This window comes from Xiphias gladius, chromosome 6, assembly GCF_016859285.1.
Source record: "Xiphias gladius isolate SHS-SW01 ecotype Sanya breed wild chromosome 6, ASM1685928v1, whole genome shotgun sequence".
In the NCBI taxonomy this organism is placed as follows: Eukaryota; Metazoa; Chordata; class Actinopteri; order Istiophoriformes; family Xiphiidae; genus Xiphias; species Xiphias gladius.
In genome coordinates, this window is record NC_053405.1 from 3,372,880 (window position 1) to 3,433,827 (window position 60,948).

The 60,948-nt window shown below is 44.8% G+C and overlaps 3 protein-coding genes across 8 annotated transcripts in view; 1 reads left to right on the forward strand and 2 right to left on the reverse strand.

Moving 5' to 3' along the window:
• phactr1 (phosphatase and actin regulator 1) overlaps positions 1–21,603 on the forward strand; it is a 40,528-nt gene extending 18,925 nt beyond the window's left edge. For 2 of the 4 annotated variants that reach the window (XM_040129082.1, XM_040129080.1), the window contains exons 2-13: positions 6,326–6,490; positions 9,638–9,718; positions 10,996–11,112; positions 11,217–11,420; positions 11,515–11,776; positions 12,255–12,454; positions 14,077–14,233; positions 15,694–15,749; positions 15,851–15,912; positions 17,153–17,293; positions 17,398–17,474; positions 18,372–19,650. In XM_040129082.1, coding sequence (XP_039985016.1) covers positions 6,352–6,490; positions 9,638–9,718; positions 10,996–11,112; positions 11,217–11,420; positions 11,515–11,776; positions 12,255–12,454; positions 14,077–14,233; positions 15,694–15,749; positions 15,851–15,912; positions 17,153–17,293; positions 17,398–17,474; positions 18,372–18,387 — 1,512 coding nt within the window. In that variant the 5' untranslated portion in view covers positions 6,326–6,351 and the 3' untranslated portion in view covers positions 18,388–19,650. Of the gene's footprint in view, positions 1–706; positions 1,094–6,325; positions 6,491–9,637; positions 9,719–10,995; positions 11,113–11,216; positions 11,421–11,514; positions 11,777–12,254; positions 12,455–14,076; positions 14,234–15,693; positions 15,750–15,850; positions 15,913–17,152; positions 17,294–17,397; positions 17,475–18,371; positions 19,651–21,463 lie in introns of those variants that run through there. The other 2 variants (XR_005707593.1, XM_040129083.1) reach the window with 2 other exon arrangements.
• tbc1d7 (TBC1 domain family, member 7) lies at positions 19,753–26,342 on the reverse strand. Of its 3 annotated transcripts, none has more exons than XM_040129084.1 (8): positions 26,063–26,341; positions 25,644–25,763; positions 24,469–24,549; positions 23,826–24,016; positions 22,336–22,473; positions 21,628–21,773; positions 20,392–20,521; positions 19,753–20,299 (listed from the first exon to the last, which is right to left on the reverse strand). In XM_040129084.1, exons 1-8 carry the CDS (start codon positions 26,082–26,084, stop codon positions 20,213–20,215), a joined length of 915 nt encoding a protein of 304 aa, XP_039985018.1. In that variant the 5' UTR covers positions 26,085–26,341; the 3' UTR covers positions 19,753–20,212. The 3 variants fall into 3 exon arrangements, with proteins under 3 accessions (XP_039985018.1, XP_039985019.1, XP_039985020.1); XM_040129085.1 differs by having other exon boundaries at positions 26,013–26,340; XM_040129086.1 differs by lacking the exon at positions 25,644–25,763 and having other exon boundaries at positions 26,063–26,342.
• A 1,306-nt stretch (positions 26,343–27,648) lies between these two features.
• On the reverse strand, positions 27,649–55,642 carry wu:fi04e12 (desmoplakin). The gene is made up of 25 exons (XM_040129087.1): positions 55,440–55,642; positions 54,249–54,342; positions 52,689–52,810; positions 52,397–52,547; positions 50,174–50,299; positions 49,008–49,067; positions 48,753–48,920; positions 48,323–48,427; positions 48,089–48,184; positions 47,186–47,311; positions 46,203–46,355; positions 45,854–46,008; positions 45,607–45,733; positions 44,846–45,032; positions 43,995–44,347; positions 43,728–43,906; positions 42,097–42,235; positions 41,497–41,690; positions 40,509–40,671; positions 40,310–40,393; positions 40,127–40,234; positions 39,817–39,915; positions 37,294–39,120; positions 34,640–35,946; positions 27,649–32,452 (listed from the first exon to the last, which is right to left on the reverse strand). The coding sequence occupies exons 1-25, from the start codon at positions 55,640–55,642 to the stop codon at positions 28,255–28,257; spliced, it is 10,524 nt and encodes a 3,507-aa protein (XP_039985021.1). The 3' UTR covers positions 27,649–28,254.
• Positions 55,643–60,948: the final 5,306 nt, after the last annotated feature.

A 60,948-nucleotide genomic window follows, 5' to 3' on the forward strand; every position in this document is an offset into this window, starting at 1 on the left:
TTGTTGAATACTTTCCCGTTGTAGGATTCTTACAGATCATTAAATTTAACACGGCAATCATTTTTCTTTGTGTGTGTGTGTGCGTTTTGTATAATTTACCAATGAAGATCTACTGGAGAAGGTGTATGTTTGATACTTGCGTTACTTTTTATACCCTCTAGAGTTGGTAATTGGACTTTTCAACTTAATTTTAATTGAATGTACTTTGCAGATGTCGGGAGTCCACTGGCCTGCTGAGCCAGTGCTCATTTCGTTGTCTATGCAGCAGTCAGATGTTTTCCCCTGGTGACACATTTCCGCGGTTTTCTAATTTAACACTTCACGTGTCCATGCATTTTAAGTGAGCTTGTGCGGACAAGGTGCCAGTGAGGACATTAAAGTTAAAGTGGAGGAAAAAGTAAAGCTCTGTTCTTTTCTATTCTATTCACCTATGACTTCTTCAGAAAGACTTTGTGTGAATAAATGAATGGGTTTATGTTGTGAAAAGGACATTATGGTAAACAAAACTAAACAAAACAAAAACCATTCCGCTCAAGTATATCTTACGTCCTGTTTTCTCTGCTGGCCACAGTTCGTCTAAATATAGCTTCTTCTTTTATTTTGTAAGTTGTGGCCGGAAGTTAGCGGTTATATTGCGGCTGCTTTGTCGGCAGTGGACCAAACCGTTTGAACCCCCCCTCCCCACCGGTTGCAGAGGGCGAGAGGGTCCAGCCCCTGCAGACCAGCTCAAACATGGCGGGCCGTGGAGGCGACGTGATGTGTTCGTGGTCCGGGTCCGGGTCCGGGTCCGGGCGTGACACCGACTCCCTGTCGTTGGCGGTGGCCGCGTCCGAGGAGCGGAAACCGAGGAAGAGGAGGAGAGCGTTCTGCCTGGCCAGGATGAAGTCCGGCAGCAGCTCCGGCGAGCGGCAGCAGCAGCAGGAGCCGCAGCCGGAGCCGCAGGAGCCGCAGCAGCAGCAGCGGCGGCGGCGGCAGCAGCAGCGTCAGCCCGCCGCGAACAACAACAACAACACGCCGTTCATCATCCACTGCCACATCGGCAAGGAGATCAAACACATCTGCAGCAACTGCCGGGGGGCCGAGCCGCCGGACGGTGAGAGGAACGCGGTTCACTGTACCACAGGAGCAGGGCGAGCGGGGGGAGGAGGAGGAGGAGGAGGAGGTTTCACTCCTGTGTTTAAATGAGTCCTGTCGTCCGTCGGTGACCGCTCCCCCCTCGCTACCGGGGGGGAGTCCGCGCTCCGGCGCGCGGATCAGCCCCGAACGGTCCCTCACATTAACCAGATCGTCCTAAAGTGGAGCTGCCGTGTGAGCGGGATTTCACAGTCAGGTTTTGCTCCCCCGTTCGCGTTCCGGTTCCTGGATCCGCTTCTGGAGAGCACCGAATCAGTATCCTCAGCCAGTCTCGGGCCGCTCTCTTGACTCCAAAAACCCGGGACATCTTATTAGGCTGAAACACTGGGCACGTTGTTATTATCATTATTATTATTATGTAATGGAGCAGCTGATTTAATTGAAAAACCTGTTCCCAGATGGCTTCGGTCGTGCGGATCGTTTACGCTGCGCTGCTTAGCAAAGACCAGTTACAGCCAGTGGTGGAGGGTAACGAAGTACATTTACTCGAGTACTGAGGTACTTTTACTCGAGCATTTCCACTGCATGCCGCTTTATCTGACAGCTTCAGTGACTGGTTTACTTTACCGATTGAAATTATCGATAGAAAATAAAATCGATTTATAGGTTACGACGCATTATTATTGTTTAGCACCACGTTGACCGGCTGCACCACTGAAGTGATGCTCGCATATGTGTGTGTTCACACTTACAGACCAATGATACCATATAAATGATGCTGAAATGGGCCATTCAGCAAAATGAGTACTTGTACTTTTGGTACTTTTGAGTAGAGTTTGGTGCCAACACTGATGCACTTCAGTAAATGTTTTGAAAGCAGGACTTTTACTGGTACCGGAGTATTTCTACACTGGTATGTAAAGAGCTCAGTGTCTCACTGCCCCCCCCCCTCCAGTGTCCGTGTCCGTCCGCGGATCGAGGAGCGCGAGACCGGTTGGATTAACGTGTCCTTCCCAGGAGACCCAGGTGTATTTCCGAGCGTGACGTACGACCGTTGTTCTGCTGAAGATGCAGCAGAACAACCGATGCAACCGGCGGAGCTTAACTTGGGCTGCAACTGATGCTTATCTCTACGCCTGCAGTGATTAGTCAATCAATCGATTAGTCGATCGGCAGAAAATTAAACTGCCGCCATATTTTTTTTTTTTTGTCTCGATACATGATTTTTTTTTTTTTTTCTTTGGGCTTTGGACCGTTGGTTGGACAAAACAAGACGTTCGGAGACGTCGCCTTTGGACTCCAGGAAGTTACGATGGGTGTTTTCCACCATTTTCTGACCTCATCGACTCCTCGAGAAAAACAATTGGCATATAAATCGATAATAAAAATAACGTTTAGTTGCAGCTCTAGTTATTTTTATTAACGATTTGTTTTTTTCCCAGGAATTATTCAGTCCGTGAAACGGCAGAAAAAGGTGAAAAACGCCGTCTTCAGGTGGCTTGTTTTGTCCGAGCGGTACCAAAACACATTGGGTTTTCCAGTGCTCACGAAACAAAGCAAAGGAGTAACTCTTTACTTTTGAGAAGCAAGAACCAGAGGACGTTGGGAGTTTTTAGCTTGATGAACAACGTGAAGAAAAATCGATCACGTCCAGTCGTTTTCAGTCAGTCGGCTGACAAAGAAACGGGACTGGTCGCCTCAGCGCTCCTCCAGCAGCAGACAGATGCTTGAAATCTGTTGCCCAGTTAACCAAAAACACATTTCTGAGCCAGGTACCATCTCCAGTCTTGATCTAGCTAAAGCTCATCCCCAACAATAATAAGACCGTGAAGAACAAGTCCGCCAAGACCCCGTCTAAGGCAGCGGGCAGGCCTTCGGACCTGGAAGCATAGTCTCTTTATTGTCGTGCGGCTGCTGCGAGTTGTTGTTGAGCTTGTTGTTGAATGAGTCAGTGTTTGGAGGCAGCCGTCAGACAACAGACCCGGGGTCATACTAAAAGAATGTCTCCCTGCAGTGCGAGCCTGAGCCCTCTGACTCACACTGCACTGCTGGGGGGGGGGGTCACTTGGCACCGTCCCTAGATTATTACTCATGCATCGATATGTCAGCTGCATTTTACTGTTGTTGTTGGTTGAGTTGGAGATCATCTTTAAACGGGACCTCGACTAACGATTATTTCTTTAGGGATTTACCTGCTGATTATTTTCCCAATTAATGGACCGATTGTTTGGTGGGAAAAGATTCTTTAAAAAGAAAAAAAAAAGTGAGAAATGCCGTCACCGTTATCCAGAAACCTCGAAAATGATTAGAAATAAGGCAAAACGATTTCAAGGATCGGAAGGAAAAGCGGCCGGGGAGTGTGAAGTGAAGTGTTTGGCACTTTCCCGTGAAAAATGATTCAGAAACATGATCAAAATAGTTGCCAATTAATTGCCTGTCAGATGATTGATCAAATAATGGACTAACCGTTTCACCTGTACTTGTATGTACTGTTGGGTGCTTCACTTTATGGCAAAGCTTCAGTATTTTACGAATTCATTTGTTTTTGTACGTAAAAAACAATGAACCTGTAAAGTAACCGGTAGCTCAGCCTGTCAAAGAATCGTGGTGGAGTAAAAAAAGAAGGACATAGTTTCCTTCTGAATGGTGGTGGAGTAGAAACATAAAGTGGCATAGAAAAGAAAACTAGTCAAGTAAAGCACAAGTACTTCAGACTTGTACGGTACTTGTGTACCGTACAAGTCTATGTTCCACTGCTGCTGAAGGGACTAGTATCCCTGTTGCTGGTGTTGTAGATTTTTTTTTGGGGGGGGGACCTTTCCATTATTTGTGCAGGGAACGTTTCCGTGAGCTCTCTTGACTTTCACACTCGGGTGCCAGGCAGAGCAACCACAGACCCCGTCGTCCACTGCCACCAGGGCAGCTGGGGAGGGTGGGGTCTTTAGATGTTGTTGTCGTTGTTGAAAGGCTTCTCAATGGTCACCTCAAGGCGGACATCTCCTCCCGCCTGCAGCTGCCTCGGTCTCTCGGTCTGTTTTTCCATCCCACCGCCGACATCCTTTCCACGGCTTTATTTTTAGCCCAGATTCAGTACGCAGCCGCGTTCGTGGCCCATTTGTCTGTTTGTTGTCTGTTTATTGCTCCGCTGGTCATCGGCGTGTCTTAAAAAAACGACTTTACAGATTTGACTGAAACTTGGTGGAGGGTTATGCCCTCGGTGGAGGAATGAGTGATTAGTTTTTGGCGCGGCTCTGGAGCCAGTAGTGCAGCCATGTGACCGTTTTATGAGGCTTTTTTTCTTCTTGGCTCTTTTCTTACAGAACCATGAAAGAAAATATTTGTTTGCGGATTCCTTGGCTTAACAAAAAAATGTATTTTTACACGCCACAGACAGCTGCTTAAACAGATGTGTGTTGTTTTTGTTTTTTTCCAAAACTGTTTCTCTTCCTAAAAATTTCATTAAACGTTAATTGAATTTTGACTTGACATATTTGGATGAGACCTAAAACAGTTTATTTTTTTTAAATGTTCCATACAATCGTCCCGTGTGTGTTTTGCTAAAGTTCAGCCCTCAGCCCTCCTGGTACGTTCGATGGTATGTTTGCCACGGGTGCAACAGCAAAACGACCGACCGGCTCGCTTGACGTTTTGCTCAGTTCAACCTTCCACAACTCCTTCATTTCTCCTGATGGGATCGAGGTATTTTCCGAAAATCCAAAATGTGTTGTTCCGGTGCGGTTCAGGACCCTGGCGATATGTGTGCACCTGTGAGCGTTTCCTAGTTGTAAGTTGGTTCAGTCATCTGAACACCTGTCACTGTATTTTGTCTTTAAATATGCTCCCGGGCCTTGTCTGCCGTGTCTGTCTTTTATGGACATTTTTGGTAGAAAGACGCTGCTCGCTGAGGTTCACGCTGTGATCTGTCTGCTCGTACGGTTTTTCACACGCACGTTTTTTTTCCATTCCTCCGCGGTATATCGGTTTTGTAAATGCGTGTATCCGTGTCCGCTGGCAGCTCGTGTCTGTTAACATCCGCTGCTGCCTGCCGGAAACGTTTTTTTTCCCGCTGGCCCGTGCTTCGTGCCCTCGCTGTGCAGAGGCTGCCTCATACAGCGTGATGGGAAACGGGTCATTTCCAACGCACGCTGCATGGAGCGGCCTCCGGCGTGATAACCTTCAGACGACTCCCTGCAGTGCCGAGGGAATGGAAAAAGTGGAAGAGGGACGTATGTTCAGTTGCTCTCTGTCGGGCCCATCCTGAGGCTTTTCTTCATTTTTTTCCCCCCTCATTTCTTTCGTCAGCGAGGCTTCTCTCTGGGACTTTTGTTTTCCCCCCTCGGTTGCTGGTGGAGCCACATGACACTAACTGTGATTAAGAGCGATCCAGATGAGTTGTACCTGACTAAATTTTTGCACAGCTCCCTGGGAGATCTTGTCCCTTGACATCTGGACTCGGAGACAAGTGATCATCCTTAACTGTGGATTTAAGAAACCTGTTATTGCAAGAAACACGCAGTGTGATAATGGAACATTTACATTCTACCTGGCGTAGAAACTACCATACAATCAAAAATAACAAATTATCAAATGCAGTAAACCTTCAGCTTTCAACGTTGGTATTATCTTACCTATTGCTGACCTCCAAATTTAGAAAAACTTTACACGTGACTGTGAAAAAAAAGAAATTATACGGAAAAATTAAATCAGTTTATGTCGGAACGGACGTTTCTGACCAGTTCCCTCAAGTGGAATTTATAAGTGAGCTAGATTGATTTCATGTGAGGAGTCATTGGGGCAGTGGGATGTCTTTATAGCAGGAGGGCATCTTGGGCTTCTACTCTACAAGAGCCTCAACTGCTGGTTATTTTCATCATTTTTAAATCTGCGGAAAATTTTTGGTCCATAAATTGTTTCCCAGAGTCCAAGGGGGATGTCAAGCATCAAACATCAGACCGAGTCTGAGAAGCTGCAACCGGACACTGTTTAAAAATGACTAAAATGGTTAATTGATTATCAAATTAGTTGCTGCTGTTGATTGGGTTTGTTTTAACTTTTTTATTTTTACGTACATTATTTGGGGAAAAAAGCTGCAGATAAATATCGAAAATATCTAGTAATCAGATCTTTGATTGCGATATAATTGCGCTTGGGGTAAAAGAAAAAAGCTCCTTCTGCCAGGTCAAAAACACGTTTGTGAAAGTGTTGTTTACCTGCTTGCTGAGGACCTTGTCGTTCTCATTCTGTCCTCCAGCTGAGGAAGTGGAGAGGCTGGCGGCCATGCGCTCGGATTCGCTGGTACCCGGCACACACACGCCTCCCATCCGCCGTCGGAGCAAATTCGCCACCCTGGGACGTCTGTTTAAACCCTGGAAGTGGAGGAAGAAGAAGAGTGAGAAGTTCAAGCAGACCTCTGCAGGTGAGAACCACTGAGAAACCACTGTAAAGACTTTCGTTAGCCACCAGTGCCCCCCCACCCCCCCACAAACGGCTTCACTCACGTCTCTGACAGCAGATAAATGTCTCCCTGTTGCACCTAGCAACAGTGGCCTTGATGAATGGGAGCAGAGAGGGGCAGGCGGTGATAGAGGGGCTGCAGCGAGGATCTTCTATGTATGATTATGGTTATGTAAGGCTGGTAAAGCAGCGACAGGCTTCAGATCAGCTGCTGCCGCCGCTGCTGCTGCTCTGTCAACCAGAACAAGAGGCACTACTGTCCCTGGTTCTTAGTGAACGGTTCGGTTTTAACGTAAAGATTAGTTTTAAGTCAGTCAGATTAAAAAAAATATATATATCTACATGTCACACACACATAATGCACACCACACACTGTTAAAGATACAGGTAATAAAAAGTCACCCTATTTCCATTCAGGGCCTTTAGTCCTCTCTATGGCTGCAGGCAGAAACAGAAAACAAATTAGTAGACGATACGAACAAGCATTGTTTAGTAATATTCCAACCCTAAGCATTAGAGCTAAATTATGAGCCATTTCATTTTGGCCCTTTTTTCTTAAACTGAAGCTACCAGTTAGCTTTATCGTAAGTGCTTTTTGGATGGTCGAGAAACTTCAGAAGCCCGCTCCTCCGCCACCTCTCTGACACCAGAACTGGGAGGTTTGCCTCGGTTCAGAGGACCGACAATCCGACATTCACACCCACCTCCGCGGAGATGGGAAAAGAGCCCGGGTTCGAACTTCTCTGTCCAGCTCTCTCTGGAGATTCTTTACCCCACTGCTTCTTTTTTACACCGCCATTTTCCCCTCTCAAGTGAACACGTGAATTTCAGTGTCAGAACTTCTCTAAGTTGGTGAGTAAATCTCGTCTTCGGCTTGCAAAGCCTCTTTTATGGCTCGGTTGTCATTTGCCTTCAGAGTCTGATTTTTGAAAATGGTGTGTGAATACAAAGCTTTTCAGTTGGATGGAAATCCGAGATGTTGGACATTCACAGTAGCACATGAATGCAGCGTGTGCAGCGTTTCATGAAATCTCATACCCTGCTTTGTAAGTGATGTAAAATAATTGAGAGTTTGACAGTGAAAATCCCAGGTGCCGATCAACGACATGTAGCCAAATGATCCTTGATCCAACAGTCGCTTGTCCCATAAATGTCACGCAAATCCATCTCTCACTATTTTTGAGATGTCATGGTAACAAGGACAGAAATGGCCTCTTTTGTAGACATACAGCGGAAAAAGGTCTCAGTCAAATTGAAATTCCAAAAAGTAAAGAAGAAGAAGAATCAAGTTGCTGTTTAAAAGTAAAGAAGAAGAAGAATCAAGTTATTTACTTTATTTATATTTATTTGACTCGGTTCAGACGTTGTGGCTAAAGGCTGTGAATCACAGCGTTCACCAGAGATGCAAACGCTGCAGCTGTTGTCTCACTCAGCAGGCGACGGTCCTGAGGCGATGGGGGGGCCGGTCTCTCCGGGAGGCGTATGTTCGCTTCCAGGAGCGAATATGCGGCCGGGCAGTAAGCTGTGAAACAGAGGAAAGCGTGTTGTTGGGCGTTGAGAGGGAAAAGCTTTTGTGCCCTGTTGTCAGCTGCCGAAAGGTCGTCATCTGTCGAGCCTCACAGAGGGGAACAGGAAGGAGGAGAGGGTGAAGAAGAGTCTTCCCTTGGCCACCACTCTTACAGCTCCCAGCAGCACTCTGACTTTCTTTTTCTCTTTTTCTCTCTCTCCTCTGCTCTCTCTCAACTCGAACACTTTCATCACATACCACGGCACAACCAACGCAACGTTGTGCCTGTGTTGTGTGGTGCTGGACTCTTGCCATGGTTCAAGTTGTTCGAAAAAGTATGAAATTATGGGGGATGTGGGGTGGTTTATGGGGGAGAGAGAAGAGAGAGAATTTTTTTTTTTTTTTTAATGGGTTTTTTTTTAGGGCAACAGCAATAAAAAAAATAAAATATAGAGAGAGAAGAGATGAAAAAAGAACAAACTGAGTAAAAAGTAAAAAACTTCTTTATTTCTTTTTGTTTTTTCTTGTAAAAAAAAAAAAAACAGATTTTTTTTGGATTTTTTTTTTTTTGGTTGATTAAGATACAGGAAAAAAAAAAAAAACAGAAGAAAAGAAACACCAGCTTCTAACATTTCTCGACTGCCCAGAGAAAGTGTCGGAAGGTCTCGTTGGGCCATAAAACCTGAGAAACTGTCTGGAGGGTAGTTGGGTTTCAGTAGGACCGAGTTACGGTTGTATGCACGCTGACCTGCCTTTCCCACAGTGCTTCATATCGTTTCCCCGTATCGCTCCTTCGGTATCGTCCGGCGGAGTGAATGTCTGTCTCAAGAGGAGAGATCGGCTGAAACCCGATGATCCTCAGCGGCAACACCGTGTCAGGAGCATGGAGCGGTTTGCAGAGCGGCAGAATAAAATCTGAGGAGCGGCGCGTTTAAGGGCCGAACGAAGAGATCCGGGGGGGGGACACGGCATGGCAGGACTGAGAAATACAAGAAAAGCACCAACACTGCAGGGCTGGGGAACATGTTCTGATATCAGTTTATAAAATTCCGTTCTTTAAATGACGGATTCAAAAAAAAAAAAAAATTGGGATATTTAAGTTTTGCTTTTAAGGGTTAAACACAATTCATTGCATTAGGCCAAAAAAAAAAAAAAATACTATTTAAAATAAAAATTGAGAAATAAATTAAAATATGAAAGTTTGAAAAGTGTCAAGACGGCAGGGTCAGCATGGATCATTAGGGCATCAGTGTTCAGTCCACACCTGGATGATCCGGAATCTGCGTGTCAAAAATGCAACAGTCATATTTACAGGGATTATAAAATACCGCGACTCTTCCCCCCCCAGAGAAGCGGCCAGCTGGTAGTGAAGTCTGTGCATGGCTCAAAGGTTCGGTCACAAGGTTGTTACTGGGTAGCAGCAACGATGGAGGCAGCGAGTCCGAGCACACGTCTGCCGCAGCTGGACGCATTCCGCAACGCTAACAACGTTCCCGGCGTCCAGCACACAAGCGGCCCGGCAGCCCCTCTCTTTTTCTTTTTGTTGTTGCTGTTGATGTTGTTGCCGGTTGTTTGACATCATGCCCTTCTCCGCTCCCTCAGTGCTGGAGAGGAAAATGTCCACTCGCCAGAGCAGAGAGGAGCTCATCAAGAAAGGAGTGCTGAAGGAGGTTTACGAGAAAGGTGAGGGTCCAGGAAACGGGGGAGGAATAAAATCGAAACGACTAGTTGGTCGATCAGTTCACTGATTACACAGAAGTTCAATTAAATAATCCATCTTTGGGTAATTTTGTAAAATGTACCGTATAAATTGTGAGGTTCTTTTTTTTCTTTTAACTGCGACAATGAGTTAATTAATCAGTCAATTAGCGAATCGACTAAGTTTGATAATCGATTAATCACTTAAGGCTTTTTTAAAAATTGTTATTTAAGAAACAAACACCATTTGCTGGTTCCATCTTCTCAAATGTGAATGTTAGATCTTTTTCTAAATTGAATATCTTTAGGTTTTGGGCAGAAGAAATCTGAAGACGTCCCTTCGGACTGTGGGAAATTATAACGTTTAGCATTTTCTGGTTCAATCTCGATTAATCAAGAAAATAGTTCGCAGATTGATGGATGATTAAAAGAAATAATCAGTAGTTGCAGCTGTAGTTTTCTTGCGTTTCTCTGTCTGAGGTCACCGTCGGAATATCTTGTGGTCATCAGACTCGGGCAATAATCCAATGTGGCCATTTCACTTAGTCCTCGGTGGAATCAACACGATGTTATCATCCTGGGTCATTGCCTGACAAAATTGTGTTGTTGGAAATTAATTATTCCGAGGCAACTGTAATTTCACGGTGAGAAAAATACGCCACCAAAGCTATGGCTTTTCCCATGTGCGGCTTGTGAGAGATTTTATGAACAAAGCCAGTCATCCATTAGTTAAGAAGCCTGATGTCTTAATTAGTTGTTTTTAAATAAATTATCGTTTCCTATAACTAGGGCTGCAACTGCTGATTATTTCTGTTATCAAATAATCTTTCAATTATTGTTTTGATGAATCGTTTGGTGTAAAATCACAAGTTGTCAGAGCGTCTTCAGATTCCTCGTTGGTCCAACTAACAGTCCAGAAGCCAAAGATATTCAATTTACAGGGACACAAAATGGAGAAGAACGACAGAAAGTCACCTGTGAGAAGCTGGAGTCGGTGAATGTTTGGCTTTTTTTTTCCTTGATAATTTACCTGAGTGATGAATTGATTATCAAAGTTGTTAATGATTCATTTTGTGTCGATCGGCTCACTGGTTGATTGAGTGGTTGGTGTAACGCTACCGGCTCCAAATTGTTAGTAATCTGTTGCCTGATCCACAGTTTCATATTACAAGAAATCGCAAAGCAGAACTCCTCCGTCTTGTCATTTCCGCCCGCCCGTTATTTCCCCTCTTCATCTCTGCCCGCTCCGTCTCCCTCGGCAGACGGCGCGTCCCCGGCCATACAGGAGGAGGTGAAGATGGAGAGCGTCCGTTCTCCGGCGCTCGGCTCTGGCCTGTCGGAGCCTGAAGGCGGTGAGCTGATGGAAGGAGCAGCCGTCGGTAGGCAGCAGAGCCTCGGCACCACTGCCGTCTCATCTCTCGTCTCCCATTGTAGCATAGGACGCCTTTATTTATTTATTCATTCATTCCGGTTCTCTCTTCAGGTCCACTGGAGTTTCAGATGCCGAGCGACGGTGCGTGTCAACAGGACCACGCCCAGAAGTCCAGCCAGGCTCCGCCCACCAAGAAGTCCACTGTGTATCTGGCTGACGGCGCTGAGTCGACAGTCTCCAGGCTCCCGACGCTACACAAACAACCTCCTGCGCTACCACCCAAACCCTTCACCAGGCTACCGAACCACATCACAGGTGCGTTCGCCCTCGTGCACGTTCACGGTTGCACTTCTGACTCTCTGCATGCGCGTCTAAATCTTTCGCACCCCCCCCCCCCCTCTCGGCGCAGACGGTGCCCCGGTGAAGCTGCCATGTATGTCGGTGAAGCTGTCTCCTCCTCTACCTCCAAAGAAGCTCCTGATCTCCGTGCCGGCGGGGAGCACGGAGCCCTCTTCGCTCGCCTTCCAGAAGTGCCCCGCCCCTCCCAGCCACGCTGCGATGGGCGCGCACTCGCTGCAGTACGGGACGCTCCCCGTTCCTCTCCACCCGCCCAGCCGGATCATCGAGGAGCTCAACAAGACCCTGGCCCTCACCATGCAGAGGTTTGAGAGGTGAGGATCGCCCCGGGCCCACGCCGCTCAGCTCGGCTCATCGTCATACTGAACGTTAACCTCGCTGCCGCCCTGTGTGAACCTTGTATCTCCAAAATGTCAGCTTTTTCACAAGCTAAGTAAAAAGCCCTGTGATCAGTCTTGTCACAGTGCATTTCTTAGCTAGCGTTTTAAATGCTTCATTCAGCTAGAGGCTTAGTTTTCTCAACATGTAAAGGAAAATTTAATCCTTCAGTTCAACTGAAAAATTCCAAATCTTTGAAAAAATCTTTTTTCTTGACGTGGGTCTTATTTTCATAGTTGTAGCCAGATTACTATAATGGCAGGATAAGACTACGCAATCTTAGCTCAGTCATCTGTAATACTCAGTGGCGCTTCTCAGTGCTCTCCTGTTATTTCACAACTTCAGCCCGGTTCACGCGACGGCGAGCGCACACCTCTGACCTCTGACCTTTGCCCTTTCCTGCCAAACCCGCAGCTCCATGATGCACGCGGTTCCCACGGTGATGATCGAGTGCGACGACGACAAAGAGAACCTCCCCAACGAGGCGGACTACGAGGACATGCCGGGGATGTACAAGGACGAGGAACAGGAGGACGACGAGGGGGAGGAAGAGGACGACGAGGAGGAGGAAGAGGACGACGAGGAGGAAGATGAGGATGACACCTTGTTTACAAGTATGTGTCTTACTTTCCCCCTGTGGTGTTTGTGGAAGCATCTCCACTGAGCTTTGACCAGTTAATGCTGTAACCAGAAATGGTTTTCCAGCGTCGATTTGTGTCGTCGAACAGTCGCCTGTTGCTATTACTCATCATTTTTAGTTATTCGATGAGCAGACAGTACGTGACTCCGAATGGTTGCACAAGCAGAGACATCACACGTGGTTTGTAGCACTCAGAGCTGCAGTTTGTAATCGGAGACGTGAATTATTTATCTCAGAAGCATTATGTATAAGGTGTATTTAGTTTGTTTATTTTGCACAAGCAGTACACACGTAAGGGGGAAGAGGGATTGTACCGTTGAGAGTTAAAAACTCAGATGGGGCTACGTTGACGTCTTAACAGGAAAAAACAGAACAAGAAAAAAGAAGGTCAAACAATAAGCGAAAGAAAACTTAAAGCTGCAGTAATTCATTTTTTTTGGGGGGGGGCATTAGGGGGCAGAATAACTCCCAGAAGCACACAGCCCTGACGTACCTGATAAACCTGTCATGGTCGACGTGTTAGCAAACAGGTATTTACACATCCAGCTGACACAGTGAGGCATTGGCATCCCAGTGGAGTCTTGTTTGTGTCCGTTTAATGAATCTGAGTTCCATATCCACTCTCCTTTTTTGGCTCTGTTTTGGTCTCCACCAGCTCCTGAGGGGAAATATCAGAGCTCGCTGGCTGAAAACAGCTGCCTGCTGCAGCCGGACACACCGAGGCTGAACCAGACAGGAAATCGTGCCGTAAAACCAAAATAATGAGCTTAAAGAGGCTAAAAGAGCTCCACAGAGCTGCAGAGTTGGCGAAAACTCTCCGTGGGCTTGTTACTGCCAGTGGCTCCTTTCACATTCCAGTCACTTCATTAATTGTTCTTAAAAAACAATTAATGTGTGGTTTTATATATATATATATATATATATATATATTATATTATATTATATTATAAAAAGCACTCCCAAGAGTGAGCCGCCAGTTTAGACCAGAACCGTGAGGGAAAGCGGAGGGTGTGGAGGCAGATTCATGAGCACGTTCTGAAAACAACGGGAAGTTAGTTATTTCAGTTTGGCCCGTCTACCAACACGCTCAGCTGTTGGAGCAGCAGAAGCTTTGACACGGCTCATGGAGGCAATTAACGTACTTAAGATCATTCTTCTTGGAGTCCTAACTCAGTCAAATCTAAACACACAGACATGATGCACGTGTTTTTAGATTCTGTGTGACTTACACATCTCTCTCCATGAGTCCACTCAGAAATCAAAGAAAAAAAAAAGACACTGCTCATAAAGGTTTTCAAAGTCCGACAGTTTAGCTATTAGCAGCTCCCGTTAGAGCATTAGTTAAATTGATCACAAGACGGAGACCAGATGGATCTGGATCCGACTGATTAGCCTTGGAAACCCTCAAGTTAAACCAATAAAATGGAAAAGCAGAAATAAAAAACTGATGCTTTGTGCCAAAAAAAAAAAATTATACAGGCTTCTTAGAGTCATCCTATAAAATGAAAGTTCAGTCCAACCCAGATCTGCGCAAACTAAAATGACAGCGAATGTTAACCGGACACATCCGCTTCCCTTTTTGTATGATCACTGTAGGCACACTGGCCATGAAGGTCTTACGAAAGGACTCTCTGGCCATCAAGCTGAGTAACCGTCCATCGAAGAGGGAGCTGGAGGAGAAGAACATCCTGCCTCTGCAGTCGGACCAGGAGAGACTCGAGTCCCGGCAACAAACGGCCACCAAGCTGACCAGGTGAGCTGCCGGATCGACAACGCGCGCGCTGAGATTTTTACCGGCACCGGATCACCGTCCTGCGAGAAGGCGAGATGACCGCTCGCGCACACGTTGCCACACGTGCAGGCCCAGTCGCCCGCAAAGTGCTTAAAGCCACGTGAGCTGTGATAGATTTGACCTGGCTCCTGTAGGGAGCAGAGGATGGATGATGAGTGTTAATGGAGGGAGGAAGGAGAGCGATTAAAGCCGAAGAAGCAGCACAAGTAGAAGCGAGGAAAACAGAAACGGGAGTGGAGGTGCAGAAAGCATGCGCTGACGCAAGCACGTTTTCTAAAATAATCATATGACATTAACTCCAATCATTCCTAGTGTAGAATTATTCAAACAAACTACTAAAAGAATTAATTTATGTAACAAAATATCTTGTTTTTTGGCTCCACAATGTCTCTTACATCTTATTTGAGAGTACAGGATCAGGCAAATGTTTACAGACACTGAAAACAGAGGTGCGACCAATGATTTTCAGCAAATTTTCTCTACCAATTAATTATTATTTTCAAATAATAATAATTTTTAAAACCGCAACCAGAGCTTTTGACTTGATCTTCAGTTATATGACATAACTCAAATAATGATGGTAAATATTTGCTTCCTTACCAGAGGCCAGGTGGACGTCCTTAGAATTCCTCAACAAAGGGCAAAAACCCAAATCTATTCAACATTCAGTGACATGAAACAAAGAGGAAAGAATAAAATCCTCACATTTAAGAAGGCGGAACCGGAGGAGGTTTGACCGTCAACTAAACTGTCTCAGCACCAACTGAATATTACCTTTATGACGCCTGGAGTGAATCTAGTCAAGTCAAGTCACTCATCAGGTCAGCCGATGAGGTGTGTGACATAATGTTTGGGCACTGGCCGAAGCAGGAAGCGCCTCGATGAAAGTTCCTCTTTGACCTTATGTCGCCGCCCGATGTCACATACTGTGTGTATCATACATTAAATGGAAGCGAAAAAGTGAAAAGTGAGGTTGGAAAAAGTGGCGGCTTAAGGGCAATAATATACTCCCATTATGTTACATTAGGAACATATTAGGAAAATAGCGGTCACACTGGTGCCATTTACCCTGAGACACATGCACTGTGAACGCGTGTTCGCCGCCTCTGAGGAACTCGCTCCTGTTCTCGCTCGCTGTCGGTCTTCCTACTCAGCGGTGTGAATCACTTTGTCCCCTCTGCAGACGCCGTAAATTCACAAAATACAACCTCATAAAAGGTGACGCTGCATGCACAGTCAGCGTGTCCGCTCAGTCTGTCCACAGGAGCAAAATCACTGCCGTGCCCAGGATGTCGTACGAGTCGAGCGCAGTGAAGATGATCTGAAAGCACAGACACACACACACACACACATGGACAAAAACATTACAAGCATATAGAAATAGGTTTCCTGGAATAGACGTGTTTTCCTATTTTTCCCAGGCGGTTGAGTCAGAGGCCGACAGCAGAGGAGCTGGAGCAGAGGAACATACTCAAACGTAAGTCACTTTACAGACTCTAAGACAAACACTGATCATCCCTGTGCGTGTTCATGGTTCTTTTTCTTCTCTTTTTTTTTTTCCTCTGTCGTTCCCTCCAGCTCGAAACGATCTGGAGGAGCAGGAGGAGAAGAGGGAGATCAAGAGACATTTGTCCAAGAAGGTAAGACAGAGAAGGGAAGGACACACAGTCTCCGATTAGAGGACACATCAGTGCAGTGGTTTTACACGTTCGTGAACCCAGCTGGAAATGTGAACATGGTTGCCACGGTGACCGAACTGCCACCCTTCACATTGCAGCCCTTTTGAAAGGATGATAGTATCAGTTACATCATCCTCTTATTCTGTGTGTGTGTGTGTGTGTTTTATCGTCTCCATCTCAGGGACGAATAGCAGCTGCCACAGTAAACCACTGCTCCGCTGCAGAGCAACAGTCACTCGCTATCTAGACTTTTTTCCTCTTTATTATTTGATATTGATTTTTACACTTTGTCCTTAAAATGTTATTTGAACGCAATCTTTTTTTTAAATTTAAGTTATATAGTTTTTTTTTCTAGTTTTGTCTCTGAGAATATTTTCTAATTAAAACAACTGAATGTATGGATGGAATTTGGTGGGAAATGAGGACATGAGCCAATTAACAAGTGATTAATTTTGGTGGTGATCAAGGTGCAGAGAGAGATTTGTTAAGGTGCATTTTTGAACATTTTCACCCTTGTGTTTGCATTAAAAGCAGTCATGCAATACATGTGCTATACATCATAATATAGAGTAAATATACGTACTTCATTGCAGAGCCAAATCCAGACGCAGATTTTGTACAAGGACATTAACAGTTTCCATTAAAATATATTGTTAAAATTATTATTTTAACTTAAAAACATAATTATATACACTACAGTGTACTGCACATAGAAAAAAAGGGTTTTCTCATATTTTTTACACCAACAAAGAGAAATGAACCTGTTACCAGACGCCCCTGCAGAAGCCTGAAACTAATGTACCCAAATTAAAAAGGTTACTGTGCTTCAACCCTTTTGATTCCAGTCATAACCCTGGTCTCCTTTGAAAGGCACCTGTTTAAGTTTTACAACCAAAGCGTCAGGCTGAGTCTTTGGAACCAGAGTTGCGGAGGCACAAGCGCAGTAGGAGTGGGGTTAATGTTTGGGGTTCCTAAAATGCTTTGCATAGCTAGAGTGAGGAGACTCAGAGCCTTCAAACGATGAATAATTTGACATGGTTCTATGGATATTTAGTCCTGTACAGACCAAAACACACCTAAAATAAACACGACTCTCTAACGTTGGTTGTCTTTTTTTCGCAGATAGAACTTCCTTAGCAAGAACGGTAATAATTAGTAATTACTGGACGTAACACTCTTCCTTTCTTCCACCTCCCTGCAGCTCAGCCAAAGGCCGACAGTAGAGGAGCTGAGGGAAGCAAAGATCCTCATCCGCTTCAGCGACTACGTGGAGGTCGCCGAGGCTCAGGACTACGACAGGAGAGCAGACAAGCCATGGACTCGGCTAACAGCCGCTGATAAGGTTAACTTAAAACCACGGACTCGATTCACGTGGGATTCAAGTTGTCTCTACATATATATACTGTATGTAAATAATGTGTGTGTTTTTATTTGTGTGTCGTTCAGGCTGCCATAAGAAAGGAGTTAAATGAGTTCAAAAGCACAGAGATGGAGGTGCACGAGTCGAGCCGTCACCTGACCAGGTAGAGACTACCGGCCGCACGGTGCTGTAAAGCCCGTTACACATCAGACAACTGACCGTGTGATACACACTGAAAATCGAGAGACAGTTGTGCCAAGCCAAGATCATTATTAGTTGTGGGGCAAAACTGTGAAGTTTATCCTGAGATTGGCACCAGAGGAGAGGTCATGCTGTTAAATCCGAAGGGGCTTATCCTCTCTCCGCCGGCCATTTTAAGAAATCTCAGATTACAATGTGATGATAACCTTTATCAGAACAATGTGCACTTTGTCATTTGCAGCCGCGTTGTTGTAATGAGGTTAGTCGGGGAATTTCTGACAGTCACGGTATCTCCCATCTGGCAAAAAGAGCAGGGCCACCAACGCTGACTTTTGAACTAGTAAAGTTGATTTATCTTAATATAAAGGAGCTAATACATTAGACCAGACTGATGTATCGGTCGGCTGATGCAGAAAAAGATGCTTGGGGTAATTTAGAAACGGTGAAAACACATAAGTAAATTAATCTCAAACAAAGAGAAAAGATGCTTTGCACCAAATTTAGCGACTAGCTAATTTCCATTTGTAGTCTCTGGGCAGGTGAACAGAAAGGGTAAAACAGAGCAAAACCTATCATCTCCAGTACAAATGAACCAACATCCTACCAACCTGTGTATAATATATAATATATTGGCCGATATCAGAAAGTATTTACTATACACCGACATTTAGCACGTTAGCATCAAGCCCAGACAACAGCTGAGGCCGATCTGGAAATTGTTCATTAGTTTTAGGCGGGTCGTCCTTTTTGTGACCTGAAATGAAAATGTTCACCTGTTGGTGGTGGTGCTACGTGAAAAGACAGGAGATTCATGTTAATTTGAATGGGTTTTTCCCCCCATTATGTTTTCTCCCCGCAGGTTTCATCGGCCATAAATTGGCTCAGTCAGACCTCAGCCATGCTTCTGTAGTCCCACAGAAGCCTCAAGCGCTCAGACTCCTACTTGCCGCCCTCGTACTGCTACCTGCTGCCCTTTCCAGCGTAGGACTTCAAACTGAGACTAGACTCAACACAACGTGAGTTTGAGCCACCACAGGAAACGGAAGCAAAAAAAAAAAACAAAAAACCTTTCAGATGGATTGAACTCTTGGCTGTTGTCTCCTCTCAGTGGAGAGTTTACAGACTTCTTGAAATCCAAAATCTTTTAATTGTCTTTTTCTTTTTTTCCTTTTTTTCTTTGATGATGATGAAGAGGTGGCGGTATGTTAGCTCTGCAGCACTTTTTTTTTGAACAAAGCTTCTGGAAGTAAAACACACAATCTTGTGCCAATTTCAAGGATGGGAACAGTAGGAGGCGAAGATAGGACTTTTTTTTTTTTTTTTTTTACACAGGGCTTGTTTTCTTGCCTTTCACCATGGTCTCACTCTCCTTTCCTAACTGGACTTAATCTTTCCTCGGGGGCTTGCTTGTGTTGGCACAGTTTTATTCCACAGATGACATCTCAATGATCGTTTATCTCTTTTTGCCAGAGGAATGAAAATATTTACAACAGCTTATGCTGGTGTAGGCAGCTGAATCTTATGCCAAAACGTCCTAAAATCCTGATCAACATCCCAAAATGGTTCTTCAAAGCCTGTAACCGTACAAATTACGATCTCCTAACACATTAACGTCATTCAACTGAGCAATAATTTCAGATTTTCTCATTTGTCCATCTGTTGATGGGCTGCATTCAAGGGCTCAGACACTTTTCAGACTTCAAATCCCCGATTTAAACCAAAGCAACTCGACTTGCTGTTGAAGTCGTGACCCTGAATGCAGCCCAGAGCGACGGCTGTTGAGAGTGGAAGTAACTCACAGTCTCACTGTGCCTACAGTATTGTTTACAGGGATTTAAAATTTTCCAAATTCACTCGTTTCATTTGATACAGAATATTATCTGTAGACACAGTAAAATGTTGCCTAACTCTCTGCTGAATAACAAGAAAGTTGACTTTTTTTTTTGTATTTCATTGTTCGGTACAACATATGAAAACCCTGCCACCTTTTTGTTTGTTTTTTTGTTTTTTTTTTAATTGTTTACAGTCCATAGTAGGTCCATGTATTGAACGTTATGACCATATTACTGGGAGAACTTGTTGCTCTGTTGTGTGTGGGCGTGTGTGTGTGCGTGCGTGTATGCTTGTGTACAAGAGGCAGTAATATTACTGTTGCTTGTACATTTGAAATGTTTTCAGAGAAATATTCTCAGAATTCTAAGACATGTAAATAGCAAAGAAAGTAAACAAGACTTTTCAAATGTTTTTGTAAAGCAGAAAAAACTGCATGTGGATATTAATTTATTGTGAGTCTTCTATGATGTATGCAGTTTCTTAAAGAAAGAAACTTATTAAAAAAAAATAAGTTTGCTTCCTTGTCTTTTTCCGAACAGGTTTTCACACATAACACGATTCCGTGACCTCCTTCAGCATCCTCTCTGTACAGTAGCCATTCTTAGTGTTCATGTCTCCCCAGTACAGTGTGTCATATTCTTTGGGGAAAGCTGGAAGTTGACTGGTCAATATGGAAAGTGGTTCCCAAAGTCACCAGCTTATCAAAAGTAGCCCGTGATGAGTTTCCAGTTCAGTCAAGCGGAGAAAAAGCCCCACGGACAGTGAGCGCCAGTCTGTCAGTCTCTCAGCGGTCTCGAGAGGAAGTCCTGGTGGATTCTGGGAAAGCATCTCACCTCCTGTCCCAAATTTCCCATGGGTCCCATGTGGCTAGACAGCGTGCACCAGGGTGCCACAATATTTATGCCACAAGTCGATGGCTTTAGTCACGATAGCGTCTGTGTTTTCCTGCGGTATCTGGCAGAAGAAAGGTTACCGAGAGTTTACATAAAAGGTGCCGACTATGAGGAACACAAAAACATAGCAGTGTTTTGCTCCCGTTTACTCACATTGCACAAAAACTTGATCACGCGTTCAGGCCGGTTGATGCCCATCAACACGATCTTGTAGCTCAGCAGAATCTCCAGGGCAACAAACACCAGAATCTTACAGGAGCCGCTGATCACTTTGTCCCAAACTCTTCAAAAAAAAAAAAACATTGAAGGGTTCGGTTAAATTGACCAGTCGAAGGCATCTATGGTCAGGAGGGTACAACAAAGCTGTCTTCAGTATGTAACAGGACTGTGAAACTAACTTTCAGAAGGCGTGAAAGTTGAATGCTTGGGTGAGATGTGTATCTGAGCCTAGTAATGGTGAGTAAAAAGACATGCTGTCTTTAGACTCTAAGTCTGCAGCTTTCAGGCATGTTTACACTGAGCACAGAGTTCACATATTCAGCTCTGGTGTGTATTCCACTTCTGTGGGAATCAACACAAGCTCCTGTTGTTTCATCTGATCCTTTGTTCCTGTGCCTGGTAAGATATCTGCATCAAGTCAACCGCTGCGACACGGCTTGTTGAGCCTTTGCATCGCTCCACCTATGGTGTTAATCATTACTGGTGTAGCAGGTTTCTTACTTACCCTTTGTTCACACATACGGACTCACAGACAGGCCTGTTATGGTGCCATTCACTGTCAATGGAACTTGGAAATAAACTCCTGGCTCCAAAAGACGCCCAGTGGCCATTTAGAGGCACAATGTGGAGAAGCTGAGAAAGCTTCAGATTCATACAATTGTCCTCGAGACAGTCAATCATGCTTGTTTTGATTCCCTCAAACGTGAACAGTTGTTTTTCCACTCCTCAACTGATTAAAGTACCTTAAACAAAGTAGTGGGAAATAGTCAATTTTTCTACGATGTAACTTGAATAAGACACATGCTGCACAGAAACAAAACCCTCAGGAAATGAACCATTTCACTGTGCACTGGTATAGTGGCAACATAAAAATACTGCCCAATCAGAGCCAAGTATGTAAATTTAAGGCTTGTGGAAGGCACAAAGAAAAAAAAGAAAAAAAAGCCATGTGTGTGAAGAGCGGGTAAAATGCCTGACATCCTGCTGATTCTTTCTCTCTTTGTAGCCTGCCAGCAGCACAGATCCAGGCATAAATCTGGCAGAAAGAGCGTCCTAAAATAGTAACAACTCTGGGCTGCTACAAAAAATATTTTCAAGACATCGGATGGATCCTCACTGTATATTTGCTGAGTTGAAACATGCTACCGTGGTGTACAGCGGTGAACTGACCTCTGCAGGCTGGATTCCGGCAGGCAGCCGGCGAAGCAGCGTCTGAACCAGAGGCCGTAGGGCAGCTGGGCCAGGGCTCCGGCGTTCTTCAGATGGTTCAGCAGTCGAGGTTCCTCCTGACTCAGATAATGCTCCAGGCTCTTTGGCTGCACCACAACAGACCAGATGGAACAGGAGGAAACAACAAAGTCCTAATTCATGGTGACGCACATAAAAAAATAATGTGATCCCAACCCCTGAGTCATGAGAACTTTGTCACAGTAATTCTGGCATTTTATAAACTAAATTTACACCCTGACTCCTCGCATGTTTTGTATCTTTCTCATCACTGAGCGCCATGACGCATGTGCAAAACTACACCACCACTATAAAGGAAATACCTTTGTTTAAATGTAGAGTAACTCCTGAAAACTTGCCGATAGAAGGCCTTCGATTCATTTTGCTTTACAAATACAGACCGTTTCACTCTGTAAACAATAACACCTCTGTTGTAATTAGAAAACCCTTGTCAACATCTGGTTTTGAAGCCGTTGCCCTGGAAAACAATACAGTCTCTGTGGGAAGCAGAAACACAATAGAACCTCCATTTTAGAGTTTTGCTTGTTTAAAGCATGTTCCATCCATTGATGGAGCCAAAAGTTACGAAAGAATTTCGAGGTCGATTTCCTTAAAAACTACATTTTCACTGATAACGTCACACGTCCTTACAAGATGGGGTATTGAGTCGCCGAACTTTGTGTGGAACTGATTGACGAAGCACTTGATCAGCCAGTAGCAGTCGACGGGATCGTCTACGATCTCCTCCATGGCTCTGCTGATGGAGAGGAAGTCCTCGTTTTCTTCATCCTGGAAAAAAACAAAACCACAATATCAGACACTACAGCATCAGAGAATGAAGGAAGCAACGAGGAACTCAAGTATCAGCAGCCAGTGAAGAACAGTGAGAGTCGTATTTATCATAACGACAGAATTATAAAACTATAAAATAAAACCACAACCTGGGTCTCATTTATCAATCAAATCACATTCTGACAATGAATCATCTTTGCAAAGTGTTACACTGTGTGTCAGAACTTTGAGAGTAACGTAATTTTTAAAAATAACAAAAATAGTCTGGAGCAAAAGTACAGAGGAATATTGTTATTTTTATATTATTTTTACATACCTTCCAAAAAAAACATTGTGGTTCACACAGACCTACATAGATTCTGACTTGAAGCATTTCACAAATGTGACCTAATTGGTCTGTAAAGAGAGACCTCTAGAGGGAGATTCCCACTGCCAAAATGTAACTGCGTGGTTTCCCTGTTTAATAATGGACCCAAATAAATTGAATTAATCAGTTAATGATGTGGCATTGAAAAGGAAAAGGGCTGTTTCCCTGGTTATGACTTTAAGTGATGTTATAACATGAATCTTTGGGTAGTCTGCTTACAGTATTATCAGCCTTGTGGTAACCAATCGTTTTCCACTCCGGCTCCAGGATTCTTTAATTGATTTCGCAATGAAAAGCTTCGGGCTGACCTCAAATATCTGTGGGCCGGCTTAACAGCGAGCCATCCATTAATTCCAGTGACTTCAGTAAGCAACAGCATGAGCCACGGTTTGACATTTGATGGCACTAAAACCATTAACCATCAGATTATGCTCCTAAAAATGCTCATAGATGCATCTTAAAAAAAAAAAAAAAGGAGGAAAATTAACAGACATACAGATCTGAATAAATGCAACCACGAGAGACGCATTCACAGCCGTTCTCAGACCACGGCTCTACTCTCTGCATGGTTGATGCGTTATGTGTAAAACGGTTCATATGGGTGCTTTTAATATAAACAACAATATACGAAACTGAAACAACAACAGACTCCAACAGTCGTCGTGGATTCCATAAATCCATACATCCGAAATTCGCACCATTGCACCTGTTTGTGTCACCGACTACAAAACTCTACACACTTCCATTCTGTTCTTGCGACTTCCCATTGTGGGTCACATCAGTGTCACATTCCCACTTTGTTTTCTAATTAGTTCCACTTAAAGCCGTCCGCTGCGCTTCTATAACACAACTGTCCTTTCACGTTTTGAATAATTCGAACCCAATCTTGAACTTTGATCGAGGTCACCATACATCATCTTAAGTACTTCTTACGGTTTATCAGTGTCGGATAAGACGATATTACTCTAGTTGTTGTCCTTACCGGGGGTGTGGTCTCGGAGCACCGCGGGAGCACCTGGCTCTCCAGCTGGAACATGCGCAGGTAGACGTGGGTGGAGGGTGTGGAGGAGTTGATGTACCTCATGACCTCCAGGGCCTCCAGGATGTCCTGGTACTGCTCCCTCCTGTAGCCTCCGACCAGAGCGTGAGAGTCGCCGTGGGGTGGCAGGATGCCTGCGGGAACATGAGAGAGGAGATCAGGGAGGGTGGACACTAGCCAAGGAGAGTTTTCACTGAATAAAATGAATAAAACTGTAGAGGGTTTTTCCCATTGTCCTGTCCCAGGTAGCTTACATTATAAAACCAAAATGACTCCTACCATTATCAAACATACCCTTTACATACATTATCGTGGAGTATAAAACACAGAAAGGCAGCTCTGTAACCATGTACACGCAGAGTCCACTCAAAGTACATGCATATTTTTATACAGTGGCTAAAAATTCAGTTGTATCAAAACCGACAGTAACTGAAACATTTCAATGAATATTAAAGAATAGATCTTAGTTTATGATCGACGCTAGATTTTACCCATATTCACCTCGTCCTGTCTGCTCAGTTACAGGAGCAGGATTTGGGACTCAACCTCTTATACTGTGTGCTACAGGTTCATGTGCGTTTCTTACCCAGTAGTACCTTCCACACGTGGATCCTATACATGGAGGGGAGGGGGAACCTCTGACTGAAGGTGCTCAGCTTTTCCAGATCTGTTAGAGAGTAAGACCCATCCTGTTATTTCATCAAAACTCATCCACAACCCGACCGTGCAGAAATAATGTGCAAACAGGTGGTGGGACAATGTAATGTGATAACACTGGTATTTTCTCAGTCACACTTAAAGTGGAGACGCCCATAAAGTTCAGCTGTGACAACATGGTTTTCATTCCACAGATTGTTTAATTTGTGACGCTCGTACACAGGCACCATGTGCGCCCACACACGGAGCGGTACTTTCATGTATAAATAAGTATGCAAATGGGATAAGAGAGGAAACCGTAATAATTAAGATTTTTGATAAATCCTGCTCAAAGCCGCACACACGCAGTTTCAAATTTATTAACGCTGCCTCATGTGATGTAGCTGTAATCAAACGTTTGGGCGTCCCTGGGAAAACTGCATGTACTGTTGACTTTTGATGCAAAAAGAAGTAAATACAACCTCCGCAGCAAAAAATTGGCCTTTCTTCAAATGTTCTGAACATTTTTTACTTCATGAATTAAAAAAATGAAAAAGAAGAAAATAATGTAACAGTAATTGGGGAATGTGCAAAACTTTGGGCACCCTACTTAGTCAGTACTTGTTAATTTTCCAAAGCAGACCTCAAAATCCACCATGAACTTCTTCAAGAAACACAGGCTGAAGCCTTTGGAGCTATTATTAACTGGGATGTGTTTATTGTGTATTCCTGTGTGTTTCTGATGTGATATGTGTTGCTTGTAATGCGTACACATGCGATTCAGGGCTGCAGCTAACGATTCTTCTAATCATCGATTAATCTATCGCTTCTTTTCTCGATTAATCGATTCGTTGCTTGGTCCGTGCTGTGTCCGAAAACGTTGGGATGAAAAAATGCCCATCCCAGATTTCCCCCGGCCCGAGGGGGAAGTCTTCGGGTGTCCTATTTCGTCCAGTGAACAGTCCAAAACCCGACCCTGCTGACTTTATGGAAAGAAGGAAATTCTCACGTTTGAGAGGCTGAAACCGGTGACCTTTGGCACATTGTCTCCTTTAAACCACCAAAACCCAGCATGTATGGCAGGTTGACAACTCTGCGCGTTGGTGGATTTAAACGTTTACCTACCCAGAGGATTGTCCTTGAGCAGTATTTCCAGCGATTTCTTCTCCTCCACGCCTCTGAAACCCACCTTCTCATAATATGCCGAGCGGAAATTTCTCTGAGGGTCGTCAGCCATGGTGACACCTGCACATCATTTCCAACATGTTAAACTTTACTCCTTTTTTTATAATGTGACATAAACTGTTTTACGTCTGTACAGACAATGTAGCCTGAAACGACCTATTTTGGTTTTGGCTGTGACAAAAAATCGGGGCAAACGAGGATACAAGCGGGGCTGACAACGACAGAGCCCTGCAGTCTTTAATGTAAATAAATTATAACACGTATGTGTCGGCGGAGTGGAGTCACAAATGTTTACCGAGTGGCTCCTACCTTGGGTTTTTTCAACCACGTTTCCCAAACCGGACCAGGTGTCTACCTACCGCCTCCGGCTAGCTGCGACATAGCTTCAGCCAACAAGCTAACGCCGGCTGGGGATCCGGAGACCGGAGACCGGCGACCGGAGACGTTTTTGTGCTGTAACGTTAACTTTTAGCTACGAGACCACGGCGTGACATCCAGCTTGACGCCACCGGGGCAGCGCCGAGGCCCCAATGCCCATAAAGAAATCGATGCCGCGGTCCTGCTACACACGCTAGCGACCGTGGTCGTTATCAAAACACTTCCGGGTGGCACTATCAAAATAAAATCCTCGCAGTAAAACCGAGAGAAAACCTGTCGATACTAGGTGGCACACAGAGGTTTGTATGTTTGCAAAAGAAAAGAAAAAAAAAAAATCCAAACCAACTCAGCCATAATATTCCGCCCCTGAAATGTCTTTCTCGAGGCATGCCTACTGTAAAAGTGATTTACACGTAAGGAAGCGAATGGCAGAAGCATCCAAAATGCCTTTTCTCGAGATTTGCTCTTCACTGGGAATAAGCACTTTTACAAAACTAGACGAGGGGCCGTGGACAACGCAGCTCTCCCTCCACCTTCAACTCGTGCTTTAAGGTACAAGGCGACCACGGAGGGAGGTCATTGACCGCAGCTTAGTTGAGAATCCCTGAATAAGACAAGTTCTTAATGAGTCGTAAATAGACTTAAGACTATAATTGGAGGTATTGTGGGTAGTTATGAACATCAATTTCAGTGTGTAAGCTGCTGCACACCCCATTAAAATAACAGACCTATACTGCATCTTGTTTTGTGTTATTACCTGTTTCATATGCAAGTACAGTACATGTATTTATATGTGTATATGTTCATGCATACACGGATATGTATGTAATCTTGTTTTTGTTTGTTTTTTGATTTATATCATTTATATTATTCAGTGAATTTGTTTGAGCCAGTTCTTTCTCCATGGTCTCCAGAAAGAGTAGCTGTTACGTTAGTATTACATTAGAGATCCAAAGAAATAAAAACGCTTTTATTTTGATGCAAATTCGGAGGGCTCATACAGCAAAATGAAACCAACTGAATCTCAGTTTTTGTTTTTCATCACTTTGGGGCTATGTAATACAAAACACATACTAAACCAAAGATAACACTTATCCAAGTTAACCAGAAGGGAATCTGCTTTCTGGGGAACCAGCCTTTTCAGCTTCAATATCTGCTTTTAGATAAACATATATATTCTTATTATGCTTTGTCATTTGTCCACAAGAAAATCTCATTTAATTGGTATAGACTACAGATGTCCAAAATGCACACATTTAGCAAGCTGCTGCTTGTAAAGCCTACATGCATGACTGTGTGTAAATATCAGATTTGGTGTGAAAACATACCAAAGCAATAATAATTTACCCACAGTACCCTTTTGTATGATTATAGGCTAAGCATTTTATCTTTAATCAGTGCCATTTTATACTGTAATAGAACAAAGGTCCCCTTCAATTTACGACGACTACCTAAACTGAGGAATACTGTATCTTACGGTGTCTTGATTTTGCATGACACTGACCATGAATAAGAACAGTCATGAATCCATATGAGCAAAAGACTCAAAGGTTAGTTTTTATTGTGAGATACCGAGTCACGGTTACAAAACTGGAAGCACTACATTGCAAGAAACCAATGGTTAACAACCGATTCCGTAAAAAAAGGGTAGTTAAGCTAAAATATGCAACCCGACCACTCATCCCTCCCCACACAAAAAAGGCACACGGGATATTTTAATGTCAAATAGATCTAAAAATACCACCTTTAAGTTTCCAATGCAAAGCTAAAAAAGATATTACATTTTATGAAGATTCTAAAAGAGTTTGGCCCTCATTTCTAAACCTATTTTAGGGACACCAACAATTATATTCACATACACTTCATTTTCAATCCAAATACCTTAAGATGACTTCCATTAATACTTAAGTCCATTTTCACAAAAATTATTTTGGTAGTATCTATTCTCATGTTCATTTGAACTAGCATTTTTAAAGGCATAGTAACACCAAACCTAAAATCTAAAAGTATGCAAAAAGTTTAAAATTTAAAATATTAACCTTGAATTTTTCTCGTCATACAAAACACACACATTTCTTTCTTGTCCTTTTCCAAACACTGAAAATATTAAAAAAAGATCTGATCAATTTGCACGAAAATAGCATGCACGTACAGGACCTTTTATTTTCTTGATTTAATTGGTGGAGGAGAAAGTTTTGAAGGTAGTATGACTGTATTGACTGGTTAATGAAGAGGTGGGGGAGCCTAGGTCCAAACTGCTCCTGCGGGAGCTTCGTCGTGATCCACTCCTAGAACCTGTGATGGATCCTGGGGCAGAGGAGACATTGTATGGACTGCTGATCCCTCTGGAAGACAAAAATGATGCCGGGAGCATCTTCACCCCAGTGCTTTCCTCCAGCAGGCAATTATCCAGAGCCTCCTTGTAAGAGATCTTAAGTTTGCTCTTAGGGCAGGTCAGGTTCTTTGTGTGTTGTGTGATGTCTTGGAGCTTCCGGGCTGATTTCCCATCCAGCCAGCCCATTGTCAAAGAATCTTCTATGGATCTTCTACAGCCCATTTCCGGGTCATAAAGTCCTCCTGTTACAAACTGGAACTCCATGAACCTCTGTCCTGCCGCATATGGCAGCCACATGTCCCTCATGGCCTCGGCAGCAGATATCTTCTTCCTGGTTTTTACATCCTCAAAGCCAATATAGGCTTTCTGTGCAGGCTTGAGCTTAGAGGCCATGTCATCATTTATTATACCCAGACGGGAGGCCTCTTGGATGCCAAGCCTACAGCCATTTGTGGGATTGACGATTCCTCCAGTGCAGGCTTGGGCCTCCAGCAGTCTCTGGGCAGTGACGGAATCCACCAGACCACGATTTAGAGCCTCCATGATGGATATCTTCTCTACAGTCTCTGTGTCAAAGATGGCTCCCACGGGTTCCTGATCACCTACTGTCTCAACAGGTGAAGCTAGAGTGATAGACGCACTGGATATATGCTTAAGGGGGTCAGGTGAGTCTCTAGCAACACTGCTGATTGTGGAACTTTGCTCTGTGACAGTGGTAGACTTTGTTGTGGTCGTCTTGGCGAGAGAAGGTGATAAGGGTCTTGACAAGACTGATGATGATGTACCTGAAGATGTAGCTGAGGCAGCTGATGGCCTTGAGGTTGATGATGATGATGATGATGACAATGATAATGTATCAGGTTTGGTCTTGTTAGTGATGATATCCGCAAATTGAGTAAGGGTGATAGCCTGTGAGCGGTACTGATCTAGAACTGACTGATCAATTACTTGCATTTCAAGCAGCTCAGTAATGTCAAACTGTGTTCCAGTCTTCGTGTCAATGATAACAAACCGTACAGAACCATCTGGAGCAGTGATAGTGATCTCCTCCCACTCACACTCCTGCCGTGACAGCTCCAGGAAGGTGTTGTAGTCAATATACCCTTTGTCATATGCTTCACGTACTGTCATCTCTTTATTCGTTTCTGGATCCACAATTACCACTCTCGTCTTTCTCAGAGTGTTCTTCTGAGTTGAATCTAACTTTTTCTTGTCCATGATAGGTAAAAGGATTAGGCCAGTCTTCTTATCTGTGATACAGCGTTTCTTAAGCTCCAGATAGGTTAAGTTTTCCTCTGTGTTAGGGTCAAAGAAACCCTTAGTATCATCCCCCTCATCAGTCAGGATCTTGTTCATTTTTTCATCAAAGTAACCTCTCTTATAAGCTACATCCACGTCAATACGATGGCTGTGTTCAGGATCAATGATACCACCGCTGGCAATCTGGGCCTCTAGTAGACGGATGCCATGGCCTTTCTCCACTATTCCTTTCTGTATGGCCTGGAAGAGGGAGATAAAATTGTCTGTACCAGGCATTTTGTAACCAGTCACAGCCCTCTCTGCTGCTAGCAGCTTGTCCTTAAACTCTGGCCCAAACAGTCTTTTATTATAGGCATCACTAACAGTCAAATACAGGTTCCTGACAGGATCAACCATAAAACCCGAGGCAGCCTGGGCCTCAAGCAGTTCCAAAGTGGTCCCAGGTCGCAACAGTCCATCTTTCATGGCCTGATAGATGGGCATCACTTTATCACTGGCCTCATTATAAACTCCTGCTATGCAGGTGGAACCTCTCAGGTAGGAGTGCAGGCGGTCTTCAATGTCCTGGCTCATCAATCTACCCTCGCTCAGTTGGTCCATATCAGACTGTTCCAGCAGGTTTGCATCCAACAGATCTGTGAGCAACACCTTGCCCCTTAGCCCCTGGATAGCTAATTGCTTTTTAGGTTCAGGGAGAAACAAAAGACCTGTGCCTGGATCAACTTTACATTTTTTCTTCAGAGATACATAGGTGGTTGCTTGTTGGGTGTCTGGGTCCAGATAGCATTCTGGACATTGATTCAAGGCCTGGTATAGGTTGTCATCTATGAGATCCCGATCCATAGCAATGTCTTTGGGTAGAAATATACTGAGGACAGGGTCCAAAATACCCCCTACAGACTCTTGAGCCTGAAGTATATGTAGAGCTGTGTCCTTGTTAATTAATCCCATCCTCATGGCCTGGCCCGCTGATAGGAGCTTGGTAGTATTTGGTTCTCTGTAACCTATAGCAGCAGCCTCAGCTGCTAACAGCTTTGATTCATCCTCTTTATCCACTACTCCTCTGGCACATGCTTCTTTTACTGTCAGTTTTTGATTAGTTCTGGGGTCAATGATGTAGCCTGTAGCTGCCTGAGCATCAAGGAGCATGTCAGCACTGTTAGAAGACATAATTTTCTGTTTCTTTGCCTCCGTAAAGGACATTTTCCTTAAAGGTCCGGCTGCAACACCAGCAATTGACCCGGTCCCCTTCAGAAAGACCTTCTTATCAACAGACACCTCTGGAACAGTTTTCTCCCCCTTCTTCAGCTGGTCGAATGTTGGTTCGTCCAGGACTCCACAATCAAGCAACTGCTGTGCTGTGACTGTCTTACGGACACCATCAAAGAGTAGTTTGGAGGGGTCAAACTTCTCAGAGACTGGCAAAAGTTGTAGGCCTGTGTAAGGCTCTGTCTTGCATCTTCCCTTCAAAGCCCCATAGCTGACATCGTGCTCAGTTTCTGGGTCAAGGTAACATGCGGGACTCTGGTTTAGAGCATGAAGGAAGTTTTCATCCAAAAGGTTGCGCTTGATAGCTGTCTCTTTCGGTAGGAACAGACTGAGATTGGGATCTAAAATTCCTCCCACCGACTCCTGGGCCTGCAGCAGGCGTAGCCCGGTCTTCCTGTCAATAAGTCCCTTCTTTATGGCCTCAAAAACTGAGAGAGGCTTGGCTGTGTTAGGATCTTTGTATCCAACAGCAGCAGCCTCTGCTGCCAATAACCTATCCCGATCCCCAGTGTCCACCACTCCTTTAGCACATGCCTCCTCTACTGTCAGCTTCTGATCAGTTTTAGGGTCAATGATGTGGCCTGTGGCAGCCTGGGCTTCCAGCAGCAAATAAGCACTGTCTTCAGGCAGAAGCTTCTGTTTCTTGGCCTCTGACAATGACATTTTTCCTTGACGCCCAGCTACCACCCCAGAAATCGGTCCAGTACCCTTCAGATAGACCATCTTTTCCACGGACACACCAGGGACAGTTTTCTCCCCTCTCACTAGCTGGTTAAGTGTCGGCTTGTCAAGGATTTCACATTCAAACAGCTGCTGCGCTGAGACTGGCTTGCGGAGCCCTTCAAACATTATTTTGGAAGGGTCCTTCCTCTCAGTTACTGGAAGAAGTATCAGGCCTGTGTGAGACTCTGTTTTGCATTTCTTCTTTAAAGCCCCATAGCTGGCATCATGCTCAGTGTCTGGGTCAAGATAATATTCAGGATTTTGGTTTAGCACATAACAGAGGTCTTCATCCAAAATGTTGCGCTTGATAGCTTTTTCTTTAGGGAGGAACACACTGAGATCGGGATCTAGAATGCCCCCTGCAGACTCCTGGGCCTGCAGCAGGCGTAGCCCAGTCTTCCTTTCAATTAACCCCTTCTTCATTGCCTCAAACACTGACAGAGGCTTCGCGGTGCTAGGATCCCGGTAGCCCAAAGCAGCAGCTTCTGCTGCCAAGAGTCTATCTCGATCCCTAATATCCACCACTCCTCTAGCACATGCTTCCTCTACTGTCAGCTTCTGATTGGTTGTGGGATCAATGATATGGCCTGTGGCAGCTTGAGCATCCAGTAGCACATCTGCACTATCTGAGGGCATGAGCATCTGTTTCTTTGCCTGTGATAGAGACATTTTCCCTAAAGGTCCGGCTGCAACACCAGCAATTGATCCTGTCCCCTTTAGAAAGACCTTCTTATCCACAGACACGTCTGGGACAGTTTTCTCCCCCTTTATTAGCTGGTTGAATGTTGGTTTGTCCAGGACCCCACAATCAAGCAACTGCTGTGCTGTTACTGGCTTGCGTACACCATCAAAGATGACTTTGGAAGGGTCTAGCTTCTCAGTGATTGGCAAAAGAAGCAGACCTGTGTGTGGTTCTGTCTTGCATCTTTTCTTCAAAGCCCCATAGCTGACATCATTGTCAGTTTCCGGATCAAAGTAACAAGCAGGACCCTGGTCTAGAGCATGACGGAGGTTTTCATCTAAAAGGTGGCGCTTGATAGCTGTTTCTTTAGGGAGGAACACACTGAGATCGGGATCTAGAATTCCCCCTGAAGACTCCTGGGCCTGCAGCAGGCGTAGCCCAGTCTTCCTGTCAATTAATCCCTTATTCATTGCCTCAAACACTGACAGAGGCTTTGCGGTGCTAGGATCCCGGTAGCCCACAGCAGCAGCTTCTGCTACCAAGAGTCTATCTCGATCCCTAACATCCACCAATCCTCTAGCACATGCCTCCTCTACTGTCAGCTTCTGATTGGTGGTTGGATCAATGATGTGGCCTGTGGCTGCCTGAGCATCCAGTAGCATATCTGCAATATCGGGGGGCATGAGCATCTGTTTCTTTGCCTCCAACAAAGATATTTTCCCTAAAGGTCCGGCTGCAACACCAGCAATTGATCCTGTCCCCTTTAGAAAGACCTTCTTATCAACAGACACCTCTGGGACAGTTTTCTCCCCCTTTATCAGCTGGTTGAATGTTGGTTTGTCCAGGACCCCACAATCAAGCAACTGCTGTGCTGTTACTGGCTTACGTACACCATCAAAGATGACTTTGGAAGGGTCTAGCTTCTCAGTGATTGGCAAAAGAAGCAGACCTGTGTGTGGTTCTGTCTTGCATCTTTTCTTCAATGCTCCATAGGTGGCATTATGCTCAGTTTCTGGGTCAAGGTAACAAGCAGGACTCTGGTTTAGAGCATGACGGAGGTTTTCATCTAAAAGGTGGCGCTTGATAGCTGTTTCTTTAGGGAGGAACACACTGAGATCGGGATCTAGAATTCCCCCTGAAGACTCCTGGGCCTGCAGCAGGCGTAGCCCAGTCTTCCTGTCAATTAATCCCTTATTCATTGCCTCAAACACTGACAGAGGCTTTGCGGTGCTAGGATCCCGGTAGCCCACAGCAGCAGCTTCTGCTACCAAGAGTCTATCTCGATCCCTAACATCCACCAATCCTCTAGCACATGCCTCCTCTACTGTCAGCTTCTGATTGGTGGTTGGATCAATGATGTGGCCTGTGGCTGCCTGAGCATCCAGTAGCATATCTGCAATATCGGGGGGCATGAGCATCTGTTTCTTTGCCTCCAACAAAGATATTTTCCCTAAAGGTCCGGCTGCAACACCAGCAATTGATCCTGTCCCCTTTAGAAAGACCTTCTTATCAACAGACACCTCTGGGACAGTTTTCTCCCCCTTTATCAGCTGGTTGAATGTTGGTTTGTCCAGGACCCCACAATCAAGCAACTGCTGTGCTGTTACTGGCTTACGTACACCATCAAAGATGACTTTGGAAGGGTCTAGCTTCTCAGTGATTGGCAAAAGAAGCAGACCTGTGTGTGGTTCTGTCTTGCATCTTTTCTTCAATGCTCCATAGGTGGCATTATGCTCAGTTTCTGGGTCAAGGTAACATGCGGGACTCTGGTTTAGTGCATGATGGAGGTTTTCATCCAAAAGGTGGCGCTTGATAGCTGTTTCTTTAGGTAGGAACACACTGAGATTGGGATCTAAAATTCCTCCCACTGACACCTGGGCCTGCAGCAGACGTAGCCCAGTCTTCCTGTCAATTATTCCTTTCTTCATGGCCTCACACACTGAGAGAGGCTTGGCTGCACTAGGATCCTTGTATCCAACAGCAGCAGCCTCTGCTGCCAGTAACTTGTCTCGATCCCTAATATCCACCACCCCTCTGGTGCATGCCTCCTCTACCGTCAGCTTTTGATTGTTTCTGGGGTCAATGATGTGACCTGTGGCTGCCTGGGCTTCCAGCAGTAAATCTGCGCAATCATCAGACAGGAGGATTTGTTTCTTGGCTTCTGACAAAGACATTTTTCCTTGACTCCCTGCTAAAACCCCAGCAATGGGTCCAGTCCCCTTCAGATTGATGATTTTGTCTGCAGACACCTCCGGGACAGTTTTCTTTCCCTTCTCTAGATCTTTAAATGTTGGCTTGTCCACAACACCACAATCAAGCAGCTGCTTGGCTGTGACAGGTTTCCGAACACCATCAAAGACAAGCTTGGAGGGGTCTGTCTTCTCAGAGATAGGAAGAAGCAGAAGGCCCGTTTGTGGCTCTACCTTGCATCTCCTCTTCATGGACATATAAGTTACACTCTCCTCACTTTCTGGGTCCAAGTAGAGCTCAGGCCTCTTATTCAAAGCATGATATATGTCATCATCAATTAGATCACATTCAATGGCTGTGTCTTTGGGAAGGAACACACTGAGTATGGGATCTAGAATGCCCCCCACAGACTCCTGGGCTTGTAACAGACGCAGTGTTGTTTTCTTGTCAACCAGTCCTTTCTTCATGGCCTGAAATACTGAAAGGGCTTTGCTTGTGCCAGGAATACTATAGCCTACAGCTGCAGCTTCTGCTGCTAGCAACCTCTCTTTGTCCTCTTCATCAACAACACCTTGATTACACGCCTCTTCAACTGTCAACTTCTCATTAGTTCTCGGATCAATGATGTGGCCAGTGGCAGCCTGAGCATCCAGTAGTAGGTCAACACTATCTGGTGGCAAGAGATTGTCTTTCTTGGCCTCTGTGAAAGTTAGTTTACATAGGGGTCCAGTAATGGACCCTGGACCTTTTGGACCTTCAATTACCACCCCAGCAATTGGGCCTGTCCCTTTTAGACTAACTTTTTTGTTGACAGAAATTTCAGGGACAGTCTTATGGCCCTTCACAAGCTGGCTAAATGTTGTGTTGTCCAATACACCACAGTCAAGCAACTGGTTTGCTCTGACTGGCTTGCGGACTCCATCAAAAATCACAGTGGAGGCATCAAAGGTTGGGGGCTCTTTAACTCTCTTCAGCTCAGTCTCCAAGGTTTGTCTGACAATGGTCACCTCTCGCAGTTCTTTCTGGATAGCTGACAGCCTAGTTTTATATGTCTCCTCAAGCTCCCTGAGTTCCCTCATCAGCCTCTCTATCTCACTTTTCAAAGAGTTCTTTTCTTTCTGCAGACACTCATTGTCTGTGTCATATTGCCTAATTAGGCTCTGCTTGCTATCATATTGGTCCTTCCAGTAACTTAAATCCCTCTTTACCCTCTCGTTCTCCTCCTGTAGACGCTGTTTATTATGGAGCTCAGAATCCAGGGACAGTTTAATGCGACTGAGGTCATCCTCTAGCATTTGGAAGCGATCTCTGTCTTTTTCTGACAATTGCAATTTCAGCAACAGAGCATCTCTCTCCTTTACAATCTCACTGTACTGGGACTCAGTGGCTTGCATCGTGGCTGTTGTCTGCAGGAAAACAGAGGGAAAATAGCAGAGAAAGAGCAGAGACAAAGAGGTTAGTCAACTCAGAAATACACTGATAAATGTACATAGTATCAAGAACTGTAACATTTTGCATTCTACATCAGAGCATACAATCATATAATCAATGACACCGGAAGTGGATCAAGGAGGAAAGCACACATAATACGCTATACTAATTTTTTCTAGGAGCATAATACTGAAAGAGGTCCAACATCGGGGTTCGCAACTTAAACAGACACAGCAGAAGTGAGATTGCAAACTGAATTTTCTGTTCTTCTGTAACATCAGCCTTTTTTGTATTCATTTAAAACGTGAAAAAAAGAGAAAACCCCAAAATGACACAGTGTTAAATGTAAAACTACTGAATAAATGAAAAGCTGTTAATTAATGATAATAAGAGTCAAAACGCATTAATAACAAGTCTGTGTGTGTTCTGCCAATATATCATTTGCTTTGTTAACACTGTATTATGAAAACTGCTAATTCTCTTCAGAGACAATGTCTTACAAGACTGGGAAGTAATAGTAAATAGGCAATGGCATTACAATATTCAATTTTTAAAGAAAAATATCCAGTTGAAAAAAAAACCTCATAAATTTCAAAAATCTATTGATTTTCATTGTGAAATCAACCCTCCCAGTCCTGCAGACAAACCAACTATATTGACACTACATTGTTAATAGCAACTACAACTTCAAAATAAGCAGACCACTAATTTTAATTATGACTTTGTTACTGTCTACATTCTGTATATTTGCAAAACAACACAAATAGATGGTCGGGGGCCAATTTTGATTGCCTGGTCTCAAACTGAAAGAGAGAGGTGCCTCAAACAGGCTAAGAAATTGTGGAAATGTATACAAGTGCTGTTTTTACAAATTTGCAAAATGTGTCGATTAAGAGCATTGAGATGCTACAACATCAGCATCTTCCAACTGCATTAATCCAGACGACCGGCGGTTGTTTTGTCACTGGCGATGTTGATCATTCTGGGCAAAAGAAGAAAAGGCAAAAGAGCATGCAGACTACACATCTTTACACAATGTGGACACAGAGGGAGACGGTGGGTTGGGGAGGTCAGGAGGCAGAGCGGCACAGATGATGTTTGCATGCGAGTGATTGACATGCAAGTTTATTTAAACACATACGGATGTTTGTGTTCAAATCAAAGTTACCAAGTGGGAGGCATCTAAAGGGGATCTACAGGTGTTCTAGCATGCAAGCAAAGGTTCAGCTACAGACAGTGATAGCTACTTGATTTTTCCAAAGTAGGATTCTGGTTTGGAAAGACGAGTACAGTCCAGGACCAAGTGCCAAACTTCCATGTACCTCAGTGGCCTGCTTTTGTATTCTCTCAGTCTCCAGCTTGAGTTTCTCCCTCTCAGAGGAGAGCTCTGAGACCAGGTTGCAGTACTCTATATTGCTGCGCTCACTGGCCTGCAGCTGCAGCTCCAGGGCAGTTATCTGGGAGGAGAGCTCATCATCACTTTCCTGTTTGGATCTCAGGAGCTCCTCTTTATCATGTCTTGCTGCCCTTAGCTCCTCCTCTTGCCTCTTCCTCTCTTTGATCTGGGTTTCTGTCATCTCCTTCAGCCTTTGAAGCTCAGAAGTGTTCTCATTCAGTGCTTTACTCTTTTCCTCTATAGTTCTGTAAAGACCCTCATTCCTGAGGTTTGCCTCTTTGACTCGGGCCTGCTCCTGGAGTAGTTGTTGCTGCAGGGCCTTTAGCTCGGCGTTCAACTGCGTCATGTGCTCTGAAGAGGTCTTATTTTGTCTCATGCTTCTCTCCAGCTCATCCTGCAACCTAAGACGCTCTTCCTCACCTCTCTTCCCCGATGTGCTGGCGTGTTCTTGCCTCTGGCGTAGCGCAGTGATGGTGTTTGTGTACTCTGTCATGGTCATGGAGGTCTTTTCCAGCTCTGTTTCTGCCTGCTTTCTTCTGGCCACTTCCTCTTGGTTAGCCTTCCTCAGATTCTCCACCTGGCTCTCCAGCCCATCTCTCACAGTCTGAAGGTCCTTGATGCGGCCCTGTAACCTGCTCATGTTTTGTTCTACTCTGCTTCGCTCCCTGCTCTCCCTTTCCAGCTCTACAAGCATCGTCTGAAGCTCCTCCTTGCACTCCCTCAGCTGGGTCGCAGCCACCGATGAATTAGTTAGCTTCACCTGCAGCTGGGCCAGAGTCTGTTCCAGCACACCTTGACCTTCCTCTATGGTTTTTCTCCTGCGGGTCTCCTCCTCTAGACTATGTGTGACATAGGCCAGCTGGTCACTCTTCTCCTGCAGGGCGTTCATGACTTCATCCAGCTCTCCTCTATACTGACTGCTTTCCTGGTCTCTCTGCCTCATTAGCACCTCCACCTGACTTTCCAGCTCTCTCCTCCTGCGCCCTTCCTCTGTGATGACAGCACGCTGATTTTGAGCATCGTCCTCTGCCATCTTTTTTTGTTCCTCAGCCTGGCTGATAGACATCCTGAGCCTCCTGAGCTCCTCCTCCAAATTCCTCCTCTCTGCCTCCATCCTGTCATACTGCAGCTGGAGGTCAGCTCTATCCTCCTCCCTCTGGGCCTCCAATCTCTGGATGTCTGTGCGACTGACGTGGATCTGGGATTCGTAGCTCAGCTTTAAGTTACTGATCTCCACATTACAGTGGCTCCTTACCTTTGATATATCCTTCTGTAGCTCCTTAATCCTTGCTTCTTCCTCAGCCAGCTGCCGCCGCAGCTGTTCGATCTCGTGATCCTTATCGGCCACAGTCTTCTCCACCTCCATCTTGGACCAGCTGACCGTCTCCAGCTCATTCTGCCTCTTCCTCAGCACTGACTCATACTCCTCCTGCTGCTGAGTGTAGCGCTCCTCTGCCAGCCTCCTATTCCTCTTTTCTTCCTCAAGCAAGTAGTTGAGTCGTGTTACCTGATCGTTGAGGTCTGCCAGCTGGCTCTGTGTGGTATCTAGGCTTTCCTTGGTGGTGCTGCACTGCAACGCCGTGTTTCGCTTCACCTCCTCCATTGACAGCAGCTGCTCCTGGGACTGGGACAGCTCCAGCTGGTAGCGGGCGACAGTGTCTTCCAGTGATTTGTTCTTGGCATGGTGGTCTTGGATATCCTCCCTCAGCAGGCGAAGCTCTTCCTCCAACAGGTCAATCCTGGTGTTACGAATCTGGAGGCAAGACAAAGCAAAGACGAATGCAGAGAAAGTTTTAAGAACTAATGAAAACACCTCACCAAAGTGTATTTAAATAATTGATTGGAATTGGTTGAACTTCTTCATGGAAACACCCAACATCTAAAGAATATCAATGGTTTCTTTAAACCTGTATTAATGATTTTTTGGCCACTTGGGTCACCACAACAAGCTGTAAACACAACATTGACATATTATCACCTTATCAACACCAAGTTGATATATTGTTACCAAATATTTGCTGATTTACACATCTACCACACAAGGAACAATGTTACAATCAGCTGCAGTCAAGTTCAATTTTCATTCTCCTCTTAGCTCTGTCTTGTTCCCCATCAACTTCTGAGCAAAGACATCTGGCTCTTTCGCTGCCAAATTTTCTAGTATGTTCACCAGCTAGTCTCTAACTTTGCCAGTAATGTGAGTGGTGACACTGAACCAGTAAGGTTTCTGGTCTTAAACCCAAAACAGGGAGCTGAAAAATGCTGAAGCATGCCCTGGAGCTGAGGGAAAACTGCAGAATCTGGTAAAAAAATTCACTACGATGTAAACGTGTCAGATTGAACTAAATTTGTAATTTTTTAATAGACACTGGACAGGTTACCGATAAAAGTTCAAAACAAACGGGGAAAGGAAAATTTTTAAAAAATCTTCACTAAGCTACAGCAGTACCTTGAGCTCCTCCATGTCTTTGAGCAACTCTCCCAGGAATCTGTAGTAGTCAGCAGACAGGGTGAGCAACTCCATGTAACGGGTCTGTATTTGTGTAGCCTGGAACACAGACAGAGCAAACTCAAAGATTAATTCATATATCATCATTGAATTTCACAGATACATACAAACTGCATTGACCTCATCCCCTCAAGCCCCTCCTTTAACCCACAAGACTAACACAGAAAAACATTTTTTTTTTCTGTCACTGGTGAGTCACAACATGCCAAAAGTTATTTCCCTGTTTTGGGTTCTGCTGGGGTGCAGTTACCTCCTGAATAAGATCCATCGATGGGGACTTCAACATCGTCCTTTTGATGGGGATGTTGAGCAGAGTCTCTAAACCAGATGTGTAAGAGGCAAGGTCTGTTTCATAGTCCTGTAAAGAAACATAGTCACAAAAGCAGGAAAATAGAATGAAATAATGCGATGTACTGCGTATAGGCTCTCTTACCTTGATAGAGTTCACACAGGCCTCATTGTCCTTCAGGACACTCTCTATTGTCTCCCTCCTTGCTTTGATTTCTGTGTTCAGTGCCTTGAAAAACAACAATATAAAGATGTCAGTAGTCTGATGACTTAACAGACATGGATATAGACCCTCAACACAGTAAGCAAGTTAATTAAAAGCAGCGGAGGGCTGAGCAGAAGACCTTCTGGTTGTTAATATGGTCTTCTAGTGCCTGGACATTCTCTATCTTGGTGGCCTGCAGGGTGTCCTGTTTTTTCCGCGTGGCATCAATCCATTCAATAAGGGAGGTGCTGATTTGCTTGTAGTGTTGTAACTGAGGCAGATACAGCTCTAGATCCTGGATTCTGAGCAAGAGATAAAAAGGGAAAATTCAAAAGAGAACACCATAACTTCAGCGTCTTTCTTAAGAGACACTTTGATAACCATTCCAATTGGGGAAATATAGAGAGAAAGGCTGAGAGTGATTTTACTTCAACACAAAGCTCTAATCCAATGCAGGTTGGTGTAAAGGGGTTGTCCCTTGTCTAAGGATATGACAAATGGTTATCTGCATTACAGATTAATCTCTCTATTGTTTTTTCAATTAATCAATTAATCATTGAATCTATAAAATGTCAAGAATCTGTGTCAAATGTCGATCTCACCATCCCAGGGCTCGAGGTGCCATCTCAAAATAGTTTGTTTTTCTTGACAGTCCAAAACCAGAAGGTATTTAATCTACAGTTATATGGCACAGGGAAAAGCGGCAAGTCCTCACCTTTGAGAGGCACGAATGCGGAAATGTTTTGTGTATTTGCTTGAGATACTGTCGTTGAGTCATTTTCTGACGACTGCCTTATCAATTAACTGACTAATTGTTTCACCAATAGCTGTGTCCAGCAATCCATATAGATGAAAATCTGCTTTTGTGAAACTGGCCCCAGATCCACATGTGTAATAAAAGTCTCGCGGTAAACATTTTGACATGGGATGAGTCATTAACTGGCTGACCACAAAGGAGACAATGTGATGCACTGCCTGACCCCTGACCCATGTCTGCACCTTGTTTACCAACTTGAGATGCAGGTATTGCAGGTCTTCAGGGTTGGTGGTACAGTCAGTTACTGGGAAACGCTGACTTCAGTTCTTTGAATAAAATGGGAGAGAGAGAGAAAAAAGAAGAGACATACCTGGTGTCAATCTGTCCCTGGATCCGTCTCCAGCGGTCTGACAGCAGTCCCACCTGATCTGTGTACTTTGACAGCATCATGTCACACCTGTGGAAGGGTCCGCCCACCTGGCCGTTCCAGTGACTCGCCTTGGCCAACTCTGCCTCCATGGAGGTCAGAACATCCTTCTTCTGATCCAACTCTGCTTTAATATTCTACAAATTAACAGCACAGGAAACAGCAATCAAACGTGACATCCCCTGTATAATAAAGAGCAACTGCTCAACAAGGGGAATCATAGGATATACTAAACACAACAAAAGAAAGGATCTCCCCAGCCTTCTCACAACAGCTTTTCTAATTCAACCTGATGGGCGACCACCGAGCCATGCACTAATATGCACTGGTATTCTGTCGAAGCTGCAGCTTGCCAGGTACAAAGCTTAGTACTGAGTGTTGAAGAAGAAATAGCCAGAGAAGGACAGTTTTCACAAGTGATTCTTTGGATTGATTCTCTACATCTGTAACAGATATTAAGGCTGACTAAAACTCCAATATCTTGCTGCAGATTGATGTAATTTTTGTAAGATGTGTATGAAAATGCAATGTCTTATAAAATACCTTCAGGGTCAATATATAATCCTCCACTTCACTAGGCGACAGAGAAGTAGTCTCTTTCTCTGCCAGTCTCGCTTCATGAACTTTCACTATGTCCTCAGCTCGTGCCACACTCTCCAGCATGTCCCTTAGAGCCCGCAGCCTGATGAAGACGTGGAGATGAATGAGAGGTGGAGAAAGTCATTACAGAAAAGACGAGGCACATTTATCGTTTAGACGATGAGCTATATGTAAGAATATCTTCCTGTTAATTTGTGGATGTAACTGTGTGTGAGAAACCAAGGGTACTTTAATTGATGATACAAAATTTTCACTCTGACATTTTTTGAGGTGTATAATGCTTATTTAAACTTATTAAAATCAGCTGGAAAGGACATCTTTGATCTAAGAAACTGTAGTGCTCCTACAATTAGAGCATCACATTTAAATATTTTAATTAATCTTCTACTAATTGATTTTCACATAGATAACTATCAACCTTTATCTAAGCCTTATTCTCTGTTTAACTCGTAAATCCACTTGTCAGCTCACAACTACAGGCCCCCTGGAGGTTAATTATGTCCTCCAGCCTCAGCAGTCAGACTTTAGCATTACCAAGCTTGATGAAAAGCAATATTGTGCTGCACTCTTTGTGAATCTGCCCCAAGCTTTCAAAACTGTTGACCACACTTCATTCCATAGATTTGATTGGTCCGTTTCAAGCTGGTTTAAGTTGTATCTATCTATGGAACACGCACTGTTTCTGACAGTGGTTTCCAGTGCGGTCCCTAAAATGTTGTTAAAGATGTCCCTCGCGGATCAATGCTGGGTCGCCTGCTTTACTTCAGACATACAAAATACACACAAAAATATTTCCCAGCCCTTACTCAGCTCTGTTGTGTGTATTTTTTATGCTGATGATACCATATCGTGCGTCTTCAGCTCCACTACAAACCAGGCCCTCTACTGGTTACAGCCTGCCTACAGACCCCTTAAATCAATTTGAAACATGTTCCAAAGTCCAAAAAGACCAAATATAGGAATTTTACAAGAGCCTAAACTGTTGCTCTAATGCATTCCCTCAATGGTCATCTAGTATACAGTACATCTTGCTCTGAATTCTAATACAAAAGAGCTTTTTTGTAATTTCAAAACATAAAACACTAGACAACCTACTATATTATCAATTCTGTTTCACTGAGCTATTACGTATGCTGGTGCCATAACCTTTTAACCACTGGGTGTCACCCAACATTCAATGGAAATGTCGGATGGTCATCACTGACATCTAGAAGGCGCCCACGTATAAGGCTTTGCTGTGCAGGTTGCTGAGATATTTAACATCCTTACTCGAATTCTAAACTAACTACAATGAAAACAGATTATTACTATGCGTTAGAAGACTTTCATAACAACACTGATCTGGGAAAGTCGGATTTTGAGTGGTATGCACCTCACAAATGGAAGGAACCCCAACACAACTTGAATTGTGTGTGTGTTTTTTGATTGTTTTATGTGAGGGAATCGTCTTAGTTTTGAGCTTGTGTACGACGGTATGTAATTTAATCTCAGCACTTTCATATGGAAGAGATCTTGTTCTCAAGACGTCTAAGACTTCCCGATTGAGAAAAGTTTGACTTTGTTTGTGTTTGTACCTCTGTAGGTAAGCTGAAGAGCTGTTCTCCAGACTGCCCAGTCTTTGGCTGATGAGTTCAATCTCACTGCGGAAGAACTGGGCTTTATCTGAATCATTCATGCCCTCCAGCTCCTTAAGGATACGCTCCCTCAGACGTAAGTACTCCTCACGCATCGAGTCTATGTCACGCTGCACCGTCTAAAAGAAAACATACACACCAGTGCAGTTACTGCAGTGTATATGGGGAATAGGTATTTGGAATATGACATGTTTTTAATGTGTCTACCTCTAACTGTGTGATCCTGAGGCCACAGTCGTGCACCCCATCGTCTCCAAGGCAGATATGAATGTGCCGACTCAGCGAGCCCTCAGCACCCTCCAGCCTCAGTCTGAGCGCCTGTAGCTCTAATAAACTGCGGGAGGACACCACGACCTTCCTCTTCACCGGCTCTTTCTTTTCTGCCGGTCTTTTCAGCTCCGCTCTCCGCCGTTCTTCTTCGAGTCTCCTGGCCTCTTCTTCGAGCCTCCCGGCCTCCACTTCGGCGGCAGCTTGTTGTTGCTGCTGCTGTATTATAATCAGCTGCTGTTGGCGTCGCTGCTCGGCTGCTTGCTGTACTTCTATCTGTTCCTGATGTGCAACTGAGGGTAGGCACAGGATATGTTTTTAGAATTGGCAGAGGAAAGCACCTTAAGGCAGGGGTATGGTTGAAACAGACTAGGCTGAAAGTAAAAGTGTTAAAAGCTGTTCAAAATGGCCACACCCAAAGGCAAGCCGGAATGACTGCAGTCGATGGAGAGGGGCGGGATGCGATAATCGTACAACTGGGGATATTGTGTCGGGTTCTACTATAACTAAATACAAAACATTTTATATACAGTACAAAGGATATTTCAGAAAACTGTTAACAGATTCCTTTATATTTGTTGGAAATTGAGAATTTTTCTACAGGACTACATAGCGATGCAAAATTGGGCCATTTTTAACCAAATATTGCATCAGTCTTCTGATGCAACTCCACATGCAGACTACAAGTTCCTGAATAATTTTATTCTTCCTTTCCTTGGCATCGAAGAGAACATACTGTACATTTAAAAATATTTGAGCATATTGTTTATACAGTATTTTGTAATACTAACTGTAAGTAGGCAGCTGCACCACCAGCTGGTCATAGTGGGTCTGGGCTCCGGTGAACTGGTTCTCAATGCTCCTCTTGTCCTCATCAGCAAACATCTGGGAGCCTTGGCTGCTCAGTTTGAACTCCTCGTAGCGAGCCTCCAGATTCTTGATAATTTGGCGATATTCTTCAGGACGCATCTTTGCCAGCTGAACACACACACAAACATTATATTTGACTCATGTCTACACAGCATCAGAAACTAAGAAGACCCTTGTTTCACCATAAGAGAAACTCAAGTAACACTCTCCAATAATAATAGTAACAATATGTATGTATCTGTTTCAGAGTTAACACCCATGGTACGGTATATACTGGCTTGTAACTGGAGTGATGCGATTTAGCTGTGATGTTGGCGCTTTACTTTAAGGCTGGAGGTAGATAGTCATTGTGTTGCTTGGAAGTTCTCTTTATTTGGTCTTGAATGTTGCACTGCAGCCGAGTTGAGCAGCTTCACCTCAAAGGGGTTGATACCAGCTTGGCTGCTTTCGTTTATAACTTCTAAGAGTCGCCGAGGTAAGTAAGTGTGTTGCCTTAAAAGGTTAAATGATGCTGAATTGTCCCAAGAAATAACAGTACAGAGCTGGTTTGGACTGAATTATGTTGATGTAAACAGGGCATGATAACCTGACACGTTCTGAGACTCGTGACTCCTTCACTGCTTTGTTATACGTAGGTCTGATTTTCCTGCTTCAGGAGATTCGCACTTTAATCATTACTTACCATGGAGATGGTGAGGGAGTTGATGCGTTTGATATCCAGGAGACAGTACTGCCAAGCGATGAGACTCTTAACGTTGATGTACAGCTGATTCCAGATCGACAGGATGGCCTCATAGTACTGCTCGTTCCTTCGCAAAAAACAGAGCTAAAATTTAAACCTTCACTCACAGCAAACAACGTTTTCAGCCAAGAACTGTGCGGGAGTTTCATTTGTCCCTCGACTCCACGAACAAACAACTGTGTCTTACTTGCTGGCCAGGCAGACACCGATTGGATTGGGTGGCGGTATGATCAGACACACAGCCGGCACCAACATATCGAGTCCTCCTGGGCCAGTGACCTCCCACTTACTGCGCTGACTGTTGTCCTTCAGGATGGCCTCATTGCCCTTAGAGATCACCTTCTGCAAAGCACGATGAAAATGTATTTCATTAACAGAAACATGCAGAGTTGCATCTGTCTCAGATACTTTTGAAGATTTTAAAATATCTTGATCTTACAGGCTTACATTTGAGGGAAGACAATAATTTCCCCACAGAATAATCCTAGTGGCTTCAAACGTATGTGTGATTGCGACATGAGCATTAGGAAACTGACCTGGTCTTGTTTGAAGTCACACAGAGCCTTGACGATGATGGGGCTGCTGCTCTTCTCCTCTGGGTTTCTGGGTTTCAGTCTCACGATGCTCTTTGACTTGATGACCAGATGCTGAACCTGCCTCTTGTTTTCCATAATCTTCTCCTTCTCCCTCTGGAGATACATATAACAAAACAAAACAAACAAAAAAAAACAGACAGGTTGGTTTGCAGATCGATAATATCAACAAACCATAGCTGCTCTGTAGCTTATTAAAACAGAAACAAAAGAAGGAATACAAGGAATAATCCAATAAACATTAAACAAAATATGAATGAAAAAGGCTGAAACTTGAACACAGTTAAGAAGAAAAAACACAGAAAAAAGATGCTACAAAACAAACAGTGAATACAATTGGAAAACACAGCTTAACAGTCACTGACGTTAAATGACAAGTTACGGTACATTTCAGGGGCCATAGGTTGGAGTGGACAGTCCCCGTTAATTTCATAGGGTTGTCCTAAAAATCCTGAAAATACTCTTAGTCAACTGTAGTAGTCTTGGGATTTCTTTGAGTAATCAGTTAGATACATGTAACAATCTTTCCTGTATTACTGTCTCTCTACGAATGAACGGCTTCATGCAGAATGAGCTTTTAAAATTCCTGCTCGTTAAAGACCAAATACCCTGGTGTGGGGACTTTCTTGTGTTGACGTTTTCCAGCCGTGACTAAGAGCTCATCCTGTGTGAAAACACGGTGACAAATAATCAACAATGACAAAAAAACATAACAAAAAAATCCCTTTATCACCCATTAACCAAGCAACAGATTTGTTGACTCATCGACTTAGTGGGGCAGCCCCTTAGTTTTTCTACACTATGGGTCTTAAGGTCAGACAGTGTAGGCCTCAGAAGGTTTACATGCTTCATTTCACTACTATGTCGCTTTCACGCTCTTTCATAAACCCCGGCTGATCTGTTATCGGTGTCTTAAGCTGTTGTACCTCCAGTCCCCCGAGGAGCTCCAGGAGGTTCTCCAGAGAGGTGTTCTTGTCACAGGTGAACCTCTTACGAACTGTCTCATGTTCCCTCTGCAGGGCGCTGTACGTCTCATTGGCCTCTATAAAGAACTATTAAAACACACAATGTTAGATAAGTCTCAGAGAAATAACATTATTAAGTATTTGTTACTGGGTTCTCCACAGTGTTTTATACCAGAGAAGGCCACCTCGCCTGAAACTTGGCCTAACTATGCTAACACCAGAAATAAATGAATGCAGTGTCATGAAATATAATAATAACTTTTCAGGGGGAAAAAATAAAAGTGATACGAGGATAACACACAGCAAAGCCCATATATTTAATTAGTGGAAATACTGTTTAGACGACCACACGGTACCTTAATTGATCACGAGAGATGAGCGGTGACAGTGACCGATTAGTCACATCATAGGTTCCCTTCCCATCAATTAACACAGCTGTTAGTTTACAGTCAGATAATGACCAGCTGGACCCATTCAATGTCAGCGTCTTGCGCCATTTGCATCAATGGCAGCTCTGCCTCTCTGTCTGGTCCTCCAAAAGACCCTTACTACCTCCTGGGAGAAGCCCGCATTATGAGGCCAAACACTGAGGAGTTTCAGCACAACGCAGAAAGAATTACTGGGGTAAATACTGACTGGAAACGACCCTGCTGAGAGCGGTGAGAGTGAAGTCGTGGGCCGTAAAACCAAAACAATGAGCCGAAAGGCACTAAAAAGCTTCGTGGAGCTGACGGTCCCCCGATAATTATCTCGGGGGTTTGTCACTACGAGTAACACCCTTTACATTCCACATAATAAATCTATCCACTGTTAATGTAAAAATATTGATTGTAGCAGCTTTAAGTTGTGTGTTTGTCATGTTACCTGGTTGTAAGCTGCATTTTCCTTCAGATGAACATCGATGCATTTTGTAATCTGAAGGAGCCAACTCCACTGAGTCTGCAGGGTGTCTTTATAAGCCTAAAAAACGCACAACAAAATGAGAAAACGGAAATTTTATGAAAGAGCAAAGCTCCTACTTGCACACTTACAGATGCATGTACACACAGTGTATTGTTTTTCTCCCTAAATAAACATGACAAGTGGATCGGTCCACACCTCGATCTTGTCTGAGGCCGGGTGGCCACTGCTCAGGAGCACATCCACTCTGGATTTCAGTTTATTCAGCTCCTTCTCTTTGTCCTCCAGGGCACTCATCAGTTTCTGTTATGTAAGAAGAGGTTTAGCAATCACTGGGGAAACAGAAAAACACGGCAATGCAGCTGGAGGAACGCTCTTTGGCTTCGCTCTAAGTGGATGACTGACTGCAGCTGCCAAAATCTAATCCACCACAGATGATTGCTCCCTTTGAGATGCAGATTACCTTCATAAAAAGGCATTAGTGCCATTTAGGATCACAGGATTTCCAAGAATGTTAATGGACGTGAATGAAGCTCTTAAAAAACTGAAATTAAGACATGGATTTCTGCAGCAACACACGAACCTAACTCTTCACGACTCCCAGTGATCTTGTGTGTGTTTTACTCACCGAGTAGCTCTCCTGCTTCTTGGGGATGTACTGGTCGATGTTCTTGTCTCCCCAGTCAAACACCAGCTCTTCCTCCTCCCTGTCGTTCACCCACATGATGGCTTTGGATATTTCCTGAAGGATCTGCTGGAGGTCTTGCAGCTGCTGGGTCCGACCGAATGACATTTGCTGGAGAAGAAGGTCAGTTTAAATACAAAGCCAGCAATTTACCTGAAAATACAGAGCAACTAGTGATGAGTATTTAGTTCCTTTCACCTGTAGACTGTCCCATTCCTGGTCCAGAGCGTAAAGATTTCCTTTGTCTCCCTTTTTAATCTATGGGAAGAGAATCGTACTGATTTGGTGAGAGGCTCTTAAGACGTTATCTTAAAAATACAGAAGAACATGAGGCACTATGAAAGAAAAATCCCGTAAAATACAATCAGTTAGTCCTTAATTTATCATCCCTTAAAATATAACCAATGTCTTAATCTAGATTAAGGTGTATTTGTATGGCAGTCAGAGATCCCTTGATTTGTCCTTAAGTTTTGCAAATGTGCTCTTTAAAACACAACTTAACTTAAAAATAAAAATAAAAAATTCAATTTAAGGGTCGCAAAATTTTCCTTTAATTTACATAACCTCTTGAAATATTTGAATATATAAATATTAATTATCGATTTAAGGTTTTAAGGGGCAAAAACATGGCAAAAACTAAAACCCTTAAAAGCACTTCAAAGGCCCCTAATTAATAAAATAAGAAGATTTACACATTAATTTGTGGCTGCATCAATGTTTTCTCTAATATATCAAAGTAAAATGAGTTAAAATGTGAAACACTGCTTCCATTCTCTGGTCTGGCTTAGTTGCTTTGGTAATCAACATATCTTACGTAATTCCCCGTTTTCGGTAATTCGACGTGGCAGACCCCCGAGCCTGGACTCCAAACTGAAACGCTACATGAAATGATTACCTTCTCCAAGGAGGTAATGTTTCAGGTAGGTTTCGTTCTGTGTTTGTCAGCGGGATAGCTCCAGTTAAAAGATTACGGTGAAATTTGGAGGGGGGTTACAAATAACTGATAAAAAATCTTCTGCACTTGCAGGCCCACGCATCCCATGATTGTCTGTCTGTGTGCATCTGGATGCAGAACAAGATCCTGGTGCAGACTTACGACGCGTTAACATTTTCTACAGCATTATTAGCTAATTTAGGGGATTCTGCAGCCTCGGCGGAGGTGCAGTACGTGCTGTCTTCAGTCCACGCTAGTTGTTTAATACAAAACGTGTTTGGATCAAACTATGACGAACGCAAGCACGGAAAGGATTATTGGGACTTGTGCTTATGACAGCGACAGAGTCCTCATTTTTCCATCAAAGCTGTAATGATAATGTGCATGCCACTGTGGCCCACAGCGTCTGGCCCGGGCAGGCTGAACCCACCAGGTCTTCCCTGGCTCGGTCCACCTCGGGGCTCCTCTGGATGGAGCTGTGAAACTTCTGGTGGCTGATGAGCTGCAGCTCAATGGCTGCAGGGTCCTCTCCCCAGGACGCAGTTTCAATCAGACGCTGAAACACAAGTGGGGGGGCAAAAACGTTTTTTAATCGGCACGCAGGAGGCCAAAGCAGGAATACACATTGAACAAAGGTGGTGCAGCTGAAAACTGGCAGAAAAGCCTCGAGAACAACTGATTCACAACTCAGCAACCTTCAACGTTCAGTCCAGGAGATGGTTTTCAGTGTTTTTCCAAAGATTTGCCTGGTATGCACTGACTGACACCGGCAGGAGGTGGAAGGGAAACAAGTTAGATCAGGCATTCCCCTGGGAATTTATGAGCCACTTTGGGGCAAACATCTCAGAAATCTGCTGCAGGGTAAAATGGTTCTAAGCACTAAAACAAAACAAGACCTTTCTTCAAAGCCAGTTTCTCCGCAGTGCTGCCTAAAAATTTGTGAGCACGTTTAATTGCGTGTCCTTCTTTCGCCAACTGTTGCTGTTAATGTCAGGCTCAGTCTCTGCCCGCACTTCAATCCAGCGTCTGTAACATCACGTAGCAGAGGAATGCCTTCATGCCTAAACCCTGCCCCAACTCGGCGTGCACACTGCTCTGGTGTAATGAGATCTGTCAGTCAGTTCACTGACAGAGTCGACTCCTTTTTCACAAACGGACACAACGCAACTGAAAATCTTGGGAACGAATGACCCCTTTTACACTTTAAAAGTGGCAGTAAAAATAGGTCTTCTGAATGCACCGAGCTACCACATTCACATCGTCCTTTCTCTGACGTCCACGTTTTAATCTCACCGTTTAAGTTTGAAAACAAAAGAAAACATTCATAAAAAACACACTGACAGATACTCTGGAGGCTGGTTTAACGTCTCAATAGGAAAAGAGGTCGGCAAGAAACCACAACATTAAGATATTTGAGACTGAAATTAAGATGCCAAACACTTTGTTTAAAGGATCAACGTGCAGTTGAAATGTTAACGAGATGATCGTCCCACCACCAAGAAATCAAGACCTAGTACGGGAGTCCCCTCATCGCTCATCAGTGACTGGCAGATCTTTTAACAGGTAGGAAAAAACAAACTCTGAGTTATTAATGTTTCCGACGCCGTTGTTTCCAGTGGCGTATAAACGTAGGGTCTTTAACCACGTCCAAGGTAACTTCACCAACACGTCCTTTCTTGTCTTTCAGGTTTCATTACCAGGCATCATCGATGTCCCCGTTCTACACTGACAGAGTGAACAATTACATGAAATTTCGTGTTTGAGTCAACTTTACTGTTCAGCACTGCCTGAAACCTGCTACAAGAGGAAGGTTTTTGTCTGCATTGTGTATTTTTACCGTGCATCATTGCTGGGGGAAGTACTCTGATGTTTGATGTCTAAGTAAACGCAGCAAAACCACCGTGTAGAAAAACTCTGGTGCGAGTACAAGTCGTGCATTCACATTTTTACTTCAGTAAAACCACAAAAGTATCGGCGTCAAAACATACTTTATGTACAAAAAGTAAAAGTACTTGGTAAGAAGAACGATCTGTTTCAGAATAATGTATGTTATATTACTGAATTATACCTGCATTAATGTCTACATTACTTTACTGTTGCAGCTGGTAAATGTGGGGCGGATTTTAACTACTTTACACACTTTATATACAGCCGGGTCGCCTGGCAAAAATTTTCTTACCTCATCGTCTCGTCTTAACCTATATATTGATACGTCAGAATTATATTTTGTTTGTGCCATTAACCTGAATCTGCAAAGTAACTAGTACGTAAAGTGACCAAATAAATGTAGTGGAGTAAAAAAAGTACGATATTTGCCCCCGAAATATGGTGGGGCAGAAGTATAAAGTAGCATAAATTGGAAACACTCAAGTAAACTACCAGTACCTCAGGACTGTACTCAAGTACAGTTGTTGAGTAAATGTACTTAGTTACTTTTTCCACCGCGGCAATGCCTAATGCTTTACCTAGTGTATATGTTTTGACCTTTTGATCCTTTGTTTGCCTGCTTTTAAAAAGAGAGAAAAGAGGAATTGAACGTTCTTTCACTTCTTCGAGGAGCCGTTTGAGGATTTATATTCGAATTGAATCAAGGTTAGGGTTCGGGGTTTGGTTCGGGTCGGGAACGTAGCCACGCGCGTGTCTGTGCGCACACCTTGTGCTGCGCGATCCAGGCCAGAGCATCTTGGAAGCTCCTTCCGGGCTCCTCCCAGCCTCCCGAGCTCCCTCTGGTGCTCCTCCTCCTGTGCACGGTGCCTGTGATGGCCATGTGGACACCCTTCAGCTGGTCCCTACACATCTCCCAGCTACGGATTGAGAAGAAAGAAAGTTACTTTTGGCAAGAGTTGCATGTACTGCATGTCGCTTCAGTCGCAGAGAGGACACGGGAACAAGTAAATCGGAAGGGGAGGACAGAAAGAGAGGAGCCAGGGGGAGGTCATCCTCACGTCCTGACTACGTTGTCATTCGGCTGTCCCATTTGTCTCAGGTCTACCGCGCAGGTCTTCAGCTGCTCAATGGTGTCTTTGGCCATGGCCATGTAGCACTCTGCATCACCGGGGGCGCTGCCCTGCAAGACATAAACGCGACATGTAAAGAGCCGCACGGGAAGATTTTCTTAAAAGGTGGTGGTAAGAAAACTTCTTTTCTTTTTTTAACCTACATCCTAATTTTTGCAGCTTGATTGTAGCAATGCAATGGATGTCAAACCTTGTGGCCTGTTTTTTTTTCTGTCCTTTTTCTCTCTCTTTGTTGTGTTTGTGTTTTCGGTTGGTGTTTTGCTAAGTTGGTCGAGATGAAAAAAAAAAAGCGGCTCCGTGTGTGTTCTGACTGAACGGACACAGGGCGATTTCTAATGCTCAGAGCCTCAGTGAGCAGACGGAGGCGAGAGAGCGGCACATAAACTGCTTCTGCACGGAGAGAACGGCAAACTGGGCATCTGGTTTTCTCGTGGAATATTTCTGTGTCTAAATGTGCAAAGTTTCGATTTTTCCCGGTTTCGTGAATGTGAGAAAGAAACCAGACGTCCCGCACACTGTCAGTGACATTTATCCAATATTTTTGGTTAGGTGAGCGGGTGCCGAAAAGTTTAAAGTAAAATAAAGTCAAGTCAAGTCAAGTCAATTCACGTCAATTCACGTCAACTCAATTCACGTCAAGTCAAGTCAAGTCAAGTCAAGTCAAGTCAAGTCAAGTCAAGTCACGTCACGTCAAGTCACGTCACGTCATGTGGCTAAGAGTGACTGGCAGTGTGCAGCACCTCTGGTTCCTTTTATTTTGTCCTAAGCAATTACACCATTGAAATTTTATGGTGTGCAAAATCTGCGTTGACATTTTTACCCGTTGAGTCCTGCATATGACAGAGAGGCAGATCATTTATCTTTGCTTCCTCTATGAAAATGCAGCACTTTTACTTTACGCTGAATTTGCAGTTGAAATGCTTTTAAATCCTGGAGGAAAAAAAACTCCGGGACAGAGACCGTGAGGCTGGATGATTTCATGTCTTTGGAAAGGACGAAATGGAGGCGGTGTTCAGTATTTCACACATTTCATTCAACTAGAGTCACACAGTTGTGAGGGGGGGTCAGGGCCGACGATACGAGTCGACAGGCTAATAAATCACACAACGGGGGGGGGTTTACACTTTCGGTGAACTCTGCAGAAAAACAAATAACTCACAAAAAAGAAGTTGCTCAACACGAGGCAGAGGAGACGTGTGTGTTTGCAGAGCTCACCCTGAAAATGCGAAACCATCAGCGGATTCACCGACAGCTGAAGCAGCGCTCAAGTCGCTTTGGGTCCAGAAACACATCAAAAAGAGAGAAAAACTAAAGGCTTTCGCTATCGGCCTGGTGTCTGTTACACGCTCTGACTCAAAGAAGAGGCTTGCCCATCCGATGACCACGTCTCCGTCACTCTCTCTGTATCTGTCTCCCGAGCGAGCTCTGCCCCGGACGGGCTTTTATTCGGAGTCAATACGTAGCATCAGAAAGTGAACCGTGACTCACAGACTGAAGGAGGTATTCGGCTTTCTGCAGGTACTCCTGGCACTGGCCCTGCAGGAACACGGCCCTGTGGTGGACTGCACTGATGTCGGAGCCACTGCAGGGGGCAGCAGAGCAAACTCGTCACAGAGAGATCATCACTGTAATCATCCCCAGACCACAATGTGCCAACCCCTTAACCATCCGACCCTCACAGAGAATCCATGTCTACCCGAGACTCCTCGTCCTGTCCTTGAGGTTAGGACCCCAGGTTTAGGAGCCGCTGCTCTGGACCGCGAGGGTTCGGACAAACGCCTTGTCCTGCGAATCAGGGGCGGCGGTACACGCCCTCTCGGTGACACCGCGGTTTTTGTTTCTTAGCGATTTCCTGGGAAGACGTTTACATGTGGCTTATGTCCTGTAAATTTCTTTCCATCAATCAATTTTCCCATCAATTTTCCACCTCGTTCATATTAACCCGTGGCGTCTTGTACGTATGGGGCCCATGTAACACATTAGTAGTTAACGCATGACACAACAATATAAACTTCGTCATTATCAAATAGAGCACAGCACCGGTTTTCGATATTTGAGCGTTAATCGAAAGTGACAACAATATATCGGCTGATATCCTTTTTTTTTTTTTTTTTTGCAAAATACTGCAGTGAAAAAAAGATTTAAAAAAAAACGTCGACACACTGATTCACTTTGCACCAAACTTCCTATCTAGGCTCTCGGCCGCAGGGAGCGTCCTCAGCATGAGGATGACGATGTACCCACCTGCCAAGCGCTGATATCAGCCGATACATCGGCACAGCCGGTTTGAGGGTCTGGCTCTGGTCAGCACTAAGTAAGTCGTCAGGACATGAAGATGAAGAAGACTCCTCCATCAAACGGGCTATAAAAACGCGCATCGGCCAGATTCTCTGTGAACTCCATCACGCTGATGGAAAATCGCGTTGCCATGCACTTGCTGCAAATGCAAGAGCCTTTTTTTTTTTTTAGGCTTAGGGACAATTGTGTCTACCGAAGGTTTGCGGGGCCGAAATGAATGCTGGGTTGAAGCGGGCCTCTCGTGATGAATATTTGATGTCACCCAGCCGTTTAGACCGACGCGCGTCCTCCCTGCCGCGGGGCCAGCAGGGCTCGGGGGCAGACAGGCAACAGGTGGCAGCGAGGAGCGCGCACGCAGCGTCGACCAAAAGCTTCATTCACCTGACGCCGCCTCCCGTGGCGCCCGCGGCGGGCATCGTGCAGGTGTAGCTTTTGTATCCGTCCACGTAGGGGTCGTATCCGTTGCCGTCCCCGTGTACGACCTCGCTCAGGGCGTATTGGTAGGTCCCTCCGACGTTCAGGTCGCCTTTGGACCCGGCCCTGCGGTTCAGGTTTAAGGCCTGGTGAAACCCGTGGAAACTCATCCTGACTACGAAGCGGCAGCAAAGGCGACTCTGTGGGAGTTGTCCGGGGGGGGTCGGGAGCCAGCGGGCGGAAGAGGGCCCCCGCAGGCCGGTTGCCTCTCCCTCTCTCTCTCTCTCTCTCTCCCTCTCTCTCTCTCTCCCTCTCCGTCTCTCCCTCTCTCTTCCTGTCTCCACCTGTGAGCCCCGGTCCCTCGGTCCCGCTGGTGCAGACTGCAACAGGCGGCAGCGGAGGATCGTTTTTGGAGGCTGGTGACCGCACCCCTCCGTCTCTCCCAAACCTGCCGAGCCAAAAACCACTCCCCGCTCTCCCTTCCAAACTCCCCTGGAGACACAGTGTGTGTGTGTGTGTGTGTGTGTGTGTGTGTGTGTGTGTGTGTGTGTGTGTGTGTGTGTGTGTGTTGCTGTAGCCTACTTCTATCTTTGTGGGGACTAATTTGACTTTCAGACCACTGAGGACATTTTCGAAACGCCAGGAATATTTGGTAAAGTAAAGACACGTCGAGAGGACATTTTTGGAAAGTGAGGACATTCTCTGGACATGTGAGGACAATTTTTTTTAAGAAAAGGCAAGATATTTTGGAAAAGTTTTGCGTTTTTCGGAAACGAGGACATTTTTGAATGGTGAGGACATTTTTTGAAACAGCAAGGACAAAGTGGTAAGGTGAGGACACTTTTGGAGCGTAAGGACATTTTAGGAAACCGAGGACATTTTGGAAAAGGATCGACGTATTTGGAGAGTGAGTTCATTTCGGAAAGTGAGAACAGTTTTAAAAAGTTCAGATATTTTGGAAAAGTTGAGACAATTCTGCAAAGTGAGGACATTTTTGAAAAATGCAATCATCTTGGAAAGTGAGGACATGTTTAAACAGTGAGGACATTTTATTTATTTATTTTTTTTAAAGAGAGGACATTGCAAAGGTCTGTTTCAGGGTTAAGACTTGGTTTTAGGTTAAAGGTTTACATTCTTGTTAGGGTCAAGGTTTGGGTTAACAGCTGGATGTGTCAGTCAGAGTCCTCACAAGTGTAGAGCTAGAAACGTGTGTGCTCTCCAGTATGCGCAACTTTTCTTTGCCAGTGTTCATGCAGCTAAAAAAGATATGGATTTAAAAAAGAGAGAAAGGAAGAACATATGCAACACAAAATGCATAAAGATAATTCCATGAGAATACGTATAATATTTAGATGATCCACCAGATTTCCTTCAAACATCTTATTCATTCAAAATGTGTTTCATGTGGAAATTTGCAGACGCAAACACCTGCATGTCTTTTAACATGTTCCGATATCCCGACACAACTTGTAACCTCTGCAGCGTTAAGCAGAAGCGACAGCCGCGGAGGAGCCTCGAGGCAAACCGCGGAAAGCTGCAGGTGATGCCTCCACCTGACCCGGCGACGCACGACGCGGCCTCTCGATTAGAAACAGCCACCCAGGTGCATCCCGGCCGTCTCCTGCCCAGGTCTTGTCTCCAGGCTTAACGATTTTCCTGCACACCGCTCTCACCCACTGACTTCTTGTCTCTTCCAGGGAGAACAAACTCACACACACAGACACACACACACACACACACTATTAAAACACTCGCCTGCGGCCTATGGGTGGGACTCACTGGAAAAACAAGTTTGGCAGTTGTTCTGGACTCGTTCTAGGTTGAATATTTTTTTTTTATCACTCTAAGAGATGGTTGAAATCACTGTCCAAAAAGATCAACTCATACAAACAGCCCTGATTTCCGGACCTTTGTACTGATTTTGTTTAAACATTAATTGTTTATTATTCATTTTGTGCGACGTTACAGTTACAGTAAAGGGTCGGTCTGCTCTTTGCAGCGGGCGTCTGCCGTGTGCAAAGTCACTTTTTCTTCACGTGTACTTTCTCATCCTCAGACGACGGCCTCGTCAGAACATCTGATCCCCCAGGGGGCACAGATGTCCCCTGGCTCTGAGAATGCAGGCACAGCGCAGCCCGAATGCGGTGCCATCCGCGCAGCCAGTCTGGTTCCGCGCCCTTCGTTGGTGTTTCCCGGGGCGCGGGGGGCGTGTGACCTGTCGCCTGCGCCGGTCTGAGAGCAACGTGACCTCTGTGCGCGGTGGAAAATCCGCCGAGTTGGCGGGCGTGACACCCGCACAGACTTCAGCCTGTACACGAGCATGAAGTGCGATTCACGAGCTCCCTGCCCTCGTGTTTTTGCAGCAGATGCACAGTTTTGTATTTTTACTCAGCCTGGACCATTGCCCAACTACTACCGGATGGATCGCCATGAAATTTTGCACAGACACTCCTGCTCCCTTCGTGGATGGATTGTACCGACCTCGGCGGTCCTCTGACTTTTCATCTAGCGCCATCACCGGGTCGAAACTGTAATTCGTCCAGAATTTTGGTCTGTGGCCAAATACCCGCAAGGCCAATGTCAGTCCCGTGTAGCAAATGTCCGCCTGCTGCTAACGTGCTGCACTAGGGATGATGGACCCACACCTGCTGAAAATCAGCATGTCGGCACCCTAATGCATCTGGCTCATGGCACCTCTGTTCTCTCAGCAGCCCGCGCAGAGACACTTGCGTTGTCTGCAGACTCGTTTGACCTGAGATCACAAGGTCAAAACCTCCTTTGGGGAGAGTCGATGATCAATCTGACAAGGGAAGAGGAGCGGAAGAGTCAGATGACACGGATGGACTCCCAACAACGACGCATCCAGTCGGGGTTTTCGCTGTTTTCGTGTCCAACGCGTGACAAGCGCGCCTTTGCACCGAAGCACCTCACCTGTCGGCCGGTTTTCTCTCTCCTGACTGTTACCCAGCACAGTCCACCGGCATAAATAGTGAGAGCGATGGTAAAAAAAAAAATAACAACATGCGTTTGCCAACAGCCTGGGCCCGGACCCTGCAGTTCAAGGACACGCATCCCTGATGCCACCCCGTCACCCGATCATCTCCGCAGCCACTGAGGAATTTAGCGTGTGTGTGTGTGTGTGTGTGTGTGTGTGTGGGATCGTGAGTTGTTTGTGTGAGCACGCACCAGCGAAACTACCAGAGAGAACCGGGAACATTTAGTGTTTGCTGTTCGTGACTTATTGCGAGCCAGTTGTTTTCAATCAGAACAAGTGTAACTGCAGACTGGGCGCGGAGGGACGGGGTCATATCGTGGGATATGACGATGAATCCAGCCGGTATCGACTTAGTCTTGGAGCTCGTGTGTGCTTCTCCTCTCGGTGCGTGATTCAGTCATGTAGTAAACTGCCTTAACGTCTTTCTCAGGGGGAGAAAAAAAGAAAAAATCCCACCTTACTATCATGTTTTTCCCTGTGGCAAATCGCACTCAAGAACACGCCTTTGCCTGCACATAGGCCGGCACAGATATGCACCTTTTGCCAGAACGGCATTCCAGTGCCGGTCTTCCCTTTTTAAAAGCTACGTTTTTGCTATGACAAAGTACCGAACTTGAACTAGGGGTCTGCATGAGCATGTTTCAGTGAGTGAACTGGCTTCTGGCAGAGCACTAAATTAAGACAGAGGATGAAGACGGTCATAGTTAGCTGCATAACCTGCTGCACAAACGCCTCTCAGAGCTCTGAAGTGAATCTCTGAACTCGACGCATTCACTGTCTGTGTGTTTGTTTGTCTGTGTGCGTCCTGTTTTCTCCTCTTACTGAGTAAGTTAAACCATTTTAGGGTGTGTATCTGAGGCGTAGTCCCACTGTTCCCAGCCTCTCCTATCTGCTTTCATTCCTAATTACCAGAGACACGATAAGGCCTACACACACCACTGGGTTTCTATGGTTGCCTGATATAGTGTGTGTGTGTGTGTGTGTGTGTGTGTTTGTGTTTGTGTGTGTGTGTGTGTGTGTGTGTGTGCAGAATCTGTCTTATTTGTAAGGCTCAGGGACAAGAAATGGAAAATATGGCGGAGCATTAACGTTAAAATTCTTGAAGTGGAATTCGATCCAGCACTAAAATTCGACAAAAAAGGCAAATGAGGTTGTTTAAATCTGGATAATTTCCAAGACCAGGCACTTCTCTGAGCCTCAGACCTGAAAGTTGTTCATCCCGTGATATCTTAATGCCTCAACTACTTTCTATCGTGTAACGTCGCTCAGGCGTCCTTATCTTGCCCTGAACTGAATACTGCAGTGGGGCTAATTGGAAAAAGCACCACTAATCAGAATTCTTTATATCAACAACCCATTAAATGACCGCCTGTAAAATGAGAGGGGTTGCTCGCAGTGACAAATCCACAAAGAAGCCTCCTCAGCTCTGCAGTTCCGCCGGGCTTTTTAGCCTCTTGTAGCTCATAGTTTTGGTTTTACAGTGCATCTGCTGCCTGGTTCGGCAGCTGCAGGCAGCCGTTTTCAGCAAGCAGGCTCTGATGACTGTGCCCCACCTTGTTAGCACCAAACAGCAGACGGACACAGTTAGCGACCAGCTGATGAAGACAGTGCGACATTTATCATCTAAAGAGACACATATTTTCTTCAGGAGTTGGTGGAGACCAAACCAGAGGTAAAAGGAAAGTGAAGATTGGACTCGCATTCATCGAGTTGACACGATCACGGCTCCAAATTGATGCTGCTGGATTCTGCAAACAGGCCTTTATCAACTTTAAAAAGCGATGATATGTAAAAGGTCTCTGATCGTCACTATTCTGTCAAGCTGTTGTACCCAACTTGGGGGCCAGGGTCCCCCAGGGGGTCCCAAGAAAAAGTGACGGTTCACAACAACAGGATTTAGGTGATATGAAAGAAATAAACCAATTATTTAGAGTTTTGTGCATGCACTTAATGCAAAAAAGCTGAAGCAGATTCAGAAAGCAGAGTAGAAAATGCAACCAAGGACACCCGTGCTCATCCTCCCCGAGCCGTTATAACTTTTCAAATTAATGTAATAACTTGGCTTCGTTCCCACAGGTGAGCTGAAGGAAGCTCAGGGGCGAGTACAGGCTCCACACCCATGAACACACCCATGATTGGCTGGGATCAAGGGAGGAGTGCTGTTTATCAATCCTGCTTTCAAGTGAACCCCCCCCCCAAATCTACACACACACACACACACACACACACACGCGCACACACACACATAGACACTGCTATCTCTTCATACTGGAGATGCTGTGCTGACTCAGACCTCATGCATGTACAGACAGTTCATCCATTCTCACTGTGGCAGTCTTGTAAAAGGATTTTAATTGATTCCTTTTGTTTTTTCACTGTCTGGGGTGCTGTCTCATCTTGTCAGGTACTCGAAATCTTCAGTCTTCATGCTCTCAACAACGTATGTGCATGTCTCCGTGTGTGTGAGCGTGTGTGTGTGTG

Excerpts from the sequence above, each read along its gene's own strand:
- tbc1d7 (XM_040129084.1), bottom strand. The coding sequence starts at position 26,084 with ATGTCGCAGCTAGCCGGAGGCG. Across the intron at positions 22,474-23,825 it reads GCTCCGAGACCACACCCCCG|GATGAAGAAAACGAGGACTT; the intron begins GTAAGGACAACA and ends GTTTTTTTCCAG. Across the intron at positions 20,300-20,391 it reads TGATCAAGTTTTTGTGCAAT|ATACCGCAGGAAAACACAGA; the intron begins GTGAGTAAACGG and ends TTCTTCTGCCAG.
- wu:fi04e12 (XM_040129087.1), bottom strand. The coding sequence starts at position 55,642 with ATGAGTTTCCACGGGTTTCACCAGGCCTTAAACCTGAACCGCAGGGCC. Across the intron at positions 54,343-55,439 it reads GCCACGGGAGGCGGCGTCAG|TGGCTCCGACATCAGTGCAG; the intron begins GTGAATGAAGCT and ends TGCCCCCTGCAG. Across the intron at positions 48,428-48,752 it reads AGAAGCAGGAGAGCTACTCG|AAACTGATGAGTGCCCTGGA; the intron begins GTGAGTAAAACA and ends CTTACATAACAG.